Source organism: Magnolia sinica, chromosome 11 (assembly GCF_029962835.1).
Source record: "Magnolia sinica isolate HGM2019 chromosome 11, MsV1, whole genome shotgun sequence".
Lineage (NCBI taxonomy): Eukaryota > Viridiplantae > Streptophyta > Magnoliopsida > Magnoliales > Magnoliaceae > Magnolia > Magnolia sinica.
Window position 1 is genome coordinate 343,805 of NC_080583.1, and position 72,089 is coordinate 415,893.

Sequence of the window (72,089 nt, forward strand, 5' to 3'; positions counted from 1 at the left end):
GAATTCATAATTCCAACAATCTCCTCTCCATCTTCTTCTTCTTCTTCACTATTTTCGTTTTTGGAAGGTTTTTTTGAAAAGATACAGTTTTTAGGCGCTAAACTGTAAATAATTTTCAGGCAATAAATTACAAACAGTTTTTAGGGGGTAAATTATAACAGTATAGAAGTCAGGGTTGTACGCTGTAAAAGTGTGTTCGGGGTGTGGTTTTTCGGTTTTGAAGGCTGAAACCCACATTTCTCCGGTCTTGGAGAAGAGACTTATTATATCTTGGAGGCGGATTTGTTGTAACCCTTTTGCAAATTAGTTTAATCACCATTAAGGTGCGAATATCGCCTTAAAGATAGCAACATCGTAACGCGCCTTAAGCGTATCTTTAAGTGATTCATTTTCTATTTTCTGTCTCAAATATAACAATTTTAAGGTGATCTTATGGCTTCTTCTATGCGTCATCCTGACTTTGTTCGAATTACGCCATTCAACGGCTCAAATTTTCTTTTATGGCAATCGAGGATCCATTTCTTCATCACATCACTTAAGTTGGATCATGTGCTCACTCAAGATCCTCCTTCACCACCATCTGACAATGATACATTAGAACAAATTCAAAAGAGATAAAGTTGAGAGCGTAACGACTACCTATGTAAAGGTCATATCTTCAACGCTATTTCTGATTCGTTATATGCTGTTTACCGTCAAAAGAAAACTGCTAAGGATTTATAGCAGGCGTTGCTCACTAAATATACATCAGAGGACGAAGGCAACAAAAAATTCCTTATAAGTCAGTTTTTAGAATTCAAAATGTTAGATGAAAAACTTGTCCTTGATCAAGTATATAAGTTACTGGTCATCATTCAACAAATTATTGCCGATGACACTAATCTCGACGAATCTTTCTAAGTATCCACCATTATTGATAAACTTTCACCTAAATGGAAGGAGACTAGAAAATTATTGAAACAGAAAAAAGAGAAAATGTCCTTTGAGGACCTCCTAATGTTTCTTTGAATAGAAGAAGAATCTAGGGTCCGTGACAAAAATGAAGAACAATAGGAGGCCCTAAGTAATGCTAATATAGTTGAGAATAGTGTGAATCGGGAATTAGAGAAGCCACCTTTCAAGAAAGATGATAGGCTTAAATCTAATAACCAAGGGTTCAAAAAGAACACATACAAGAAGGGTCCATTATTCTTTTGTAAAATCCCTGGTCACTTTAAGAAAGACTGCCGAAAATACAAGAAAAGAAACGACAAGTCAATATGACGGAAGACATGAATCTGACAGATGTCGTCTCTGAAGTTCATATGGTGAATGATGATGTTAAATAGTGGGTAGATTCTGGCGCTACCAGATATGTTTGTAGAAATTACAACATGTTCAATTCCTACGAATTAGTGGGGGATAATCAAGAACTATTTATGGGGAATGCCTCCACATGCAAGGTTATAGGAAAATGGAAGGTACGTCTTAATCTAACTTCCGTAGAAGTCCTTACTCTGAACAATGTGCTGTATGTACCGGATATTAGGAAGAATCTTATATCAACTAGTCTACTGACTAAGTTTGGATTCAGACTCCTATTTGAATCCTATAAATTGATTGTGTCTAAAAATGGAGTATATGTAGGGAAGGGCTATGTATCCAATAAAATGTTCAAATTGAACCTTATAAATGAAAATTCTTCTTCCGTTTATATGCTTGATTCACATGATGTTTAACATACTAGATTAGAACATATTAGTTATCGTAAAATGGATAATATGTCTAATCTTAATCTAATTCATAAGTATACAAAACCTAATAACAAATGTAGTATTTGTGTACAATCTAAAATAACTAGAAAACTATTTCCAAAGGTGGAAAGAGAATCACAACTCCTAAACGTAGTTCATAGTGACATATGTAAAATGAGTGGTTTAATAACAAGAGGGGGAAAGAAGTACTTCATAACCTTTATAGATGATTTTTTTCGTTATACCTTAGTATACCTATTGAAGAATAAAGATGAGACACTACAAAAAATGAAGATATATAAGGCAGAGGTTGAGAACCAATTAGACCGAAATATTAAAATTCTAAGGTCGGACAGGGGAGAAGAATATTTATCTTTATAATTCTTGGAGTTTTGCAAAACTTATGGTATAATTCACCAAATTACAGCTCCCTATTCACCCTAACAAAATGGAATAACAGAACGGAAAAACAGGTCTTTCATAGACATGGTAAACTCTATACTCAATAATGTAGGTTTAAGTTCAAGATTTTGGTGAGAAGCCCTATTGACTGCCTGTCATATCTTTAATAGGATACCTCGCTCTAAGACTTGTAAGACTCCATATGAACTATGGAAGAATATGATTTCTAACATCTCATACTTTAAGGTATGGGGTTGTAGAGTCTTAGTTAGGCTTACTGATCCTAAAAGGCCCAAGATAGGGTTGAGATTTCTTGAGTGTATTTTCATAGGATATTCACAAAATATCAAGGCTTATAGGTTTCTAGTTGTAGAGTCTAATCATACAATCCCGATAAACACTATAATAGAATCTAGAGATACGGAGTTTTATGAAAAATCATTCTCTTCTATAACTAGAAAAGAGACAAGACCTCAAGATCCTAGTACAACCAATAGTTCTCAAATACCTGATCAAGATATCAGAAGTCTCGATAAATAGGACATAGAACCTAGAAGGACCAAGAGGTTCAGAAAAGGTACATCTTTCAGACCCGACTTCTACCTTCCGCTAATAGAAGTAGATAAAGATAACATAACAAAGGAAACTATGTTGGTTTGTAACATAGAAAATGATCCAATAACAATAGATGATTCCCTTAAATATGAAGATGCTTCTTTTTGAAAGGAAGCTATAAACGATGAAATGGATTCTATATTGTAAAATGGAATATGAAAACTTGTGGATCTGCCTCCAAGATAAAAACCAATAAGCTGTAAATGGACTTTCAAAGGTAAATTAAGACCAGATGGAATTATAAAAAAGTTTAAGGCCATATTAGTGGTTAGATGATTTACACAAAAAAAATATTGATTTTTTCGATACTTATGCTCCAGTAGCAAGGATATCAATTATCAGAGTTTTAGTTGCTCTAACATTCATTCATAAGTTAGAAATCTATCAGATGAATGTGAATACAACTTTTTTAAGATGGTGACATCGATGAAGAGGTTTATATGGAACAACCAGAAGGTTTTATAATTTCACGACATGAAAATAAAGTGTGTAAATTAATTAAGTCGTTATATGGACTTAAACAAGCACCTAAGCAATGACATAAAAAATTTGATAAAGTAGTCACCTCATATGACTTTAAGATTAATGAATCTTATAAATGTGTATATTCAAAATTATCTGATAATAAAGGAGTAATTATATGTCTGTATGTAGATGATATGTTAATCTTTAGTACATGTTTGGAAATAATAAATAACATTAAAAGATACTTATCATCTAATTTTGACATGAAAGATATAGGTGAAGCAAATGTGATTTTAGCTATCAAGCTATTAAGAAACAATGATGGTATAACTCTATCTCAATCACATTATATTAAAAAGATACTTAAAAAGTTTCATCACTATGATAAGAACCCAGTTTCTACTCCTTTTTTTTTATTCTAATATCAAGTTAATTAAAAATGAATGTCGTAATGTATCTCAGTTAGAGTATTCCAAAGTGATTGACAGTCTTATGTATGCCATGATTTTTACTCGACCTGATATTACTTTTGTAGTAGGTAAATTGAGTAAGTTTACAAGTAATCAAAGTTTAGATCATTGGAATATTGTTTCTAGAGTATTCAGATACTTGAGAAAAACTATTAACTATGGTTTACTTTTTTCTTGTTACCTTGGCGTACTTGAAGGGTATAGTGATGTAAGATGAATCACTGATTCTAATGAATTCAAGTCTACCAGTGGATGAATTTTTACACTTAAAGGAGTTGTCATTTCTTGGAGATCCAAGAAACAAACTTGCAATCTCACTCTACCATGAAATCTGAATTCATAGCTTTGGCAGCTAGTAGTAAAGAGGCAAAATAGTTAAGAAACCTATTATTAGAAATACCATTATTGGTAAGGCCTTTACCACCAGTCTCTATCTACTGTGATAGTGAAGCGACACTATCAAAGACATATAACAAGACTTATAATGAAAAATTCAGACATATCAGTCTAAGGTACAGTTTTGTGTGACAACTACTTAGTGACAGTATTATAACAATACAATATGTACGATCTATCCAGAATCTAGCGGACCCATTCACCAAGGGACTGGTAAGGGATGTTGTTAGTAGAACATCAAGAGAAATGAGACTTAAGTCAATTTCAAAGACACTGGATGAGGAAAACTCAACCTAAGTTAATATGTTCAATGGGCAAAGTACCTCATAGGAAGTGGTTGAAGCAGCACTGTATATTTTCTATCTATCTCATTCTTAGATATATGTATAGTGTTGGGTACTTGTAATGATAAAAAGGAAGATAAGCTGTTGCTCTTAATAAGTTCTTTCAAGGGTGCTATAGTTACAGGGGTATTCATAAGAACTCACCTATATGAGTATTGGAAGTGGGGCTGCTTCCTGATGTTCGAGAGTTTTTGGCTACTCTCATGAACTCATGAATCCAGGACAGAGCATAAGGTTGTTAATGTACTATAATTTTAGAACACATAACAATTGAAATATATGTGTGTGTAACATGTCTGATTGTGTCATATAGAATACTTAGTTCAAGATCATAGTCAATAAGGATTCTGATTCAACTTTGATTTATTTACACTAAGTGAAGGTTCAAGTCCATAAGACACCTTCTCCTATGCACATATTTTCCTTACATACCCTGACCTTTGTATTTTGAAAAATAGTGGGAGATTGTTGGGTTTTTTCAAAATAGAAGAAAGATATTTTATTTTTTGGAAAAGAATGGTTGTAGTTTTGGTGATTGTTGGTGTGAATGGTGATGCCTTTTGGTAAAGGGAGCATCTTTTGAATTTGAAATGGAGGGATGCCATTGTTGGAAAGTCACCACCATTGATGAAAAGACACTATGGAAGAAGATGTCTTTTCATGAAAAGGGCCTTAAGCATCTCTTGTGATTCTATGTAAACCTATCTTTGGGTTAATCCGAATTCACAATTCCAACAATCTCCTCTCCATCTTCTTCTTCTTCTTCTTCTTCTTCACCATTTTCATTTTTGGAAAGATACAATTTTCAAACGCTAAACTGTAACTGATTTTCAAGCAGTAAATTACAAACAGTTTTCAGGGGATAAATTATAATAGCATAGAAGTTAGGGTTGTATGCTGTAAAAGTGCGTTCGGGGTGCGGTTTTTCAGTTTTGAAGGCTGAAACCCACATTTCTCCGGTCTTGAAGAAGAGGCTTATTGTATCCTAGAGGCGAATTTGTTGTAACCCTCTTGCAAATTGGTTTAATCATTAGTAGGGTGCGAATATCACCTTAAAGATAGTGACATCATAATGCACATTAACCCTATCTTTAAGTGATTCATTTTCTATTTTTCATCTCAAATATAACACATAATACCCGGTGGCCTGCTCAAATCAACCATACATGAGAAGACAAGACAGTTCACATTCCTAATTCAATAGCATAAGTGGTACATAACATACATGTCTTATCTCATCCCCATATTCCCTCACCTTAGATATCAATATGACAAAACAAGGTTAGTGCCGTCTTTGTTAGGAATCCGTAAAAGCGAATCTTAAATTTGAATTACATGAAATTAAACAAACGTAAGCAAAGTAATCATAAGCACACATGAATTTTATTTGGAAAAACTTTTGTAGAAAAAAAACCAAGGCACAAAGCGGCAACGAATCACCATGAAAGCAAAAGTATAAGAGATGAAACCACTTACAATATCGGAAAACATTCGTTTTATCCTCCCCAAACTCTAGAAACGATTAGTCATTGATTAGCATATCCTAATCTCACAATTACACCCATATATATATATGTATGTATATGTATGTGTGTATATATATATATATATATATATATATATATATATATATATATATATATATATATATATATATATAATGTTATACCTGAAATAGAAAATAATTCACGTAATTATGCAAAACTACGCGTGCCATCGATTTAAGGATTAATCGATCAAGCACATCGAGCACACACTCGATCAATCAAGCTCCCATGTTATAGAGATCGAACATACTCAAAACTCTCTAGAGAGTTTACAAGTAATTTCTAAATATCGTCGATTGATTGAGCCAAGACTTCAATCGACTGAGACTGTGCAAAATTATCTAGAGACCAATCCGTATAATTTAGGGTTGACTCAATTGATCGACGTCGATCGATTGAACCCCTGTATCATTTACAAATTTAAGACATTTCATAATAGTCTTTCCCAAAACAAGGTAGACACAACTTTTCCCCAAAAAAAGATAGGCGTGGCTTTTCTTAAATTAATGGAAGAAGGGAGAGAGAGAGAGAGAGAGAGAGAGAGAGAGAGAGAGAGAGATGGGGTTGTGCCAAGTAGCGGGCCCACTAGGGGTTGGTGCCGCACTACCCCTTTCTCTCCTCCATTTCTAACAATTCTTACATAAGAAACATAGGCAGTTAAATGATCTAAAATCAAGAAATATGAGTGGCTTACTTGATGAATAAACTACCTAACTTTAGTATATGCTATCATAGGGTGCACTAACTAATGAATGACGTAAATCAATAACATGCTTGCCATTAAGGATGTGAATGAGGCTACAAGATAACTGTGATGTTGGTTCACATTATATCATAACCCTCTTTAATTATGTTTCTAAATATATAGCTATTAGTTTTTGGTATAATCACTAGCAGATAACATTTTATTTGAGGAATGTACTCTTTGTATGTGAACTCTAGCGACATGCAATGTCTCCATACATGCCAACTTGTCTTGTATGAATGTGATAAGAGGCATGAGAGGAGGCCCCCACCGTGAAGATTACCTGGAGCAAAATAAAGATGGTTTGCTCATGAAACAGAGAATTATTTAAATTATGTTATCTTTACGGTTGGCCCAACTTTCTTGTGGCTGATATATCATACAAACACGAAAAGTTTGCATCTACACATGAATTGTACTTGTCAGTTTTTGGATTTACTTAAGTTGTTTGTTGTTTTTCAGAAACATTAATGGGCATATGTTTACACTTTGAGATGTGAATTTGATTGCTTTGAACATGTTGTTGGTTCGGTACATAGAGAAATCACATAGAGTCTTAAATCAGAGATAGAAATAAAACCTTGCTCTTACAAAAAAAAAAAACGAAAGAAGAGAACTAGGACACGTCACAATTATTGTCTTAAAGATAGATTTTCTTTCACAAGAACGTAAGTCTTGATGTACTGAGTCATAACTCTTTTGTTCCTTGGATACCATATATATAGTTCTTCACATTGATGCATGGCTCAAACCATAAACTTGTTGTATTTTGTTTCAAAATAAACATTAAAAATTTGATTTTTAAATTTTCGGTTTCCCTCCACATTTAAAATTAATTTTTGATGTTTTTGAGTTGTAGGTTTTCTCTCACATTGAATTCGACAAAGAAAAACATCTTGTATATAAAATGGGCTTTTTGCCTTAGGGCTTTAGCCCCATTCAGGGGGCATGTGAATTTGGTCCTGTCGGGGGCTATGGCAATAGCTCTAATCTATGTCATTGACCACACACGCGCGCGCGCTGAGCCGAGCCGTGCCGTGCCGTGCCGTGTCGAGCCCGTGTGCACGATGAGACGAGATGGGCTGGGCGTGGGTGCGGGTGCGGGTGCGGTGCGATGCGAGTGTACTCGAGTGGGTATATGTGTGTATGAGTACTCGCAGGACTTTATTTGCCAGAGTGTACTTGCATTTGTGCCTTTTCGCTTTAAATCAGAGAGGTGTGTCCGTTCCGATTGGTTGCATCTGTTGAGTTTAAACCCAACGGACTTAACTCTTTCTAAAGGGTGCTTATGCACCACTTCGAAGTCTATATAAAGACTATTCACATTTCAAATATACGAAACCATCTGATATTCTGTTTTAAGAATTTTGATTGTTGAGTTCATCGCTGAGTCAACTCAGCACTTTCGGGTTAAACTGCAAGCGGTTCGAGCCCACGTACAGTGAGTGCACCGTTGGGACCGAGTCATAGTTATTGTATCCTGAAAGTCGATTACTCTGAAAACTTGTTGCACTTGGGACACTGTCCAAGGGGAGCAAATTCGATTTCAAGTTGATTGACTTACGTCACACCTCGACTCAATTCAATAAGTCCTCTTTCTCAAAATTTATTTTCTTTTTTGGTTCTCGATTGTAATAATATATTTAATTCAACCAAATATTCCAACAAAACTCAAATCCACTTCTACTGATTTTCCTAGCAAGAAAAAGAGAAGAAGAAAGAGAAAAGAGGGTTTTGTACAAAACGAAATATATAAGAAAGAAAGGATATCGATTATTGAAAAGCCGGCTTACTAAGGAAGCCAGGCCTGACATGTGGGACTCACTGGTTGGCCACCAGTAAGGTGCACCAACAACCAAGGAGCAATGGATCACTGTTTTGTTCCACCAAAGGAAAAAAAAACACAAGAAGAGAAAAAAAACTGACATTTCACAAAAAAGGCTGATGTGACACAGCACCATGGCTTGACCCAACATGCACACCAAAAATCTATAATGAAAGATTTCAATATAAAGACTTTCCAGGCTCTCTCCGTATGTGACGTAGGGCAAGTATACAAATAAAAAAGAGGCAAAAATACATAGGTCTTTCTTTCCTATGTTTTAAATCAACAAACCCAACACATGTTATCTAAGTATATTGAGAAAAATATACATTTAAAATATTTATTTTTATAACACTATGATGTTTCATACCTAGCTAGATCGAGGTTTATATAGCAGTAGATTAGGATAAATTAGAGCAAAAGAAAGCAATTGCAGTTGAACTGGGAAATGCTAATGTGGACCCAATTGTTTTTCTCCTTAAAAAAACGATAACATAGGCCCAACTGTCTTTAATCTCTTCAAACTACAGTATGAGAATATGACTCCTAAGAATATAATTGAAAAGTGCCCTTAGCTCACACTCATAAGCTAAGAATATCACTTGTTTGAGATTAGACTCACTAATCAGTTAATTAAACCCCACCCGGTAGATTTCATGGCTCAAAATTGACGCTGATGGGATCATTAGGTCGGCAACCCATTGTAAAGATCCAATTATATGCCACTCAAAAATATAAAAATTCATGTGTGGCCCACCTGATGATTTCATCAAAATTGATATTTTGTGCATCTAGAAGACATAATGAGGTGCACCCGTTGGAAGATGTGGTTGAGAGATGGGGCCATGATGTTGGACTCTAACCTTAGAGGTTGATCCACTCATTTTTTTTTTTAAAAAAAAAAGGAAGAAGAAGAAGAAGAAGGGCATTTTCATCAAGTGGACCAAAACTATAGTATTTATAGGCTGGTCCACTCATGAAAGTGGTCGCACATACATCAAATGCAGGCCAACCTACCTACACGGTGGACCACATGAAGCATTATTTGAATAACTGTTATATAATAGCAGTGGATCACTGTTGTGGGCCACATATACATCAAATACATTAAATGCAGGCCAACCTAAACCAAGGAGCAGTGTATCACTTTGTGTCCCACCAAAAAAAGCACAAGAAGAGTTATAAAATTTATAAAAAAAATTCAAAAAATAAAAAAAACATTTTTCACAAAAAGAACCCATGTGATACACTGCACTACAGCTTGGCCCAACATGTACACCACAAATTTTATATATATATATATATATATATATAAAATAAAAAAGAGGCAAAAATATATTTATTTCCTATATATGTTTAATTTAAATCAATCAAGCCAACACATGTTATCCATCATACAAATATACATTTAAGATATTTTTATAACCCTACGATGTTTCATACCTAGGTAGACTGTGTTTTACATCATAGTAGATTGGAATAAATTAGAAAAAAAGAAAGTGATTGCCATTGCACTGGGGAATGCTAATGCGGACCCAACTGTCTTTCTTCTTTTCAAACCATAGAATGAGAATGACTCCCAGGAATATAATTTAAAAGTGCCCTAAGCGTACACTCATAAGCTAAGAATACTTGTTTAAGATTAGAATCACTCATCGGTTAAACCCCACTTGGTAGATTACATAGCTCAAAATTGAGGCTGATGGGATCATTAGGTCGGCAATCCATTATAAAGATTCAATTATACGCCACCCAAAAAAATAAGAATTCGCGTGTGGCCCACCTGATGATTTGAACGAAATTGATATTTTGTACATCTAAAAGAATTGATGGGGCCGGGTGCACCTGTTGGAAGAGGTGGATGGGTGTTGGGGCCATGATGTTGGACTCTTAATTACCTTATAGGTTGGTCCACTCATCAAAAAGAAAAAGAAAAAGAAGAAGAAGAAGAAGAAAAGAGCACTTTCATCAAGTGGGCTGTCGTTAGTGTGTATACGGTGTCCGATCACTAGAACACCAACTTTGCGAAGCGAATTAGAAACATACGCCCAGATCCATAGCTCAAGCTGGCAGACTGAGTGGAGATACCTCATTTCAACACTTGAGGTCTTGGTATCGATCCCTAGCGGGGGTGGCAAACATGGAGTGTGTGTACTAACAAGCTAACCCAAAAAAATAATAATAATTCTATTTTTTTTTTTTAAAAAAGAAGAATTAGAAACATACAATGTATCACATCACATTACTTTTCACAGTAATGACCTGAACAAACTCTTAACATATGTTTTTTAAAAAAGAATGATGAAATAGTCCACGCCTCTAATAACTCTGCCCATGATGGATGCCCATGTAACAAAGAACATAGATTAACCAACTCACATTAATAGTGGTACAAAGGTGGCCGAATCCTATGCAAGAGTAAAACCCTAAAAGAGAGATAACAAGATTGTTTTGGAATATACAACCCTGTGTATGCCATCTCGTTCTAATTAATATAGGCCTACCCATGAGATTTCTAGTCTTTTTAGTCATGAGATTTTGCCTTGATATTGGGCAAGGATCTTTTATGCTAGCTAGTCTCTTAGGTGCCTTATTTAAAGCCCAAATCGTGCAACCAACATGGGCTAAAACTATAGTATTCATAGGCTGTGATCCACTCATCAAAGGGGCCGCATATATATCAAATGCAAGCCAACCTACCTACATGGTGGACCACATGAAACATTATTTGAATATTGCATGTACATTTCATGTAGCCATGTGTAGAGGTACAAAGGTTTATTATAGCTCCATAATAACAAATTGGTATAGATAATAACATGTACATGCTGGAAGCTATGCATTTATTTATTTTAGCCATTAGTGACAAAATGAGAGAGAGAGAGAGAGAGAGAGAGAGAGAGAGAGAGAGAGAATACTTCCATAGTGTGATAGTGTGATTGTACATTAGCTTGTATAGCCACTAAACAAGTATAAAGTTAAGGCCATTCAACCTAACTATTTTTTTATTTTTTATTTTTTATCATGATATACCCCAATCATTTAGTCATTGTCGTTTATTTAAGGTTCGTGGACTGCCCATTTGCATGATCGCGGTTGAATTAGATTTGTCCAGCTACAAGTATATTGGGCCATGACCAATATTCCAAAGCTAGTATAAGAACTAGATAGTCTAGATCGATCACTGATCAGTCCTGCGTGATGGAAGATTCGAATTCAAATGTAGAGTTATTGGAGATGATGACGAACAACATAAGGGTGTAGGCATTCATCTTGGGAGCGAGGCGTCCCATTCTGTGACCACATCTAGAGACATCCTTGATCATGACGAACGTCGCTTTTGAAGACACCATGGCAAAAAGATTTTGAAAAATATATATTAAAATGCTCTTCTAATGATCGAGCCTAATAAGAACTCGTGAGAATTTTTTGAGAACTCATCTCATGTAATGCGAGCACAAAATTCTAATGGTCCACAACATAGGTCATGTCATGAAACCCTTAAGGCCCAAAAGTTAGCTTGATACTAAAATTTGGTGGGCCATAGCAAAGTGAGAGGGAATTTCTACTCTTGATTTTCACCGGGGCCCACCTGATTTACAAAACAACTCGATCTTTTGCCCAACCCTTCACACGAGTTCTCATGAGAACCGGTTCCTAGGAGAGCATCTCTCTCTCTCTCTCTCTCTCTCTCTCTCTCTCTCTACACACACAGACACTGCACATGCACTATGATAATGTCTTCATTCCTCCCCAAGATTGTGTTAAAAAACAGAACCTTTTCTACTTTCCTTTCTTACCTGCAGATATCTTATTGCTAGTGTTGCTCTTATGTCATCGATATTTTGTAACTAGCTAGAAGTGCATAGCACTTGGTATTTTCAGCATGAATGTATGTTAAAGAGGTATTATTTGTTACTTTGTTAGTTTGTTATTTATTAAAAGGCCTACTCAGAATATAATGACTTGTAGCACTAACAACTAAGCTTACCCTTATTGGAGTCTTTTTCTCCCATCTACATACACTACCTGTCTTCAATGACTGTAATATATCTTTAGAATCTGCATATTTCTTAGGAATTAAATTTCCCCAAAAAAAATCCAACTTGTCTCTGCATCTCATCTTCTTAAAATACATTTTCGAGAATGAGACAACTGTTTCAAATTGCAACAACTCATGAGTTTCAAATTGCAACAGCTCATGAATGTGTAGAATTGGCATGATTATAGATGGCACAATGATGCCTTTTCTGTAACCATGTGTGCTTGGCAAGCAATTGCCTGCCACTAAACATTTACACCCATGAATGGTACAGTCTTCAAGGGTCCAGAAATCCAATTAGTTTTTCAAATGGTCAAATATGAATGTTCAGGTAGTGCCTTGTTTCCATTAACCTATTTGTACCTCCACCAATATACCACATTTTTAAGATATTGGATCCATTCCAGTGGGTAACCCCATCATGAATCTCACATAATTTGAAAATCAGGGGGATCCATTCATATAAGGTATGCCAAACATGTTTGTTGGGTTAGATTGCTGATCATTTGATGTCATGGCCCATCTCATACTTATGCCTGGTGACATTCATGATGAATCCGACCTTCTCCATGTAGATGATCTATATATGTGACTCGTTTGAGAAAAAAATATATAATATCATGGGCAAGTTCCGGGTAGTGATTACAGTCCGATTATCGGTCCTAGGAGCAATTATGGTCTAATTACTAGAAATGATTATGGTCAGATCATAGGTCTCAGAAATGATTACAGTCTAAGTACATGTCTTATGAACAATTACAGTCTGATTATAGATCCCGAGAGCTATTGATAATAATTGATCAATCTTCATGGCTAAAATAATACGCTATTTAAAGATATGATAAGGTCATGAAGAAAAATAAAGGACATTTACATAATTAAAGTGAAGTCATCCATTTGATGGCGGCTCTTCACTATTGTTAGAGACCTATAATAGTTTATGACCTTTTTCTTTTATCAAAAAAAAAAAAAAGCCGTTGTTCATCTCCTCCCATGTTACACTCATGTATGGTCCACGCCCCCAAAATTAAGGGGTGCATCGTGAATGGAGAGTGTGTCTGAAACACATTAATAAAGTAATCCTAACCATCCATTTTATGGTTATTGAATGGATGGTTAAAATAAAACTAGTGAGTCGTGCAAAATCAGATGGTAACTTTCATGTTCTCAGAGTAATTTTAGGCTATGGTCTATTATACTTAAGGTTAGTTATTTGAACACCCAGATCCATAGCTCAACTGACAGACTGAGTGGAGATACCTCGTTTCAACACTTGAGGTCTTGGTATCGATCCCTAGCGGGGGTGGCTAACATGGAGTGTGTGTACTGACATGGGTGTGTACTAACAAGCTAACCCCCGCCCCCCCTTTAAAAAAAAAGAAAAAAAAAGAGGGTTAGTTATTTGAATGGGTCTGAATTGCCCTACAGCTATGTCATGTATAAACTTGAAGAGTTGACACCATTTTAAAATAGTGGTAAACTACCATTAGTGGTCCTTTTCCTCACTGGAAAAGTTCCCATCTGGAAATGGAACCCATAAGTAGGGAGTGTGCAAAGTTCAGAAATAGTAATTCCCAACTTGAATCTTCATTTCTCAATTGATAGTAGCTTGCAAATCCCAACAACATGGATTTATCTGTAACACTGACTTTCATGATTGTAAATAGGAACTGCACAGTAGATTTCCTTCTAACTCTTTCTCAGTATACAAGCACGTTTCTGCACTTCACATAATTACAATCCCACTACTCAGACATGATAAACAAAATCTTTTTAAAAATGGAAAACAATATGGGTTAATGGTCAACATTTTATTGCAGAAAGGGAAGAAAGTGAGGAATTGGAATGTATAATATATGCAAGTTTTGAAACACAACCAATGACTGATAAGGCCCACTAAATGGACAACCTTGATTGACACTCCGCCATATCATCTCCCAGTATGGCAATCGGGCCCATCCATGTATTGGCCTTGGCATGGATGAGATAACTATAAAATTAATCATGCTTTACGAGATAAAACATTAGGCAATTGAGGACAATATATTCATAAGATTAGTGTAGCTAGAATGACAATGTCGAGATGAATGAGTGGTAGGATGAAGGAGCACATAATTAAAAATAAATTCATTCAAGGGAGCTTAAGCATAGCATAAATAGATAATAAGACGAGGAAAAGTATACTTTTATGATTTAGTCATGTGCAACGGAAACTAAGAACTATGTTGATTCAAAGTGAGTTTTTATAAATTAAAGACTATAAAAAGATTAGAAAAAAGGCTTAAAAGAACATGGATGAAGGTCACAACAAAAAGCTCCATAATCTATAATTTAATGAAAGGCGTGAGCTTAATAGAGTGAAATGACATAACATAATTTCCGTAGCTAGTCCTGATTAATTGAAATAAGGCTTAGATGATGGATGGCTTAATGTAAGCTACTAGATGATCTTATAATCACTTTTCTTCTATTTACAGCATCCTGCCACATGTATTGTCTGGAGATAGGACTCATCTTTGCATTCCACCTAATAGCCCGTATTATTCTGACATGAATGGCGTCGTGACCTAACACCACATAGCTCAGTAGATTTGATATGTGGGAGAATTTGATTAGGCCATCTACTGCATCCAGTGCGGTACTCAATCCGACTCAAATTAGGTGGTGAGGAGCTCACGACCTCAGCTGTATTGTGGTGATGTGGTGAGATTTGATTGGTGAGGATATAAGTGATAAGAGATCACAAAAATAGTCTGTTTTTCTTTTTTCCTTTATTTAAAAATAATAATAATAATTCTTCAGGTCACAGTATACCACTGGCCAATCATATCTTGCCATGTCACCACACCACTGTGGATGGTGATAAGGGCCTGTCTACCTGATTTGCATCTACTGCACCTAACAACTTACAAATTTGCTAGGCGTTCTCACATAGCGGCGCCGCACTTGGGTTCAAGTCCCAACACCACCAATCTATGTGGATTTTGGGTCGCCACGCAATCTGCATCATATCAAGTGGTCGGTCCGGAAGTGGATTAAATGGTGACGCCACCACTACCTGCTAGGAGGGGGGAAAAGGCCTGTGCACCTTACCAAGATGCATGTATTTTATCCATGCCGTCCATCCAATTTTTCAGTAGCTCTCGAAAATGAGGCATATTTAAAGATCAAGTTAATCCCAAGAAGTTTTAACGGTAGGATCTCAATCCTCATTGTTTTTTATGGTGTGGTCCACTTGAGCTTTGGGTCTGTCTAATTTTATGGGCCATGATATAAAATGAGCTGGCAACATGAATGGACGGAGAGGATAAAACACATACATCATGGTAGGGCCACAGGGCTTTTCTACCATCCAATCCGAGTCGAGAGAGAGAGAGAGGGAGAGAGAGAGAGAGAGAAAGCGCCATGTTACGTAATGTCGTGTCTTGGATTCGCGAGTTAGCTGCGGGTCTTCCGTAACGAAAGTCCGTTAATAACAGTCACCTCCTACAGACTCATTCACAAAATCTGTGAGGAAGCGGATTGGTTGGTACTGTACCACGCATCTCCCATCTCGCTAGTGTGGGTCCCTGTTGTGCGAAGACGAGCGCTGCCGCTCCTCCAGCTGCTCCGGGTTGTACCAACGGTTCAAAGGAGACCATAGTTAAATGATGTATTTATTATATCCACACCGTTCATACATTTTTCAAAATCATTTTAAATCATGAACCAAAAAATGATTCATATCCAAATCTTAAGTGGACCACACTACAAATATAAGTAGAACAATGATTCTCACATAGTTAAAACATTCATAAGGCCTGGATAAAGGGAAAACAATGAGGATAATGATACCGCACCGTTGAATCCTTCCTAGGGCCCACCGACCCCTTGATAAGGTCACACGGACCTGGACAAAGGGAAAACAAAAATATCGGATTAATCCAAAGCTTTTGTGGCCTCCGTACAGTATTTAATGGTTGCAGTTCAATCACCGCTGTTTACTGTGGTGTGATCCATTCGACCTTTAGAGCTCCTTCATCTTTTGGATCATGCTCTAGAATGAGATGAAAAAACAGATGGACGGCGTGGATGAAACACATACATCACGGTGGGCCACACAATTCTCAAAATTACCTAGCATATATTGTTTTGTACCAAAAATCCAAAGGCTGCAGCCAATCTTTGAGCCCAAAAAAGAAAAAAGTAGGTATTTTTAAGCAGAAATATTGTTTAATTAACGAGAAGCAATATCAGTGCTTATAATGTTCCTAGTTGAATGAATTCACTTGGGTGGCGTAATCAATCGATCTGAACCGTCCACTATGTCCAAAACACATTTAATGAGCTACCACTCAAAATTTTCATCGGTTAGATGATCCATTCCGTCCTTGATTTGTCATTATTTTCTATAGCCATCCTTTTTTCCAAACCATGGATGGGATGGTTACAATTGCCTAACAAACATGATTCTTTAGAATAATAAGCAATCCATTATGGCCCTGACGAATAGATGGATGAAATTTTTGATTGGACCTATTTTGTATAAACGATTTTGACCGTCCATTTTAAAGAACACAGATCGAATCGTTAACAGTTCGTCAAATCAGTATGATTTTTCCTTGTAGTGCAAGAAATATGTGATGGACGTAATTAACGGTTTAGATGAATGTATTATACTGAAAAAGTATCCAAATCGAACTAGAAGTATACAACAGCGTAATTCTCATTGTTTTAGAATGCTGTGGTACATTCAAGAAAAGACAAGGGCAAATTAGTAATTTTAGCAACCATCTTCCGAAGGAAACGAAAAGGACGTTAACGCAGTAGCATGGACATGGTTATCCTGCGCACTTTCAGATGCCGAAAATAACCCTTTTGAAGGCATGTTATTACGTGGTGAAGGTGAATTTCATTAGATAAGATAGGTTGAATTGAACCCAATAGAAAGAAAAGGGGGGAGTGGACCCCACCTCTTCGATTGATTTCCATTAAGTATAGAAGAAAATTCGATTTGGGTGGTTCTTGTTTTTTTATTAATTTTGATTGGGCTACAATCAAAATTCTATGTTTGGTTGAGGTTTTTGAAAGAGACAAGAAGATCCATCAGCTTTTAGATTCCGATCATTTGATTTGAATTTTCATTTGTTGAATTGAGAGAGGCGTGTGGAGGAGGATATTTGCAGTATGTATTTCTTCCTTCATTTAAATAAATTTAAAGAAAGAAATAAAGTATGTGGTTTTGTAGGAATCGATTGCGAATATAATCTAGTTTACAAGGAAAGGAGAGATAGATTGTAGAGAGAGAGAGAGAGAGAGAGAGAGAGAGAGAGAGAGAGAGAGAGAGAGGCACGTTCGAACAAAGCTGCCGGCATATGAACCGTCACACCTACGTCAAATAAACAGCCAAACAGAGCTCTCTCCCTCTCTCTCTCTCTCTCTTTCTGATCACCCCACCTTGTAATTGAATAAGCAAGAAGCGAAAAGATTGAAGCTTTTGTTAGGATTTAAACTCTCTGGTTGGTTTCTTTTCTTTTTTGTTTTTGAATTGTCTTTTTTTTTTTTTTATCCTGTTTTCTATGTGGGTTTTTGTTCTCTTTTACTTAAAAAATAGTTGTGGGCAGCTTCAGCTCTGTATTATTGTGGGTTTCCTTGGATTGGCTTCCTCTTCTTCTTTCTTTCTTTCTTTTTTTCTTTTTTCTTTTTTTTTCCAACTTTTCTAGTGTGGAGTTTTGTTGTTTTGAACTGGGTTTCTCTCTCCATTAATTCAATTGGGTTTCTCTCTTCCTTCTTCTCTTTGGTCTTTTCAAAGTCGAATTTCAGTCCTCTGAATTGGGTTTCTCTCTATTCAGTTGGTCTTATTCTCTTTTCCTTGTATTTTCTACTCCTTCTATATGGGTTTTTGCTCCTTTGTTCATTCTTTTGTGTGGATGGGCTTTTATCCCGTGTTAACAATGTCATGTCTTTGAGTAGGTGAATTTCTTAGTTTTACTCCTTTTATTTCATGTTTTTTTTTTTGCTAATGTTCTGAGAAACAGGATTCTTCTGATCACTTGTTTGATTCTGATAAGAATGATTTTCGTGTTATCTTTTAACTATTCTATTGATTTTGGTAGGTTGGTGATTTCACATCCTATGGTGTTTTTCAAGTCTTCATCTGTATTGATGTGAAAGGATTTCTGCAGCGATCTTACTCCAACTATGGAATGCTGTTACGAGTCCGCGACTGCAGATAGTGTTGCTGATCCGTCTAGAAAGATCATCAATCACTCTACTTATCAGCCCAAGTTGTCGTCTTGGTTTGATCTGAGGGTTTTCTATGTGAGAGTCAGCAATTTTGAGGTCGACCAATCGACCCCAGAGTATCTCACTCTCAAACATATCCCACTGAGCCCTGATACTCTCCTTGATGTGAACAGTGGGCGAAGTAGCATTTACTCTGACAGTGTTTCCTCACTTCTACGAAGGGATAGGGTCGATAAGAAAGCTGAAGAAGTCACGTTTGTAAGCACAGATAGTATAAAGATGACTGGGAGTGTGAAATTTGAGGTATATGATAGAGATGATCTGTTGCTCTCTGGAGTTCTAGAGATGTGCAGTAACGGTTTCACCGGAGAATCGAAGAACCATAGCAAAAGGTGGAGCATGAATTTCCAGCCATTGAAGACTTCGGGGGCAGGCTTCTTGAAGGCAAAACAATACATGAGTCCTGAATTGCCTTTGCCAACAGTGGATGTCTATGTCGCCGGTAGTTTCTCCGGTACTCCTATCATCTTGACGAAGACAATTCAGTTGAGTTTTCAGAAGAAACATGTGAGGAAGGGAATGTTGGATTCAATCCCAGAGTATGAAACAACCGAAAGCAAGACCGACGTACCTTCTGACCTTGATTTGCAGGCAATTGATCCCAAACTTCTTATTGTTCTTCTTGTTTTATCATATCTGAAAGTTAATATATAATCTTCAACCTGAGAATTTGATTTGCATCATCTAGTCTTGATTTTGTATAAGCAGGGCGCATCATTCAGCAATCCAGACTGTTCATCTGATGGGTCCCACAGTGGATGGGCTGTGGCAAGAAGTTTCTACCATGGAATAACTATAGCCCCATGGATCAGTTACCTGCAAATAGAGAGGAAATATCGAAACGGGTCCCCGCTCAGCTGAAAAATAAAAGGCCAAAGATTTGGATTGCGATGATCTTCCAATTTGGGAGATTTTCATGGGATGGTCCATCCACAATGGTGCCCACCATATCAATGGCTGGATCACTGAACCAAATGATCATAAATTTCCTCTTTATCTGTGGTAATCATGCTGCATTCTGTTATAGGTATCTTTTATCTTGGTTTTGCATTTTGGAATGAATATCTCAAGTGTATTGCATTTGCTTTATGGTTTACAAGATGTTTCCTTGCATGTGGACATGTTTGTTTTATCATACAACCCATTTCTTGCTGTGGCACCCCATGATTAATGGGTAAGGGTATGGGCATGGCACATATTCCAAAGCTATGAATTGAATATTAATATTATCTGTGAATTGGGTCCTATGTTATACCAGAACCTGACATATCCATCTGTCTTGGGGCTTTGCCTTTTTGGTTTTAACCTCCTCATACAGACAACCCACCTTATCTAGATTTGAGTTGGGAAAAAGAAATCACACTACCCATCTTGAATCTTTAATTTACTGTGTTCCAGAACAAAGAAAGAAGGAAAAAATAGTAAATCTGTTGATGGGTGTTTGAAAATTTTAATCTATCTTCTCAACGACTAATTCTACTTTCTCTAGATGTAACTCATGACAGGCTGTAGCATTTTTTTATTTTTATTTTCCCTCCTCGATGTTCAGGCTTTTAGATTTACAGTATAAAGACAAGAACAGTTGGCCATATGATGCTCCTCTCCAAACTGCTAAAGTCAGGTGATACTGTTATAGAGATGGGACTGAACCTGAAATGATAATAACTTTTGTATCCTTCCAAAAAGAAGAAAAAAAAAGATAATAAAGTTTGTACAATAACTTGCGCAGCCAAATAAATTAGTGACCATTTATCTATACATATATACATTTATTGTTATTCGATTTAAAAGCATGTAATGCACTATAAATTGATAAAACGTAAAATAGGAGATTGTGCTAAGAGTACTTCAGGGAACTCCATAATATCTAAGCCTGAGCTTTATAAAATGATACCTTAGAATGCAGCTATACCAATGTCTAACCTCCATCATATTTTCATGTTCTGCAAAATTTATAAATCTTTTCATTAGGTTTGTTTTCTTATTTTCATTCCTTCTTTTGGTAAGCTGGGATGGAACACATTACTTCAATGTTGCAGCACTTGGGCCATGACAACTAGGCACAGGGCTCAGCTCTCGATTTGTCATCGATACTTTTCTTTATGTGCTCAGTTCTGTTTAGTCCCATTTTTGCTTTCTCCTACATCGCATGTCTACCAGATTCATGTTGCAGCATCAGTAGTGTTTTTATATATTTTAGAAATTTGAGGATATTTGTACTTCTATTTTGGAAATTTGGTGGTATTTCAGCCATCTTCATATTCTCATTCCTTCTTTGGGTAAGCTGGGTTGGAACACATTACTTCAATGTTGCAGTAATTGGGCCACAACAACTAGGCAAGAGGCTCAGCTCTTGATTTGGTGTCGATTCTTCTTTTGATATGCTCAGTTCTGTTTAGTCCCCAGCTTTTGCTTTCTCCCATGTCGCATGTCTGCCAGATGCATGTTGCGGCATCAATAATGTTTTGATATATTTTAGAAATTTGAGGATATTCATACTTATATTGTGGAAAATTGGCGGTATTTCAGTTGTTTCATGAGAAACAATTGCACTTTGGTTGTTAGCCCCATCTAATTCTTTTAATATGAATTCGATGTGAGTGTGGCTTGAAGTAGTGCTCATTGGCAGGAGGCAATGGACTGAAATTAGTCGTGAAAAGGTTTATTGATGCCTTCTTTTAGTAAGTCCAGAGATTTGAATTAAGTGAACAGTAGATGCACGCATCCTGCATCAAATCCAGCCTTGAAAATTTGAGCACATGATGCTGATGGATATACACACAAAAAGTCAATAAGTTCTCAACCATTTCTTCAACCCATTGGCAATTGCTCCTCCTTTTCCACCACCTGTTTCCATATCATTTTTATTGTTTTCATCCTAATGTCAAAAGTTGAGATTGAACTGATTGACATGTATGCATATTCAAGAAAATGAGAATTTGAAAAACTGGTCCAAAGTATGCTCTTATCCATGTAATGGAATATTTTATTCTTTTTTTTTTCTTTTGAGAATAAGTCCTGCATTATCCACCAAAAAGAAAACGGAATTAGTCATACATTTTTATATTCTCCTCTTTGATCCTTAACTTGCCTTGTAGGACTAAATAACTCGTCTGTTTCTTCCATTTATTTTCAGTTATTGGAATTCAGGGAACAAGAGAGTGATGACGATGATTACGACAGTCTCTACTCGAGGGCAAAATACATAGAGAGTGAGGATGGGGAACTCTCATGGTTTAACGCGGGCGTGAGAGTAGGTGTTGGGATCAGTCTCGGAATCTGCGTGGGCATTGGAATAGGGGTCGGTTTGCTTGTCAGCACTTATCAAGCAACCACTAGAAACTTTAAAAGACGTCTCGTGTAAAAAAAATAGAAGAAGAAGAAGAAGAAGTGATACCACAAACTAATAACCATCTCCATTGAACCCTGTTTAATTCCCCCATAAGCTAACTTGGTAGCTTTTCTCAAGATGTACCCCTTTGCAAAAATGTTACTAGAACTTTCTTTAATATAGGTGACAGTCATCTGTCGCTCATGCTTTTGAAGTTTGTTACATAAAGGCAGTAAAATTTTGTGAATGGGAGTAGTAGACCTCTTGAATGGAACAACTTCTTGACTGTTACATCAGATGCCTACAATTGAGCAAATAAGCTTCCTTTTTTTAATTGCTTAATGCTGCATCTTGGTTCAACTTGCATTTTCCAAGGGGGTCCCTACTCATGGCTCGGTGGTAGACTCGCAAGAGTTTCAACACAGAGGTCATGGGTTCAAGTGCCCATTGTGGTGTGTCTGAGTGTGAGTGAGTGAGTGTGTAATAATAAAAAAAATAAAAAATAAAATATTAAAAAAAACCTTGCATTTTCCAATAAGCAATATTCCACTTTGAGTGAGGTAATATGGGGCAAGGATTTTCTAAATTCATTGATTTCAAACCTTGGTGTTTGTTTTTGTTGAGTTCCCAAATTAGCACCCCTGTAAATCCATAGATTTGTAGCTTGATTTTCAAACTATGTGCTTTGGGATTTGTCCAATGGGATTTGCCAGTTCCAAATCCAATTCAACTCCTGAATGTGACAAGCAATTCATATTCTCACTTCTATTGTTCCAAACAGGGCCTTGGTAATCTTTCAAAAAAAAAGAGCCCTGGTAGAATTTCCAAAAGATCTAGAAGTAGAGCTCTTTTGTTTTCAATTGGAAAGATGGAGCTCTTTCTTACCCATGCAGGACCATTGCATAATTTGTTTAAATTCTAGTAAAATTCCAAAAATGTTGTGAACTTTTTTCTCACAGTCTGAGCCAAATGCATTGTATGTATTTAAACATAAGCCATTTTGATTGCATTTGAATTTGACAAGATTACCTTTAAGGGCGTGTCTGTGACAGCTAATAATGAGATGAAACTAAATCTCGCATTCTACAATCTAATTCATAAAATGAGAAGCATATAAGGATCATGGCAAAGCATAAAATGAGAAGCATGTAAGGATATCATAGCAAAAGGGACCATCATCTGGGAGACAGGTGCCAGCTTGGCACTCATGGAAGATCTATGCCATTTATTTGGGTTGGCTCCACCCATCAAAATGCCCTTACCTAAAAATAAGCTGGTCTGCTCAACAGGTTGACAACCCACGTATAGTAAAATGGTTTTTTAGCAAAAAAAATCCTACAATCAAGATTCAATGTGCATATGTAGCTCACCTAATGAGCGGACTGACCTGTTTCTGTGCAATCGCGAATATTGGAGGCAAGAAATCACTCAATCCAATGGGAAACAGAAGACAAACATAGAATATGGAACAAGAATGCCGTTCCCACATTAGAAACTAAAATGTCTTTGCTTATGACAGTCATGGAAAATGGAACCTCAGTTCCAGCTTCAATTAGTAAAATGTATTGAGATACACCCACATCAAGTTCCAAAACTAATGAATACTTCCCAAGTTGTATATGGTAGCATACAAATAACAAATTTCTATAGCTACCATAGAACAGTAATGGAACATTATAATATTAGTTTTAATAAGAAAGTTTCTTGCTCAGCTAGATCATGGGGCGACAAGCACTGGCTCTGGAGCCACCTCAGCTGAATGTCCATTGCTAGTGCAGCTTGATTTATTGTCTAAGCCCCACAAACTGGCAGTTTTTATGTCATCACTGGCCATCAATTTTGAGAATTCCTCGTGATCATACTGTGATTTGTCCTTCCCGCCTAACTCAGCTGGAAGGATCTCAATGGAAAAATTCTGTCTCATCAGCTCCATACTATCTTCATTCTTCGGGTAAACAAATTTCACCTTCTGAAATGTCTTGGAGTCCAGAAAGTATTTGACAATCTGCAAGGGCACAAAGAAGAGCAAGTCATCTGATGATGATAGGAACAGTTGTGGAGAAGGAGAGAGCTTTTCTCTTTTTTCTGGTTTAAGGTGATAAAGAAGCTGTGGTTTTTGCCAAATTAAGGAGCACAAGAAAGAAATTGATTAAAACTGCCAAAATAAGCTCTTTCTCAGAAGTAACTTTCAGAACCTGGAGCTTGACTTCAAAATAGACCTTCAATTTCCAAATTTATCTCGGTTTAGGTGAGCAAAAAATAAATAAAATTGCAAGCTTAATACAAGGCTTAGCCATCATTGATTTGGCTGTTTTCTTTTCTTTCACGAAACCGGAGTTTGGTCTTAGCAATTGACAAATCGGCATTTTAACCAAAGTCCAACTGAGTGTGCCAGGGAGTTTGTGAACATTACTTTCGAATTCAAAGTTTGAAGCAACTGAAGAAAAACACCGGATGCTAATCGATTACAGTAAACAAAGTCCTGTTGTTTCTGCACAAGAACAAGTCTTTTTACTTTTATGTTTCTTTTGAGTTTCAAGATCTTATTTATAAGAGGGGGAAAAAAAACAGGCTAATAAAATACTAACACAATGTTAAAAGGGTGTATGGTCGTCTTGACAAAATATTAGGTATTTTTTGCTCAATCATTCCCTATAATGGACGTCAATTTCAATTTCACAACAAAACCCAGATACATGCAATAGCATACGAACCTTCCAAAAAGCTTCGAATATCCTTGGAGGATTGTAAAGGAATGCTAAGGCGAGCCTCTCGGGATAGTGATTTTGCAATATATTTACAGTTTCTCGAGTAGTCCTGATGGGCACCGAGTTAGTCAATGACCAACCAGTGAAATCTATCAACCACACCATCTGCTCTTGACCCTCGGGTAGGTTAAGAAGTCCATTCTCTATGAGATACACCAGATGTCGGAGCTGATTGTCATGTGATGATGTGTTCTACACGAAAAAACAAGGGGGAAAAAAGCACTGAAAACACCTTCCAAAGTACCACCACAACTCTACAAACACCTTACAAGAAATATGAGCACAAACCTGCTTTCCTGGCCTCAGTATAAGAACACTTCTCCCGTGTAGATCATGAAAGTTTGCTCTATACACTTTCCCAGTTTCACCTTCATTTGCTATTTGGTGCTGAGAGAGAAAGAGTGTTAGGCTACAAATGCACATTTTACAACTTCATATGGAATATAATATCAAACAATTTATTATGTTGCATGTAAGTTAGACTGCTCTTTAGCTTTCTTGGTCAGCTTAGACTCTAAAATCTCAGTTGCAGACATGGATAGCACAGGAAACATGGCATGCCAACGCATCTTCTACAGATGCAGATTATACCCAGTGACAAACTACTAAAAAATTAGTCCATTGAAGTGCCAAATAGAGACATTTATATCAAGATCAATATAGGGACGCCCATAAACAAAGAAGGATGTTACATGTAGACGTATATAATTGGATATGAATTTCATTACCAAATATAACTTAATGACTATTAAGGATCCAACCCATGGCTCAGTGACAGGCGGAGTGAGTTTCAACACTGAGGTCATGCGTTCGAGTGCCCGCGTGGGGTGACCCTTGCATTATGTCATCAGTACAATTATCCAACTATTAATAATCTAATTACAGTTAAACCCCCAGAATTTTATAATCTTTTTTATACACTTGGACAGAAGTCAAAAAACAATATTCATGTAAATGATCAAAATACCCTTCTAATAAAACTTTGTTTAACCCCACCCAAATTTCCTTCAAGTTGTTTCTTTTGCGTTCTCCATTGATCACAACAGGCCACACCTGACGAATGGGTTTGATGAAATAATTACCCCCCTAGATACTTATGGTTGGCGACCCATACCATTGTTCTTTGTGATGTGACCAACCAAAGTTATTGATCAGGTTGGTTTTTGGCTACATTTTTTTTTTTTTGGTTAGCTTGTTAGTACACCCACTGTCAGATCACACTTCACTATTAGCCACCTCCACTAGGGAATCGATGCCAAGACCTCGGTGTTGAAACGAGGTATCTTTCACTCGGTCTACCACTTGAGCTATGCATCTGGGTTTTGGTTTTTGGCTACATGGTCACGCTTTCAGGAGCACACCTTATGGATGGAGTGGATGTCCTATAGACAATATGTTGGGCCCACAGAGCATGGATGCTTCTTAAAGTACCACCATTGGTCTGACAATGCATGGACATACGGAGGGAGTGACTTTGTGCGAAATGACCACCACATGAGAGGAACATGCATCAAATCCACCTGGTCCATCAGATACGCTGCCACATTTTCACTGTGGGTACTGAAAATCAATCCCATCTAGGACTCAGGTAGACCACACAATAAGTAACAATGTCAAATCATGTGTAAACCTCTAAATTCATGTCGTGTAGCCCACATGAGTGTTAGACTGTCCTTATTTTCGGAGCGTCCCTTCATCTTGGCATCAGATGAATAGATAGGATGGTGCATATATACCACAATGGGAGTACCATATCAACCATTCACCATGGTGTAGCCCACTTCAGTATTGAATCGGCCTGATAATTGGGCCTTGGTCAAAACACATGGTGGCACACCTGATGGATGGTGTGGATCTCTTCGACATGAAATACTTCCATCCATGTCAGTGAAAGGCACGCACTGATGACTCAACAAGTCATGCAAGAGTTTTCACTGTGTGAACCAGTTGTAGTCTAAACATCTTGTAAATGATTCCAATCCCCACATGAAATGCCCCGACTCTGCTGAGGTATGCTTTTTGGGGCCACCATGTTGTGTATATGAAATCCTCTCCATCAACTAGGTGTGCTCCTCAAGGACTTGGACCTCAACACTTAGGCACTGGGGCAAAAGAAAAATCAATCAAATCCACAATCCAGGTGGGCCATACCACAGGGAACAACGGGTATGGAAATGCCAACCATAGCATTGTGTGTGGGGCCAACATGGTGTCTTTATGTCATCAAACCCACTCATCAAGCGTGACTCTTAAAGATGAACAAAATATACACAAATCAGCCTGGTCCAAAACTCAGGTGGGCCACAACTTGTTTACTTAGAGCTTTTACATGCAAGTTTACATTGTTCACATTGTTGTCACTCTTCTTAGTCTTTTATCTGGCTGGTACTTTATTTATACAGTGAATATAATGGTTAGCACCTAACACACGGAGTGGATTTCACATAAACAAAATGTTGGCCCCAGAAAGCTTGGGTGTTCTACATGTAAAACATATGTTGTGTACAATTTCAATCGCCTATAGATAAAGCAATAAACTTGGTTTTATTAGATAGGCTATTTTGGTCATTTCAATGCATTTTCCTTTGTTGCCTCTTTGGCCAAGTGTATAAAAGAAAAGTGTTATAAAATTCTTAGGGCATAACTGTAATTAGATGACTAATACATGGATAAATATAATTAAATCATAAATGCATATGTTTGACTGTAGATTTCCCAATTAATTAATATAATATGTTTCTTACAATATCTACATATAGATAATACCTTTCAAAAAAAAATAAAAAATCTACATATAGATATTGTAAAACACACTAGGGGGTATGACATGTGCAACCCACATGGAGAGAGGAGGGGGGAGAGAACCCGGAGGGAAAGGGTGTGTCTACATCCAACTGTAGATTATACGTTGAGATAGAAAGAGAATAGTGCCACAATAGTTTCATCGGTAGGCATCATATCCCCACTTTTCTGGTATTGTTGCCCACTCAAGTTTTAGATATGCCTTGTTTTTGGGTTGTAGTCCCAACATGAGTCTGCATAAGAGATGTATGGAGTATACATCAAACAGTCATCATGGTGGGCCCCACAGAGCCCCTAATAATACACATCAGCATGGACTACACACATGATTGCAGGGCCACACAAATAAATAAGTAAATAACAGTTATGTCTCTTCATATGACTAATTGTAGGGGGAAATTGGCCAAACACTACTCACGTGATATATAAAAGAAACATCTTAGTTTATCACGATAAGTATCTGCCAATTATAATTGGTAATACGACACTTGGTTTCCTTTATATTCTTTCTTTCTAGTTTCTATTTTTTTTTAACAAGTCACTGAGCCTGAAATTTTTGCTTGTCAACTTTAGCTCACCAACATTCTGTTGAAATTCAGGAACCTCAATTTGTGTTCATACAACACCAGCCCAATATATTTCAGAGCCATTACAAACAGAACTTGAAGGCCCTGTGCTATGTAAGTGCCTTGTAGAAATATTTTGAGCATGCAGTTTGGTACCTCTCACTTGTAATCCATACTTACCATGTGTCCTTAGTCCTTGAAAGCATTTCACAACCCGTAGATTACCTCAATGTATGCATCTTTAACAATTTCCAATCTTTAAACCACTAATATCATGGGCTTCCTTTTCTTATTTTCTCTCTTCTTAAAGATGTCTTGTTTATGTTTACAATTGAAAAAATATCCATTAATGAAAAATTTCATTGAGATCTCAAAATTTACAGGCATTTACTGATTATGTCTTTGAGTAAGTCATGCCAACTTCCTCCCATGCTGATTTTTTCTTATCCTTTTTTTTATGAGGGTATCTTATTTTTATGATTGACAAGGGATGCATTATTGAAAGACATTAAAATTTATAGGCATTTACCTGTTACATGTGTTTGAAAAAATCAAGCAAATTCCATTTCATGGATCATCTCGTTGTAGTCCCTCAAACATTGTTTATTCACCTTTCACTAAATCTATACCTCTCCCCTCCAAATTTTTATTCTGAGAATCAATTGGTTTTAAATCGAAACTCTACCTTTCATAAGTGCTGTGCCTGAGTCAATTTGAAGCTCAATCAAGTAGATTTTTATCAGTAAGAAAGCTCATTGTGTCATCTGATTTTTGAATTTCAAGTCAACATTTAAGTTTCTCAATTATGCAGACATCCAAGTGTTAGAGTACTATTCAAGTCTTTCAAGTTTGAGTGTTTTAAAGTTTTAGAATAACCAAGGTACTTTTAACTGGATTGCAGTATTGATTGCGTTGTGTCAGGTCAACCAAACAAGTTATCCCAATACTCAAACTTTCTTAATACAGGACAAGATAATGAACGAATGCATTGCTAGAGATGGTTGCCCATGAGACTCTATCATCCCTGTTGTACATGTATCAAACCTCTAGGGAAATTCAAACATTGATCTGGTTGGCCACCACATGCATAGGACATAACCCAAAAGCCACAGAGTATCTTAACCTTTGTACCAGTGGCGCACAAATGGAAGCTTTAAAAAAGTTGAGAAAGAAAATGAGCAAAGGTCTACATCCAACAGTCAAAATTCCAAATGGATAACTAGGACAACCACCATGGTTTTGCGCTATGGTCCATCTACATGGTAGTCTCAGGTCTATGGTGTCAATCATCCTAGACAATTGTCATCTGAACAATGGAGATGCCAGAGATGGGCGAGCAACCATCTTTTGCAAAGCTAGTGAGCCTTGCTAGAAAATCTCCAGTGCATAAGTTTCTTTTGACATTCAATTTAAGCATATTTACCCATCATATAGTTTCTCAAGAAAGCCATACAAAGAGGGCAATATAGCATATGCAAGAGAAAGATACATAATTAACTCAGTCACATAGATGCTTCATGAAAAAAGAGAGACAAGGATGCATTTAACAGTGTGAATCAATCACATAGATGCTTCATGAGAAAAAAAGAACAGTGTTTACAAGGAAGAATTTAGCTGTGCAAAAGTCAATCACATAGATAATCATCATCATCTAAGCCTTATTTATGCATAAGTCAATCACATAAATGTTTCATGAAAAAAGAGGTCCGTGCGTGCATGTGACTGTGTCTATGTTTAGGGGAGCTTACCCAACGGATTTCCTCAGGCTTAAATGTTGATCTCCATTCCAGTGTCTCTTCTAACATTTTCTTTGATTTATCAACATTCCAATTCCGAGCTTCCAAATATCTTCTCAAGCAAGCATCAGTGCAGAACAATAGACTGCGTCCAGATAGTGGTCCAATTGCAGCTTTGAGCTCATTAACCTGTTTTTAGAGTGAGGATGTTTTGCAGAATCTTTTCAAATGGACCAACTCGATAAATACAGGTAAGGGCATCTATACTGTTCTGGAACTGAATGGAAATGACTATTGAATGTTGCATGTTAGAAAACAAGACAAGTACAATGAATGTTATGTGCATGATCTAGAGTTGTGCTTTTCCAAAGCACATGAGGAAAGGTTGGAGAAAGACAGACGATCGTGTGAGAGCTTCTCTTTTCTCATCCAAAGTTACTGTGATGCTACTTGTATGCAACAACTGAATAACGAGAATAGACGGAAGGCAAAACAGTTAAGGAAAGCAAGCGAAAGCTTTATGACAAGCTGTCTGCAATCTGGTCAATCCACATTATAGTGAACAGAATCTCCCTGTTATTTACCAACTGAAGACAGATTCAATTAAAAACTAAATTACATGATTTCATTCACAGATATTTTAATATATTTCACCTTGTAAAGAAAATAAGACACGATTGACAGCTTTCACTGATTAGACATTTTTCCCTTGTATTTATCAACATCACAGAGTTCATCCTTAAAATGTCTTCTGGTAGTTATTACTATAGCTGGGTACATGTACAGAATACAGGTTTCCTTCATGAAATGAGTGAAATAAATAGCCATCGAATTTTTATCAATAGAATAAAATTATTGTAAAAGAAATCAAAATACATTTTCTTAGAGTATGTATCTTCCAGTTCACATCGAAATTTCATGAACCCAAATGAAGCGAGTGGCTCTGGCTTATGTATCCATTAGCTTGCAATTACCTTTGCTGCTTGCTGATCAGGACCATTGTCCCCTTGATTATGAGCATGCCATCTACGGAACATGGTGACAGCTTTCTAAATGTGAAAACAAGTCCAACCTACAAAAATAAACCTCGGCATGTCACCATCTGCAAACCATTTTAATAGCTCACTAAATGCTCCAGACTTCTGAGGATTTTCTTTTATTCTATCGGTCGAAACTGAGAAATTATATTACTGGAAAAAATGGGGTCGTTTGGATGCCTGTATAATCCATAATCCTTAAGTTGTAAAAGGATTACAGGTAATTGGATTGCAAGTGCTATTTAGTTACCTACATTTGCCTGTAAAGGCTTTAACACACCCCCCAAGCTTTAACACACACACCCCCAACCAAAAAAAAAAAAAAACAAAGCTTGATTGATAATCAAATGGACCACACGAGAAAGAAGGATGGGACATTCACCATTAAAAACTTCCATGTTGCATTTGGGGCCCATTGTTATGGGTGGAGGGCATCCAATCTATCCAGTGCATGCATGCTTTGATGCTCTCCTCAAAAAAATAAAAAAAAATCAAGTCCTTTTTTATGTAATTGGCTGATTTTGGGAGAATTTACTGCCACAAGCTCTATGTGGTGTGAATACCTACTTTGTACATTGTAAACAATTTACAAGTTAGCCAAACACAAAATCTATTAACCAGTAAACAGATTACCACTTAGAAGCTAAACAGAATAGCATGTAAACTGTTTATACCTGAAACTCTTTTCACGTGTAAAGTGTTTATAACTTAGAATTTTTATAGGCATCCAAACTAAAAAATCTCAATCTGGTAGCTTCATTTCTTAAGAATGTATCCAGGATACAAAACTCACAAGTAATTTACATACCCAGAACCATAATGTGATCCATTTTATTGATGAAACCAATAATGTCAGAACTAAAAACACTAACATCTCTCAATTTGCGTCGGCTCACTTGGAGAGTCCAATCGAACGATCCCAACCATCCATTAAGTCGAGAACACATTTCATAAGCTACCATATAAAACTCGTACCGATCAGATAATCCAATCATCTGCCTTTATTATCTACAACCATCCATTTAGAAACCCATGGATGGGATATTTACAATTGCCTAACAAAAGTGATTCTTTAGAATCATAAACAACAACCCATGATAGACCCTAACAACAGATGGATCAAATTGTTGATTGGACCTGTTTTTGTGGAAATGGTCTTGATCATCCATGTTAAAGACCAAGGATCAAACGGTTCATATATTTCAGAGTGACGTGATGTTTAAATGGTTGCCTATGATATGTGGTCTGAACCTAATGAACGGTCTAGATCAATGGATTGGACTCTTTAATTCTCTCAATTCAACAAGAGGCACTGTAACTGGTAGTGCTCTGAGAGCAATGGAACATCTCACAAAACCTTTCTTTTAACCGAATTTGTTAGAAAACGAAAAGAAAACAAGCCTCCAAAACCCAGAAGAAGGAATTATAAGAGAGATTTATAAAAATTTGAGTGTGCCAAAGAAAGACAAGGAAAGAGGGAAATTTACCAGAGAGCAGATGCAACGGCAGAAACAAATCGTCAGACGAATGTGGGCTTTTCATCATTTTATACTCAGGCTCCGTATGACTCTTGATAGGCAGGCATTCAGAAACTGTACACGTGGCATATATTAACTCAAATAAAACATAATTAAATTCTGCAACGACGGTATCCAAGATCAGATTGGTCGAACAATCCTAACCGCTTATTCGTGCACACTTGTTTATGGAAACAGGGATGATGGGTATCTTTCATTTTTAACCGTCCAATAAATTTCTAATAATCTTCCATTCATTTAATCAGATAAACTTAATTTTTGGTTTCTGATACATCGACACTAGGTAACATAACGTGGACGGTTTATTTGACTATATGTAGTCCACGTGGGCATTTCTAAGCTATTTTCTAAGTGCCTGCGTATCATCTATCCTACTCTACCAGTATCAAAGTTCGATTTGCCTCTGTTACATTAATATCCAGCGTGTTTCACCGGGGGCGGCTTCGGTGGATCCACTGATCCACCGAGGTGGTTGGGATCTCTGACTGTGGGACCCACTTTGATATATTTTTATTAAATCCATGCCGTCCGTCCGTTTTGAAAAATCATTTTAGTGCATGATCCAAAAAAAGAAGAAGCGAATCCAAATCTCAGGTGGACCATGATAGAGGAAACAGTGGTAATCGATCATTAAAAAACTTCTCGTGGGTCATAACAGCTTTGGATCAAGCTGATATTTGTGCGATCTCTTCATCCATGTATTTTTTGACTTTTCAACGTGTTGGATGGAAAATAAACATTCTGGTGGACCGCATGAAGTTTTTAATGGTGGGGATTCAATCACTACGGTTTCCTACGGTATGGTCCATCTAACATTTTGATCTGTTTCATTTTTGGTTTCATGCACTAAAATGATCTTTCAAAATAGATGGACAGTGTGGATGTAAGACACATAAATCCCAGTGGGCCCTACAGTTAGGGATCCACCCAATTTCGCCGTAACTCTGGCCGATGCTGAGATGTTCGGATGAACTGCTCCGTCCATTTTCTCCTTACTACTAATATAAATAAGATATTTTCTGATAATCACGCTTCCTTAATGATCTTAACCTTTGATTTTTAGAGTTGAATTCGAACTATTGAAAATTTTATTTTTATAGTTCTAAATTCGTCTACAGGCATGGATGATCAAAGCATCCTTTCAGGTTATGTTTCTTGAGGTAGATTGTACCCACAACATGGACGGCTCCGATCATCAGAACACTCAACATGTGGGCCCCAATGGTGCGCGACACACGCTGGATAGTCAATCGCGACAGAGTCAAAACGATACACGTGTGAACTTGTTTGGTTCTTGCCGTTAATTAAGTACTCAATTAATTAATTATGTACAAGTTGGGAAGGTTTAAGTTGTATATGAAAAATACGTCTACCTAGCTGTGTAGGGCCCACCATGGTGCATGTATCTTATCTAATCCATCCTATAGGGTCATTGCATCATGAAAATTGGATGGTTCAAAATTCATACCGATCCAATTATCATGTGGACCACATGATAGCAAATACTGGACAACCATCCAAAAACATCCAAACTCACGTGGTAGCCAACATGATGATTGGACGGGCATGATTTTGATGGGGGTACCGTGTTAGACCTTTTGTATTCCATACCTACAGCACCGTGGACCCCACACCAACTAGCTTTGGGTGAGAGATTTCAGTATTTGTATGCAGATTTACATGTATGGATGGATGGATGGATGGATGGGCCGACCTCCGAGAAAAAGTACACCACGTGAAACTTCCACAGCTACCTAACGGAAAGAAATGAAAATTGTCAATATTTTCTGGAAGATATCATGTTTCTAAGAAGGTGGAATGATAATACGACTTCCACCATAATATCTGACTTCACATCTGATCCAGCCGACCATTGATTTGTGTAGGGCCCACCGTGATCTGGATATGCCATCCTAGCTGTCCATTAGATGCCGGTCTCAAAACCCAAAAATCAACTTAATCCAAATCTCAGGTGGGCCACACCACAGGGAGAAATGAGGAGAGAAGAGTAGGCCTGGAGTTTCAAGTACTTTCCAAGAAAATGAAATTTTGAAAATTGTTGAGCTTTAGGAGATGAATGAATCTAGGTCACCCAATTAGTGCATAAATGTCATTTTTAAATAAAATATATAGATACAGTAATGTTTGCCGTACACTTAAAAATTAGAAGTAATTTCAAGAATAGCCGTAAGAATTTTATTTATTTTAAGCATCGAGTTTAGGTGAATTAAACAGTTGCAATCGACTAAGCAATGCTAAATTCATCAAAGACATAAAGGAGGGCTTTATTATTTAGTTTTAGTTTCTTTTATAAGAGTATTCTTGATATTGTTCCTCAAATCAATTCATTCACTAGAACATAAGTAAAGATTGTGGTGGATAGGAATTCCCTAAAAACTTCTCTTGATTAAGGCTGCATTTAAGCTATTTTGAAGATGTGGAATTTCCAAAAAAAAAAATAATTTTAAATGGCATTACCATAATGCTATAACTAACAAAAAAATTTACTCAAATGGAAAAAATAAAATAAATTCTCAATCTAATCCATCTAGTCAATGTGGGACTTAATTTATATGCGGAATAAGCTCACAGATTTGTCTATGCATAGGATATGGCGATCAGGGGTTTAGATAACGTACCTAGATGAGACGCTGCCATGGAAGCTGGATAAGAATACCAGAATACCAAAATACCTGTAGAGCTTAGGATCTTCCTTTCCTTCACACCCTTTCTGCAATTCAAACGATGAGACTCGAATTCTGCCGTGGTGTAGGATCGGGGACCCGCTCTCTTTTATAGTCTATGGAGAGAGAATTTGAAACTCATCACAACTCTCTCTCCCACGCTTCACATTGCAGCATTCTAGTTCAACTCAAATTGTTGTTTGTGTAAGACAGCTATAGCATTCCAGCCCTAGTACGTAAAGTTGCGCAGATAGACTGTGCAGCGCATCACCTGAAGTGGGGCCCACTGGTCTACTCAATCATCCAGTCCAACTGAATGACAAACCAGACCATTGATCAGTAAGGCCCACTAAATAGAGTTCTTATATTCTCCCACTTGGGCCTCATTGAGCAACGCCAATGATAGTCATATATAATAATTTTGAAAACAAGTTTTGATCTTTTAAGAAAATATCCAAATGGTTAACCAATGAAATAGTTGGACAATATGAGTAATGTTATTCAATCTGGTCCATTAAGACTGTCAGTATCGAAACGCGGTAATCGTCACAACATTTAATTTAGGCGAAGTGAGACTAAGCGCGATCACAATTACTTTCAATCTTAACAACATAAATCAAGAACTAGAAAATGTGGTATAAGGATTACACACTTTAGTGTGATAATATGTGTCTATCCTTAAGAGGTTCTGAAGCTTTTATATGTCTCCAACGAGACACGACTGTAGTTCTACTCACTCAAAATTTGTGCATATATATAGAGAAGGAGAAATAAATCTTTATATCAAAATCATCCAAACAAACTCTATAAAACGAGATCTCTAAGTGTCTTTGAAAATAAAAAAAAATACGCTCAACTCCCACTAACTGAAAATATCTGTGGGATCAATGACTCTCATGGATGTTACATGCTCCTGAAATGGCGTGATAGGGAGCCCTTTAGTGAGCGGATCTACAATCATCTGCTTAGTGCCAATGAATTCCACGGACACTTGATGATTCTAAACCCTTTCCTTTACAACAAGATACTTAATGTCGATATGCTTCGACTTTGACGAATGCTTGTTGTTACTAGAAAATGAAATAGCAGCCGAATTATCGCAAAATATTCTCAATGGTTTAGGGATATGCTCCAGTACCCGCAAACCTGAGAAGAAACTCTGTAACCATATTGCCTGATTAGATGCCTCATGGCAGGCAATAAATTTAGCTTCCATAGTGGATGAGGCTGTGGTAGACTATTTCACATTTTTCCACGACACAGTTCCTCCCACCATCATGAAAATGTATCATGAAGTAGACTTCTTAGTATCAACGCAGCCTGCAAAGTCTACATCTGAATATCCGATCAACTCCAACTGATCAGACATTCTGTATGTGAGTCCGAAATCTTTCGTTCTCTGAAGATACCGTAATACTTTCTTCGCGGCTATCCAATGTTACATTCCTGAATTAGCTAGATATCTTCCCAACATTTCTGTGACAAAGGCAATGTCCGGTGGCGTACAAACTTGAGCATACATGATGCTCCCTACTACTGATGCATATGAAATTTCTTTCATTCGATTTTTTTCTAAATCATTCTTTGAACACTGAAATAGACCAAATTTGTCGCCATTCACAATGGGCAACTTTCCTGAAGCACAATTTTGCATGTCATACCTTTCGAGTACCTTAGTAATATAGGCCTTCTGTGACAGACTGAGCAATTCAAGTGTTCTGTCACGGCGAATCTCAATTTCAATGACGTAAGAAGCTTCACCAAGGTCTTTCATTTCAAATCTTTGAGATAAAAATTTCTTAGTGTCGCTCAACATCCTGGTATCACTGCTAGCCAACAGAATGTCATCAACATACAAAACCATCATGACGAACTTACTCCCACTGGTTTTAATGTAGATGCATTCATCTGCAGTGTTTTCTACAAAGCGATATGAGAAAAGTACTTCATGAAACTTAAGGTACCACTGTCACGATGCCTGTTTCAACCCATACATAGACTTCTTAAGTTTGCAAACCAAATGTTCTGAGCCAGTAGCTACAAAACCTTCGAGCTGCAACATGTATACATTCTCATTTAGATCCCTATTGAGAAATGCAGTCTTTACATCCATCTGATGTAACTCTAAATCCATATAAGCTACAAGAGCCATTATGATCTTGAATGAGTTTTTCTTAGATACTGGTAAGAAAGTCTCCTTAAAATCAATGCTCTCACATTTGTTAAAACCCTTTACAACAAGTCTAGTTTTATATCGTTCGACATTACCTTTGGAATCCCATTTGGTTTTAAATATCCATTTAGAACCAATCCGCCTTATTCCAGTAGGTAACTCTACAAGATCCCATACTTTATTATCCTACATGGATTTCAACTCATCTTTCATGGTATCCAACTAACGAGAAGGATCAGCACTTTGTTTAACTTGTGTAAAAGATTCGGGATCTTTTTCCACCCTTATGTCAAAGTCGTGCTCCTGTAAGTATACGATTTAATCGTCTCGATTTACAGGCATTCTCTCTCTTTCAGATCTTCTTAATGGATCAGTTTGTTGGGTCTGATCTTGATTTTCCTCATCTGTAGTTTGTATATGAGGTTTTACGTGGTGTTCTACAGTGACTACAAAATCGACTGCATTATTAATATCTACGTGATCTGGATTGACTATGACTGGAGTCACAGTCCTTTGTTCCTCAAATACAAAATTTCCTATGTTCATACTCTCACTGTTTTCAGTGTCCTCAATGAATCTGGCATTCTCAGTCTCAACAATCCTGCTGGAGTAAGAAGGGCAATAGAATTGATAACCTTTTAATCTTTTTAGGTATCCAATGAAGAAACAACTTACGGTTCTAGGATCAAGCTTCTTTTCATGCGGGTTATAAACTTTGGCCTCAGCAGGACAATCCCAAACATGTAGATATCGGAGACTTGGTTTTCTCTCATTCCATAACTCAAAAGGAGTTTTGCTTACTACTTTGCTGGGAACCCTATTTAGTATGTGACTGCGGTTTTGATTGCATCACCCCACAGAGATTCTGGCAATGTCAAATTGTTGATCATGCTTTGCACCATATCCATAAGAGTGTGATTATATCTCTCAGCCACACCATTCTGCTCTGGAGTACCAGGCATAATGTACTGAGCGACAATGCCATAGTCTTGTAGGTATCTAACAAATGGCCTTGGATTGTGTCCTGATTCATCATATCTGCCATAGTATTCACCACCACGGTCAGATCTGACAATTTTAATTCTCTTATCGAATTGATTTTTAATTTCGACTTTATAGATTTTAAAAGCATCCAGGGTATCTGATTTCTCACTGATAATGTATAGGTACCCAAAGCGAGAGTAGTCATCTATAAAGGTAATAAAATATTTGTGTCCACTCCATGATGCTGTAGGGAATGGTCCACAGATGTCTGTATGTATCACCTCTAATAGACCTACAGTCCTGGTTGCACCTTTCTTTCTCGTTCTAGTCTGTTTTCCTTTTATGCAATCAATGCATACTTTATACTCAGAGAAGTCTAGAGAATGCAAAATTCCTTCTCGCACAAGCCTGTCTAATCTCTCACGAGATATATGGCATAACCGCCTGTGCCACAACATGGAGGAATTCTCATAGTCTAGTCTTCGCTTGGATCCCACTTTATTTCCATGTGAGGTATTAATATTATAGATGTGAGAGGCAACCAAGTCTAACTGGTATAAGTTGTTTACTATAGAGCCGCTTCCAACTTTAATCGAATTAAAGTAAATGCTAAAACTTTTATTTCCAAAGTAGAATGAATATTCCAACTTATATAAGCAAGAAAATGAAACTAAATTGCGCCTCATAGACAGCACACAAAATGTATCTACTAAATCAAAAAAATAACCAGACTTTAATTAAAGCCTATAGACTCCTATTGCCTCCACGTCTACCTTGACACCATTGCCTACATATACCGAGCGCTCTGCATCAGTTGGTGGCCTGGCCTCTAGTAATTCCGGCATAGAAATGCATATGTGAATAGTAGTTCCTGAATCTATCCACGAGGAATCTGCTGACACATCAGTTAGATTATATTAGAAATAGACAAGAACAGAATGATTACCTTTCTTTACGAGCCAATTCTGGAAACCTTCGCAGTCTTTCTTTAGATGACCCACCTTTTTACAAAAGAAGCACGGTTTACCTTTAACCCGTTTCCGTTTAGATCCATTTCCAGATTGATTCTCATGGTTTCCAAATGGAGGACAAGAGAATCCATTATTAGAACCTTGTTTTCTTTTCCTTTTACATTTATTCTCTTGCCCATGCCCTTGTCCTGAAGTCACCATATTAACATTTTGAACTTTTACCATCTGCCTAATCATGTCTTTTTCTTGGACACACTAAGTGATGAGTTCATCTAATGTCCACATGTCCTTCAGAGTGTTATAGTTTACCAGGAACATGCCGAATTGGGAAGGTAGGTTGTTCATGATCAAATGAACCAGTTGATCATCAGTGAGCACAAGCCCTAGAGCACAGATCTTAGAAACAGCTTCGATCTGCTCTACAATGTATTCATGGATGTTGCCTTTTCCATCATAGGAAGAGCGAGTTAATTTATTCAAAAGAATGCCCACTTCAGATTTATCAGATTTCTTGAATCGTTTTCTCATTTCAGTCAGGAAAACTTTGGCCTTGTCTATTTCAGGCATGGCGCCCTTTATAGATTCAGAAATCGAATACTTAATGACTTTCAGGCATGTATCATTTGATATAAACCATGCAACCCATCGATTATATTCAGCTTCAGTGGCATTATCAAATGGCTTTGGCGGTTCTGGTGTTATGAAGGCAAGATCTAATTGAAGACAGCCCAGTACAACTTTAATGGCGTTCTTCCATTGAGCGTAATTAGATCCATTAAAGGCAGGGACTTGATTCTGATTAGTTAGAATTGAGTCTGAAATAAAAGATATACATTTATACTCACATTAGTTCATAATTTCACAAAGCAATTTAATGAATGTAAACAAATATCAAGCAAAGTTAATCAATTCAGTTGTTAAGGGAGGCATCAACTGAATCATCCAGAATGACGATGGGCCTAACCATCTCATCCTGGTGAGAATCTGTTACATCATCATTATTCCTCCTGTGGGTGATAATGACAACATGTTAGTGATCCTCCTGAACATGAAGCTAAGTGATGTAAGTCATGTAAATCTGAAACACTCAGCACTTGTGGGTGAGATGAGTCTTTCACCTTTACATTACCAACACTATTTACTTCACCCGTTTACGTGTCTGCTAAACGGTAATCATTTGTGTTTTCGTTACCGTACGCATGAAAATGTGAACGCAATTATATGCAATCCTCCTGATCCAAATGTTACAAGTCTGTACTTGTAAAGTTTTCATCGATTGAGGTCACTATGGTGGCTAACACAACCGAATCCAAAACTACAAATATAGACTTTAGGATTGCTATTATAATCCTACCTCTCTATGGATTATATCTTAATTAGTCCGATGCTGCTCACAAGATGGTCGGTATTGATCATTGGAAAATATATGAACCTTAAAGTGAAACATGTGGATAGGTTTCATACCATATATTCCAATGGTCTATATCAACTCTTAAGGATGGGTGATGGGCCTATAATAGGGCCGAATCAGTACTCTTATTTGATCTGTATTGGTTCAAATGAACATAACTAAATCCAACTCCTGCCATTCTCATGATAGACAGATAGAATGGACTATGTAACTTGACGGGTAGATCCATGTATGGTTGTCCATAAGTTGAACAATTAAGTTCAAAGTCTTAATATGTATGAAAATTCACCATCAAAGTAATTAGATGGTCCATATCCTCCTGAATGAGTCAGACTATATGCTCATGATGGAACTCATAGATGGCCTAGATCAAATAATAAAACATTATTAAGTGGACCACATACTTGGATAAATGGGCCTATAAAGATATCAGGGCCTAAAATGAGCTCCAAAGGGTGGGCCCTACTTACGGTATGATTAGAATCGCCAGGATATGAATAATGGGACCACATATTCAATCAGGCCCAAAATTCAGGTCCACTCCAGATCTAGAGATCCGGTATAGGTCCAAGAATGAAGCCCACTCCAGACTTGGAAGTGCAGTACAGGCCCTAGAATCAAGCCCAAAAATCTGGCCCAACTCATATATGAAAGCAATCGCGAGTCCAGAGATGGACTCGAATCTATAGAAATCGGGTCTGAGTACCTGATTATTAAACGCATGGGATGAATCCCATATGCACGATGCATCAGGGCAGAGTGCCCTAGACTCTTCATGAGCCTATCTCCGAAACTCCCTAGTTGCAAGAGAGAGGGAGAGGGAGAGAGAGAGAGAGAGAGAGAGAGAGAGAGAGACAAGCAGCACTCGCCATCCATCCCCTCGAGATGATGAGAAGATGTGAATCTCCTCTTTCTGCAACTCGATTTTCGGCGGTTTTGATGGGCTGGGATGGATCCGTGGTGCCAACAGTGTAATCGAAAAGGACAGACATGGCCTCCACCAATGAAGATCCATCCATGAGATACCAGTAACGGCTTCACAAACATGGTTGAAAGGAAGGTGGCACGCCATCGCTTGTAATCGTAGATCCAAAAATTGACAATGGTAGTCGACACCCTCAAATCGCAAGTAAGGGCCCACTAGATGAACCGATTTTGAAGTCCCCAATCTGATATGGGATTCCAAATATCTAATATCTGGATTTGGAGTTCGAAGATCCTCAATTAACATCTGGATTTGGGAATTTGAAATCCCTAATTTTCCCCGATTTAGGGTTTTTTGAGATCTAAATTCCTAATATTCGAATTTGAGATTTGAAATCCCTAATTCGAATCTAGATGGGATACCATAATTAAATGTTTCTGGATTAAGGGATTTGGAAATTTCTAATTAACTGGATTAGGGTTTCGAATACTCCCTAATTAACTGGATTTAGGGCTTTAGTTTTGAAATTCCCAATTTAGGATATAGGATTCGAAATCCCTAATCTATATTGTTTCTGGATTCAGGGATTCGAAAATCTCTGATACTGATCTGATATGAAATTCGAATTCGAAAGCCCTAATTGTTGTATGGGTTTCGAATTTGAAAGCCCTAATTGATGTATGGGATCAACCATACCTATGTACAGATGTCTCTGATACCAACTGTGGGACTTAATCTATATGCGGAATAGGCCCACGAATTTGTCTGTGCATGGGACATGGCGATAAGGGGTTTAGATAGCGTACCTAGATGAGACGCCGCCATGGACGCCGGATAAGAATACCAGAATACCAGAATACCTGTAGAGCTTAGGATCTTCCTTTCCTTCACACCCTTTCTGCAACTCAAAAGATGGGACTCGAATTCTGTCGTGGTGTAGGATCGGGGACCCAACTCTCTTTTATAGAGTCTGTGGAGAGAATTTGAAACCCATCACAACTCTCTCTCCCACGCTCCACATTATAGCATCCTAGTTCAACTCAAATTATTGTCTGCATAAGATAGCTATAGCATTCCAGCCCTAGTACGCAAAGCTGCGTAAATAGACTGCGCAGCGCATCACCTGAAATGGGACCCACTAGTCTACTCAATCATCCAGTCCAACTGAATGACAATCCAGACCGTTAATCAGTAAGGCCCACCAAATAGAGTTCTTACAATCAAATGATTCGACATTAAGGCCCCATTTGTTAAATTTGAAGTCTAATGACTGAATCTAAAATCTAAAGCCTAAATCTGAAATATGAGATCAAAAAATCAATGTAGTCAAATGATTCAACATTAAGACTAGAAAACCTATGTGAACGCAACAGCCTAAATCCAGAAGGACCAAAAAAAAAAAAAAAAAAGCTTCTATAGCAACCCCACTGAAGTAGGCACAATTTTCAATCCAAAACTTTTAATAGAACACAATCGGGTAACCATCCGACCTGGGGCTTAATTACTCCCCAATTAGAAACTAGCTACTTCCTCTATTTCCTTTTTTGAAAAAGCTTTCTCTAACAACTCGGCCGCCTCCCTTGAAGTAGAACCCAAAGGATGATTGTCGAGTGTAGGTCTCTCCCATTCTTCCTTAAATAGAACCTCCTTGTAGAATTTTACTATCAATGCGCACACTCTAGCTTTATTTCAACATGATATGAAATAATTTCTTTTGTATTTCTTCACTGCATTTTATGTTAATGGTTTGCACCCATTGCACACATGGAATGCTTGTGCTTGCATGAAATTGAGTTCTTTAGATTGTGAACTTAGCTCTAAAGGAGTGGGATTTTGGTCTTGATAAGTGGGCCATGTATTTTGATCCAGACCATTGTTCTATTGCATCCATAGCCATGGATGGACATGGCCCTAAATGAAAATTTTTAGTTGAATGTGATCATTTTTGTACTTCCACACACCATAACAGGTGTGATTTGGATTGCCTGTTGAAAACCATCATGCGTCGAGCTCAATCCTACATTCTAAATGTACACGTGCTTTATAATGTTAGGCCAAAAATGCAAATTTTAATAGATGGATCTATGTATTAATGATGGAGATTGAATGAATTGTCTCAATCTTTCGCACCTTAAAAAAATAAAAAATAAAAAATAAAAAATAAAAATAAAAATAAAAATCCCTTATAATTTCTTTGGGTTGAAGAAGTTGAGCCCATCAAAACTTACAACTTCTTACTCCAACGGGAGTAACTCTATATATAATGGTTGGCTGCAGTAATTTTAGAAACAAAGAAAACAAGTGAAAGGTTTTTTTTTTTTTCTTTTATCTCACTATTGAAAAAGAATATTTTAGGATTTTAAATTAGTAAGGCCTCATTTTGATAAGAGTTCAAAAATTCATTTAGAAAATACTATTATATGGCAATGCAATTTCAAAAATGAATTTTATTTAAAATTGATATTTGGAAGACAATATATAGTTTTCTGTTTTTCCTAAAATTGATCTTTGGAAGACAATATATGTTCTTCTGTTTTTCCTCATTAAAAAACAAAAAAAAACTATAAAATGAGTAATTTGTAATTAATCTCTCTAATCAATATAACTGTGGTGGGAGACCAGAGACCAGAATCTTCCCATATGAAGATATTTTGAGGCATGTAACATCCAACTATCACGGGCTCCAATTAGAAAGAGATAAGAAAAAAGTATGATAACAGTTGGCATAAATGAAAAGTAGTGGTGAGTGTTCCCACACTGTACACTTGGCATGGTTCATCTAAATGGAGCACAACCCAAAAGTTACATCACCGAAAATAATCGTAACTGATTTACTTTTCCCTTGAAGTTTAGCCATTTTTTATATTAATCTTAAAATACGTTTGAAAACATCAATTGGATGGTTATGATTGGTCGTGCTCCATTTAATGTGATGAGTCCACATATCCGAGTGGTGGGTTTTTTTTTTTTTTTTTTTTTTTTTAACACACTCACATGCACACCCAAACCACATGGGCACTCAAACTCATGACCCCTGATTGTTTGACGGCATAAAGTAAGTGGGGTTTCAAATCCACAGGGTTTCAAATCCCCTAAAAGAGACCTAAATTCCTTTCAATACTTGCATGTGTAACATGTGTATCACCATACTATTATTCTATTAGGCACATGGCCCACTAACGATATTCAAAAATAATTAGATAATCAATTGCATCACTATAATTACTTTAATATGATGATCAGCACCGTCCAAACATTGTCTATGTAAATCAATGGTTAAAAATTGTTGGTTAGTCACCCAGACATGATCTTGTGCTTGTGGCCCATTCAAGAGTTGAAATTTCATCATTTGAGCAAAGCATATATTTCAGCGGGCTTATTACAACCATTTGCCAAACATTACATTAGTCACTAATTAGACAATATTAAAGTTGATTTAGTAATTAAATTCAAACCCCCTGTAAATATAACATGCACAACTACTTTTGGATTAAAGTCAATTCGCAATTCAAGGTGCCAAACACAATAGGAGGATTTCAAATCCACGTTATGAAACATAGTTTGTCTACCATTGAGCCATAGTTTGTCTACCATTGAGCCATGGAACAGGACCCTTCTCTTGTTATAAGGGTCATTTGGTTAATGGTAAATGGATGTGCATGGGTAAAAAGATTTGTTTGGTTCATGGTAAACAGCTGTAATCGAAATGATATGAAATGAAATGCTGCAAAACTATATGAATAAGAATCCTCTCAAAAGGCTAAGAATTGGATGCAAATGTGAGAAACATACTTATTCTAAAGTGAGTTTTTATGTAAGGCTGTACTTCGAGCCAAATCAAGTCGAGGTGGGCCAAGCTCAGCTTGACTTGTCCATGCTATACTCGAGTTCGAACTTGAGCTCGAGCTCACCCTCGAGCTCAACATTGAAGCTTGGCTTGTTTGCTAAAGCTTTCGAGTCGAGTTCGAGTTAAGTCGAGTTTATCTCAAGTTGAGTCGAGTTTAAGGGAAAGAAAAAGAGAGAATTGGGACGGGTAGGGTCAGGTAGGGTTTTTTAGTAAAAACTTTTAAATTTTAACTCCTTATTTTTTAAAACTTATATATATATATATATATATATATATATATATATATATATATATATATATATATATATATATATATATATATATATAAAATTTAATATTAATATAATATATATAATATATATTATTAAAATATATTACTCGAGCCGAGTCGAGCTCGAGCTTCAAGTCGAGTTGAGTTGAGTCAAGTCGAGTTAAAATACACTATGGTCGAACTTGGCTTGAACTCAACTTGAGTAAAATACACCATGGTCGAACTTGGCTTGCACTTAACTCGAGCTTTAGTAAACAAGCTTGACTCGCCTTGAATCGGCCTTTCAAGCCGAGTCAATCCGAGTCGAGCGAGCTTTTCGAGCTAGCTTGACTCATGTACAGCCCTACTTTTATGGCTCACCTAAGGTTCATAATTTCCTTACTTTTGGCCAAAATATGTATTTTAATGGACTTGTTACAATTAACATGTCAAATGTCACATATTGTATTTTATGATATTAAAAATGATTTACTTAATGCATTTCAATTGTAGGCATCCATATATAATTGTTGGATTCCAAATCGCGTCCAAATGAGCACCGAAGAAATTTATTAGAGCAGTGAAGAAATTTATAAAATGGTGGTGATCCTTCCCTTCTATGATTCAAGTATTTCGCCAACCTAAAAATTATATCAAGACGATGATAAAAATGGTATGGATTTTGAACAACTTGCTATTTTACTTTTAACCATTTAGAGGATTAAGAAAATTAGATACTATCTTCTCGGCTCTTTGTAATTGGGATCCCATAAGCATGGCCAACAGGCTGATTAAAGGCCAAACATTATGTGAATCCAAACCTTCACAAAAGATTACATACCATATTCCAAAAGGATCATATACAGTTGATACCTTTTCCTCTTAGAATGGGCAAAGAATAGCTAAACAAAAATGAAAATTAAATATAAGGTGCTGCGGAACAAGATAAGTGACATGTATTGAACCTTTATTCATATTTAAATTAAGTAGCACCTCATTGATTTTCCATAACCCTTGTAAATACAGGGTAAATAAGTAATTATAACTCTTTTCCATAACCATGTATTTGTGGCATATTCATGCCGTTCCTCCATCTTACCAAAATATTTTTGAGTGTGAGCCAAAAAAAAATTAAATGAGACAGATCGAAAGCTCAAGGGGACCACACCAAAGGAAAAAGTTGACTTAAAACATCCACTGTTTATTTCTTTTACTGGGCTCACATGGGATGTTTATTTGTCATCCAACGTGTTCATAAGGTCACACATCTGAAAGGCTGAAGAAGCTTTTAGCTATAACTTGAGCTTTGTATCTGCCTCATTTGCTGGCGTGACAGATGGGCGGGTGTGGATAAGCCACATACAAATCTCTGTGCGCCCCACAATTATTTCAATCAAACAGTCCCTTATAATAACTGAAATCTATCCATGATTTTGCATGTTTTGCAAGCTAAATCATATATTTTGACCTCTAATTTTTCAATTTTCGAAATTTCTCTGTTACAGATTTTTCTTTTCTGTTAACATTAATTAAAACATATTAAAAATAAATAAATAATATATTTAATTGATGTTATTTTGTGTCTAATAATATTAATATTTATAAATGGATGTTGATTTTAACATCAACCACACTCGTTTATTTGTTTAAACATAAATTTAATTATTAAAATTATATCAAAATAATTAAAAAGGTATTTTTAAAATAAATGCGCCTTATATTGTGGAACTGATTCAGTGCAAACATTGAGTAAATTTAATATGTTAATAAATCATATGGATTATAAAAATATAAGCAATCTAGGTAGCTCAAGTTTTAAGTGGGTAACAATTCCATTAAAGTTCCAGTGAAAAATTCAAACAATTTCTTATTACTTATCAAAAACAGTGATATATTGTATGGTCCATGTGACATTTCCCCGCAATAAATTACATTGCAAAGTAAGAAGTAGACTTGTTAGGGGTCGTTTGGCACTGTGGATTGGAGGGGGTCTCCCCTGGTTGTTTGTGGGCATAAAGTGACAGGGGGGTTCAAATCCAGGGGGTTTCAAATCCCCTTTGAGGGGGTTTGCATTGCAATCCATCCGTGGAATTGGATTACACCTAAAATCATTTCAATAGTTACATAACATGTGTGTCAAGCACCATCCAAACATTGTCCATATAAATCAACAATTAAAAATTGCTTGCGACTGTGGCCCATCACTTAGACATGATCTTGTGACTGTGGCCCATCACTTAGACATGATCTTGTGCTTGTGGCCCACCTGAGAGTTGAAATTTCATCATTATAGGCCAAAGCATATATTTCAGCAGGCTTATCACAACCATGGTATCAAAAATTACATATCTTACTAATTAGAGATATTAAAGTTGATTTGGTAATTAAATTCAAATCCCTGTAAATATACTACAGGATAGGTGGATTGTAAATCCAGGGTGCCAAACAGACAGGGAGGATTGCAAATCCAAGGGGTTTCTAATCCAGGGGGTTCTAAATCCAGGGGTTACAAATGAAGGTCATGTCATCTACACTTGTTAGAAGGAATGGGGCTGTAAGAGGGTAAAGGCAAGTATGCAAGGGTTTGATTGTAAATCCAGGGTGCATGCAAGGGTTTGATTGTAAATCCAGGGTGCCAAACAGACTGGGAGGATTGCAAATCCAAGGGGTTTCTAATCCAGGGGGTTCTAAATCCAAGGGGTTACAAATGAAGGTCGGGTGCCAAACAGACTGGGAGGATTGCAAATCCAAGGGTTTTCTAATCCAGGGGGTTCTAAATCCAGCTGGTTACAAATGAAGGTCATGTCATCTACACTTGTTAAAAGGAATGGAGCTGTAAGAGGGTAAAGGCAAGTAAGCAAAGGTTTGATTGATGGTCCATCATTTGATTACGAAATCTAGAATGTAGGTACAGATCTAATGTGGCCTCACTCAATTAGCTGTGTAGGGTCATCATTTAATTTCAAAAACCTAAAGAGTAGCTGATCATCCACAAAACCAGCTTCACATACACCTCTGCCTACAAATTAACCTACACGAGCATTTACCCTTGACGAAGGGTTTTTTGATAACAGTTAACACACGGTCACATAACTGCCCCCTATTTTTTATTTAGATTGTGTAAGATGAGGGCATTTTTAAAATTTCGCACAAAAGTCTAAAATGAGTGACAATGGACCAATTTTAACGTGTGTGTGTGTGTATATATAGGTAGGTATATGTATGTGTATCTCTCTCTCTCTCTCTCTCAATATATATATATATATATATATATACACATACATATATATATAGATACACATACATATATATATATAGATACACATACATATACCTACCTATATATACACACACATAATAAAATAATAATAATTATTATTATTATTTTAAAATTTAAAAAAAAAAAACCCTACAAATCTTCAAGATGGGTTTGAATTCGTAGCTACCTAAAAGATTGGTTGTTAAAAAAACAAAAACGAAAAGGGAGAAGGGGGGTATGAATAGGAAATTAACACAACCTCGAGTGTAGAGAAAAAAGATGAGATAAGAGAGGAAATAACGGATCTTGGTGGATTCGAACCACCACCCTCTCAAATATTTAACTTTGAGCGCTCTACCATTTTGAGCTTAAAGATCCCTTTCAGCATTCAAACCATATCATTAGTGGTGTATCCAATCATGCACAAACACACGATATCCAGTGGGCCTAAGGGTTAAGTGGTCTAGCGTCAAAACTTGCTACGAGGTGCCAGCATTACCCAAAAGTAACCTTGCTTACAATAATCAGATTGCTAGCTTTAGTTAGCGGCACAAGTCTTTTACAAGTATATCAGTTTTACATTTCAGAACTACCCACCATAGCATGGGACCCCATTTCTTAAAAGCTTTTTAGAACGAGATTTATCATATACAGATGGGTTCGCAGTTCAGCATACTGCAACAGGATACAGGCAATCTGTATAAATTTTAACAACTGACCTAGATAACTGGCAATACTAATATTTGGAGGGGGGGGGGGGGGGAACCTAGGTACCGATGACCTGAACGGCTGCCAATGTTGCTGTGTTTTCTTTTTCAAATCAAGGGATTGTCACCAGCCCCGTGTGTGTTTGTTTTTCATCAAGTAATGTGCATTCAGATGCCCAACCGGACCACCCAACAAGAGCCAGACTATGCAACGTCAAGCCACGTGGCCCACTAAAATGACCAGACCACTCCCATCACAAGGTTGTAGTGTACAACATATAACACAAAGATGTGATACAGTAACAGTTGACATCAAATTTTTCATATTAACCAGTGTGGCCCCACTCAGATGCTTCTCAAATTAAAATTGCAGGCAGCACTTGTTTGCTTGGTGCTTGGTGGACAATGGATAGTCAAGTACTGGGATCTAGATGGTAGCTTGACCAAATACAAGCAAGCCAGTGCCATTTGGAAAATTAGAGCTGATTAGAATCGAGGCAATGTTGAGCAGAACCAATTGCCAAACAACAATTGTACACTGGCCTCCATGAAAGCCGTGAGGACAACTGCCAAAAAGGCGGGAGAGCGCAGGTTTGAGGAACCTGGGGCCAGCCTCCTGCTGGTGTCCATTAGCATATATACACGCGAACAGTATAAAGAATATCCACATTAATGAATAATACTTCAGAAAATTATAATAATAAAGGACTTACAATTATATTAATAATTAAAAAAATTAAAGCAAAGGATGTGATCAGCTAGATTCAGAAATAAAAATGAACTGATGGAAGATGATCATTACACTATGTTGTTCAAATAGTAAGTAGTACCTAACATTACTTGGTAAATCTAGCTACTAAAATTACTGTATATATTAATCAAATGATGGTAGAAAGGGGAAAAACATAAACATAAAACATAAACAATAGAAAAAAAATTTACTTCTGCAGTGACTGAGTGGAGGAGAACCAATCAGCAAGTTTTAGTACCTCCTCCCAAAAAACGGAAATTATTTTCTGAAGCAACGAGTGGTGCAGAACAATGCAAGATTTTATACCTCCTCTGGTGTTAGAAGCATCAACCTTCTCTCCACGCAGACTCTTGGAGGTCCTCATGAATAGCTTAAAAAATATATTGGAATACACCAAGGGGAGACGCCAAACAAGCCATCCCAACACGACACGGCATGATGTGGCCACCAAATACATCATCGGACATGGCTAGCATCTCGGACGGTGGATGTGATGCTGCCACCAAAATACATCCTTGGACTGGGTGGTTAGCATTTCAGATGGTAGCACAGCATACAACCAAACTAGGGGCCTGAACATGGTAATACAGCTAACAATCTTCTCCATAGCAAATACATGGGTTCTCTGATCCAGCCATCCTGACATATCCTCAAAAGCAAATACATGGGTTCTCTGATCCAGCCATCTTGACATATCCTCAAAAGTAAACAACCTAGCAAGTAGATATGTGTTGATATGTAACGAGCAGCAACCTTCGATCCAGAGCTCCAGACTTCCAGCAGCAGCCTCATCTCCTTGACATGGTCGACACAAATAACACACAATACTTGAATTGAAAACACTAAGTGTACATAGACTACATAGACTCAACTTTCCTCCCACCCAAAAAAAAAAAGGAACTTACAACATTTCTATAAACACCACTCACCACTTCCAAAACCAGGCGTGTGACCCTTACAAAGCATACAAGTCATACACGGAAACAAAGTTCACTCATCTCAAATAGTCTTTATGCCAAAGATCATTTAAGCTATAAACAAGTAAAACGTGAAGGAAAAAAAGAGCATATAACCCAGGCATGATTAAGGAGAGGACACATTGAGCGCGGAAAGGAACATTCTTCACTTGCAAACTACATGGATTTCTTAAACGGCCATTTATGAGCTCGCTGGTAAGCTAGAGGAGGGGCACAACACTCATCACCATGATCGAGTATACGCATATAGCCTTTTGGAATTCGGTTCCACATATCACAAACAAGAAACTCTTGTTTGTTGCAATCTGATCGGACCGTATCATCAGAAACTCTGCGTTTAATGCGACAGCGCTGACAACATCAGTAATGCAGTGGACCACTCACGATTAATGCAGCAGTGCTGACAAAATCAGTAATGCAGAGGACCAATCACGGTGAAGAAAAAAAAAGGAGCCGCCTATTCGTGGCAGGCAGAGGATCTCCTAGGGCCAATAGCACTTGAAAACATTGGGTATACCTCCTCCTGAAATGGGGACTTCCCAGTTTGAAGTATTTTGGGGGTCCCAACAATCCAGTGCCCTGGGGAAGAGGTCCCAAGGCAATAAAAAAATGATAAGATTGCAACAAACAGGAGTTTCCTGGTTGTATTTAGGGGAACTCCCCGGGTGTATTTTGGGGAAACACCCGGAGAACAATGTATTGAAAAGCAGGTGGGTGGAAAATAATGCTATTATTGAACACTCCCACGGAAACCTGGATGTATTCATGTAATTACCCTTCTACAAAAGGGGATTTAGACATAAAGCATTCATTTTCAAATACATACCACCAAAAGGACCGGCATGTATTATATTTAGAGGGCATTTGGATCGTGTAAGTTACTTGAGAGATATGGAGTGCGTAACTTATCAAGTATCTACTGGTGTAGGTTGAAAAAGTAACTTATTGGTGGTATCCAAACATGCCCTTAATGTATGAAATGGATGATGGACTAGATCTTGTAAGGCAACTGAATTGCAAAAGTTTACCATTGTTAGGGCATGCTTGACCATCAATTCCGGATGCCGTGCAGAAACTTAATGGCTTTGAAGTTTGCAAGACAACATCGTTGAAACCCTAAACCCTAAACCCAAAAGGTTTGGATTGCAGTCAAACGGCATCAATTCCACAAATTGCATTGACTTGGAATATATTTAATTAGTACAACAAAAAAATTGGGAATTACCTTCTAGGCTGGCCGGATGCCACTTAAAAACGAGTTCCACATTAGATATTTGATTAAAATTAATCCAAATAACCAGCAACCATGGATTTAAAATTAATTACTCATTGAACTAATATTTAAGTGGCACCCAAACAGTCCTATTGAAATTAAATTGAATTCATGATGAGAAAACTAAAAATAAACATATTAATTGAAACCGAAGGCACTCCTCTAATAATGATCATGAATCAGCACTTGTTAATCCCCAGATGCATCAGTAGATAGATTTTGGATCATTTATGGCAAGTAAAAAACTGTTGGTTTTGGTGGACCAATTATCATGAAATTATCCAATAAATACGATTAAACAACAACAACATGAATCTCATGATATTCGGTTCAACCAAAAAGACCCTACAAGGGAATTTTTAAAGCAAAAATCGATTCAACAAAATTTAGTAAGAGCTGTAAATGGGCTGGCTTACGGCCTAATGAAACAACACGCTCAAAGACAACCTATATGGGTATGAATCACAACAAGGTTTGAAATGGGGTCATGTAAGATATCGCACCCGACAAATATCATCACGCATCACCCCCACCAAAACCATATGCGTCAGCCCATGTAAGTATGCCTTGGGCGATTACAAGGGTATATAAACCCATATTGCACTGGATAGATAATGGGCATATGTGAGCCTTCTGCATGTAACAGCTATAGATCTACGGTTTTGAGGTAATCACCTTTACTGATTATGGATGCAAGAATTCAATATTCAAGGGTTATTTACGGGCATCAATAACTAGGGTTACGTGCGATAATGACCAGATCAATGACCTAATATAAGCATCCATGTTTCTATGAGCAGTTAATTCCAATTACGTTTTAGCTTTTGATTGACTGCATGATAATAAAGGCAGAGCTTCCGGTATGTACCTTTTTGGATCGGTGCCTGCTCAGGAATAATTGAAATTTGGAAGGAGCTCGTCTTCTGTCTGCTTGGTGGGTTATCTTTGCGGATGATGGGAAGCAGCAATGGATAGAACAAGAAAGAAAAAGAAAGAAAAAGAAGACGCAAGAGGGGGGGATTCCGGGCAAGAGAGCCCGTGCAATCCCCCCTTAAACCCGAAAAATATAATTTTTATTAGGCTCTTTGACCTGCCATGCAAGCGCACCTGTCATGGCAAAGGTCGGATGACATAGATCCATGGCCGTATAAGCGCCTCCAAGCCTCCTACATCTCTAACATCTTCAACGAAACCCTAACATCCGTCCTCCATCTCTCCATCACCGATTGCTTCTCTTTGCACGTAAAAGAACATCAGAAACCCAACATAGGTCGATTTACAGCCATGCAAGAATCATCAGATGAACGATTACTTTGAAAACTAGACATCTGATGAAAACAGCTACAGCCTCTACATCTGAGGGATCTGAAGCAGAAACCCACCTTCCAGCGGTCAGACCCAGGCATCTTGATGGGCGAAATCTCCTTCATGCTTGGAAAATAGATCGTAGGCCTGAGAAACAAAGGGAAAAAAAAACCTGCAAAATAACCAAAGAACTAAGGAAAAAGCAAAAAGCTAAGACACAAAACCTCCGCCAAATCGTATATCGTCGAGCGATCTGCCCCTTCTAGATCAGATTTCCAAAGAAGGCAGCCAAGATCTCGTCAAGAATCCATCGATCTGCAGAAGTAGCAGCTAGATCTGGAGGAAGGACGAGATCGGAGGGAATCAATCAAAAGCAGGAGGAAAAACGCCTATCAGGGCGTAGATCTGCTAGAGATCTCAACGAAAAGGAAGAAATGAAGGAGAAAAGAAGAGCAGAGACGAACAGATCTAAGATTTTAAGCAAAGGAAGCAAATACCTAAGGAAGATAATGGAAATGAAGTAGAAGGAAGCCCTATTTATTGAAATTCGACGGGCAATCAACGGTTTCGATGAGCCTGTTAGGTAAAGATCGATGGTGCAGATAAGCCCACGTGGTAACGACACGTCCGCATTCTCCGCTATGGCGGTGAGAAGGAATCAACCGCTTCTTTCGCGTACGTTCCTGTCTTACTTTTTCTGGAACGAATAATTCGTTGACACGTTTATAGGCGTGGATCGCACGCAACTTTGATATTTCAGTCCTCATCGCTGTCAGGTGGACGCGGTCAAAAAACATCTCGAAACGGGCCGGCCTACGCCTGCTGGACCAGACACCATCCCCATTGGGCCGATTTTGAGCAATTGGCCGGGTCTGGGGTTCAACATCCAAATAGATCAGACATAGCCAGAGCTGGGTATTTGATCAGCAGATGGACTGGCTCGGACCTACTTTCTTATCTACACAGGTCTGACATGGGAAAGTAGCTCATGGGAGGTTCTTAGCAAGGCCCATGTCTGGGCCATTATATCAATTTCAGCAGATGGCCACCCATCCAATGGGTCAGGTTGAAAGGAGCCAATACCTGCCTAGTTAGTATTTTGGGTTGAGAGATAAGCCTGTTAGAATTTGGATTGGGTCCTGGTTGGTTCCAAAATCAAAATAACCAAAACTCATTTATTTAATGGTTTGAATCTCAAGTATGCAGAGGATCAAGAAGACAGGTTTAGGCCAGGTCCGCCTAGGTTTTGGTCCCGGGCACAGGCCATGAAGTTTGGAAATGGTCACGGTGCCACATGGCTGCATAGGCTTTCTTGTCATCTATTTAAAAATATAGCTGACCATCACATAGATGATAGATCCACTAAGTAACTAATTACACTTTGTTTTTTTTTTTTTCCATTTCCCAATTTTTTACTGATTCAATTTTTAGAGATAATAGACGGTTCACTTGTAGCAAATAACTTCTGGGTTGGGACTGGATCTGGTTCTGGTCGACTCCATTTTGATGATGACCCAAATTGGATCTTTTCTCAAGTCGGTGCCAGGTTGATCCAATGACCCCTTCAACAACTGGGCTCAAAATCAGGACTGAGCTGTATGGTTCAAGGTTGAACCTGAAATTTTCAAGGAGTCAACTCAGCCCATTGCCAGCCCTTATGCAGGTGGCTAGATTTCTAGCTGCCATTCTTATAAGCCATTGCTTCTCTCCAATAAACCATGGATCAGATGAAGTATGCCATATTCACAATGGGACCCACCAATCATGTCAGACACCCACATCATGAAGGCAATGCTTAAACTTGAAACCAAAGATCCAGAGCTGATTTTCTTATACCTGATAACATAAGAATACCTAGAAAATGTCAAGCCCTGCCAACTTCAACTTTCAACACTCCAAATAAGAGCTCTAAACAAAAACCATGACAGAACCTCATTGTCGACATGCCACAAAAAATTAAAAAGATCAAGCAAGGTGCCAATACATTTCTGCCAAATTGGAAAAACTCAAATATAGACGACCAAGGTGCAACCATCCAGCAATGGATACTTGAAACGAGAATTTCTTGCTATCGGCAACAAATAAAAATCCATGTCATATCTAGAAACATCCTATGAGGTTGTCATATTGGTGCCTGAACCAGTAGTACTCAGGCCTGATAAAAGAATCCAGACATCAAACAGCAAAATGAGTAAAAAATGGAGAGTTTGGGTTTGGTGCAGCCTCTAAGCATGCTTAATATGCTTGATGTTTGGGCAATGGACAGAAAAAGCGGAACCCAAGCTAAGGGGGCTAGTTTTCCTCTTGCCTTTTCCCCCCAAAATCACTAATAAACTGTCCTCCTTACCATGCTTGTTATCAACACCCTATCTTACCTTACTGCTGATTTGGATGTAATGTTTCAGACACTCCCATTCCATTGATTGTATATCTAACCAAGGCCTGCAAAGCAAAGTATGTTTTAGAAGCTGGAACAACCCACAAATGATTTTAATTTTTTTTTAAGATGAAAATTCAACAGAAAAATACAAAGAAAAGATTTTATTTTTTTTAAAATTTTTTTTTTTACGGAACAGCTGTGGTACAATTAGAGACTGCGCACTCAAAGACGGCTTGCTGATGCGGTTCCTGAATGTTCTGTCCTACCATCCCCACCTGAATAAAATTCCATCTAGCCAAAAGAAAAGTAAAGAGAGACAATCCAAAATTCCATGAAACTCATATGCAACAATTGGTAGTCTTCACCTCATGATTGATCTCTCAGCCTGCTTACCTATCAAAAAGAAGAAGCGACCTGGCAACAGTGGACACCAAATACGGAACTTAAACCAATTTCAAGGAGAACAATGCAATTGCTGTTGTTGAACCTAGAGTAACAATCTCAGGCAACCCACACCAATCATGGATTACGCCTAGAAATGCCCATCTAACTTTCCATTCTAAAGACAATACATATGAGTTTGTTATTGCCCATTTTTTAAGATCTGGAATTCGGGATAAAATTTACAATTCAAATAACGGAGAAACACAATCACTGCAGATCTGTATATGGAGTTTACATCACAAGGGAAAGAATAGATGGATGGAGGATCACGGCCATAAGATGTGAGCTCCCCACATCATAAGTTAGCTGAAAAGAGCCTATTTAAACTCCAAAACTATCATGTGTGCAAAGTCTAGATGGCAACGTCAGATCACCTAGTCCAAGAGGAATTATATGATCCATGAGGCCAGAAGTCTAGCATACTCAGGTTTTTAGCTTTTGTGAGTGGGGCCCATGTTTTAGTGATCTATACCATTCAACTATTGGGGTATGGTCCACCTGTGGTGGGTTAGCCAATGGTCCGGATCAGTGCATCATGGGCACCCACCTGTATAAACTGAAACCCCAAGAATACGCTGAGGATACTTGCCTCCAGCATCATATAATTCCATGCGGTCCATAACAAAACTGGCAAGTGCCATAAATGGCTGAGGTTGGTTGTCAATGCCCTGTATGTAGCATAGTTCCAAAGCATGAAATCATCCACCATATACAAAGATCTTAGCTGAAGAATGAGTTCGAGGAATCTCTGCGACTGGTCTGCTGATATTCACATGGACAGAGGCAACAATAATCTTCTCTCTCTCTTCCTTGCCAACCTTCTCTGCCTAGAAACTTTCAAGCATAGGGGAAGAAGAAGTCCAAGGCAGATGACCACAACAGACAACCGCAGATATCTGAAGTAGAGGGTCACATAGGAGGATATTACAAGCAGAACAAACAACAAGGCCCACAAAAGAGCTGCAATGGCATCAGCACTGCACCAGGTCGACAGAAAATTTTCATTTAGTGGTCAATAATACCAAAGAATGCTTCATAAGCATCTATATGTTGCACAAAATAAACTGGAAAAATCAATGTATAGTGGAGGAACTATATGAATCTCAAAGCATGGGAATGTACAGCATCCTCAAGTCTTGAGTTTCAAAAAGTGGACCTGACGGATTGGTGCTCCAGACTGTTGGTCTGGTGGGCCTCACCATTAAGAAAATCTAGTGAGGTCTGCATTTGAAAGGAAAAAGACTAAATGTCCGATGGCAGCATGCTTCTAACCTAGGGGATTTTGGGAAATCCCTGATCCACAGTGGGGCTCATCAGACCAACAGTCTGGATCAACAAATTATGGGACCCCACTTGTCCAAACTCAGGCTTGAAGATAAGGTGTGCATCATCAACTCAGGATTCTTACAGTGTCTCATGTAGATAATGATAAAGCTTTGGAGATTGATGATTATCAACTAAACCTAGTGAGAGCAAACAAATGGCTCCATATCATGATTCATTGTTATCATGATCACAAGTACAAAGATAATGAATCAAGCAAGCTGATCATGCATCTCTCAGTAACCACTTAAACTCGACAATGTAATCACTCTTATAAAGTGAGTCAGAAATGCACAAAGTATAACCACCATGAGGAATATCAAACTAAATGACATTGTAAGAAAACATGAAAGATCCAAGCATCATTAAAGTCATTCCTTCCTTTGTCTCTGCTTCAGTTTCCTGATACAACCAAACTGACTTCACGAGCACCATAACAGAAGCACCAAAAACTTTTCAAGTAAATCAAGTTGCTTGATGGATCCGTGAGGAGGTAGGACTTTGATGGTTGAGAGTGAGATTGAAACAGGACATGGCAAACAGAAATGCAAAAAATGTGTTTAACCTGACACTCGCCTTGAGGGCTGAGTGCGTCAACTAGGATGTCTCAAATGAATTCCTGGAGAGGGAGTCAGGGGGGAAGTGCGAAAGATGAGTGAGGCCTATTCATGGAAAATTCAATTCAGCCCAATAATCACCTAGAGGGCTGAGTGAGTCACCTCAGATGTGCCAAATGAGTCACTAGAAAGGTGGAAAACGGAAAGATTGAAAAGAAAAAGAAACAATATATTAATGTAAAAGGTCAGTGAGGCCTATTCAGGGAAAATTCTGACAAAAAAATAGTTTTTCCAAATCACTTGGCTCAGGGAGTTTTTCTAGAACATACTGAGTAAACAAATAACTCAAAACTCACTCTGTTCAGGCCACAGCCAAATTGACTCAACAAGCACTGAGAACTAATAAAAACTAAATCGCCCAAAAACCAGTAACTTAATGGTTTGCCCAGTTGACAAGTTGCATCCATATAGTACTATGTACCCACATTTTGCATTATCCTAAGAAATATGGCTGAAACTAGAACCCAATCAGCATTGGTGGAAATTTCAGTAGAGGTCAGCAGTGACCAGAGACATATGGAGAGGAATTTGACTGCTTTACATATTTCTTCCATATGCCATTACTTTAGCAGTGTTTTAAGCTTAACCAGTGCAAAGATGTTCAGTACATTACCTTAAAGAGATAGGCGTAATAATGGCACTGGCATAAAAAATATTGAGGCAGGTGAGAAGCAGAATGACCAGTTGGGTACGGTGGGGAAGTTGGTAAAAAGATTGTCAGAAATGTGATCAGTAGGGCATGGACAGATCCTGAGCTGAGAAGGTTTTCATGCTTCTTGGACTCCACCACAGCCAGGATGTTTTAAGGAGAACCTTGATAAGCGCTCCTTCAGGAACCCCAGGCGGGAATTGGTGGTCTGTTGCATGATAGCAATGGGGTGCCCTTGGCCAAATTCTCCAGCACTGCTGCAGTTTGTGACTCCTCATTTGCCAAGGCTGCTGCCCTTCTCAAGGTGATCAAGGTGATGACCGGATTCAATTTCTTCCCTGTCGCTATTGAAGGGGATTCTTCAAATGCAATTTCTTGGGTGGGCACCGGTACCTTTACGTGGAAATTTGTGGTCATCATCGATGAGGCCCGCAATATGTGTTTGGACTACGTGAAAGTATTTAGATCCATTCTTAGAGAAGCCACTCAAGAGGCGGGCACTCTAGAGAAGCAGAAGGCAGATGGTGTTGAGATGTTGATTGCTGATTTGAAGTGAGTAATTGCAAGCATTTGTACTCAGGATTTGTTTGGGGTGAATTTTCCAGTTGTGCTGTTCGCAGCTGATGTCTTAGTTTGGGTATGTGTTAAGGCAGTTTGTTTGTGCTACTCCTCTTTTGTGTGGTCCTTTCTTCTTTTCTGAGTAAAATTATCATTGCGCATCAGAAAAGAAGCATAATGACAAAACCCGGACAATACTAAAATCTATTGTGGGGTTTTCTTCCCATGTCAATTATACACTCCACAGCTAATGCAACATTCGTGGGACTAAAGGTTCCATGTCATAAGATTTTGTCCTTTTAGGATTTCCCCTTTATGAACATGCTTTGTCATGAGGTTTTATACTCCTTTTGGATTTATCCACCGTAAATCCTGTGAGCCAAACATTTCTTAAGTCCCATCAATCTCACACACCTTGAGAAGTACCCAAGACAAACACCCTTAGTTAAAGGGTCCACTACCATATCCCAAATGGTAGGTAGCTAAAACTCACTTCATCTGTTTCTACTTTATCCCGAAATAAGTGATACTGAACCTCGATATGTTTCCTTGGAGTTATTCGCTCCATTTTTAATTAATGAAATTGCAGCCATCTTATCACCAAGTATGTGAAGCTTCAAGTCATCTACGAAACACTTTATCCAAATGGCATTGGTCGCTGCTACACTACAAGCAATGTATTCTGCTTCCTGAGTGTACCAGGCAACAAATCTCTATTTCTCACTTGACCAAGAAACAACACCTCCAAAGAGGAAAACATGTCCTCAAGTAGATTTTCCATCATCCAGATACTCTTGCTAAATCCACATCAAAGCATCCCTGGGCCCTGAGCACATATGCTTGAAAGCATAACTTATGATCTTTTGTACCTTACCTAAGGATCCTTTTCCCTTCTTACCAGCGGTGTTATGAGGATCTCACAATTTACGAGATGAATCATATGATTCATATCATATCATATGGCTGTACAATTTCGCAAATCTTAAATAATCGTTGAATTGTGTGAATCGTACAATAATTGTAGACTTCGTAAATGTACCCAAAAATTACTTACATACTCAATTTTTTTTATTCAATTTTTTCTAATTTCTTTTTGCCCTTTTGCTTATCAAACAGTTCAAAAAAAAAAAACGCACTCCCTATTAAATTTGAGAGAGAGAGAGAGAGAGAGAGAAGAAAGAGGAGATTTGGGGATTTTGATATTCAAAGACAAAAAAAAAAAGGGTACCTTTTTATTCGCTCAATGGAATTGAATACATTTTTTATAACAAGATTCTACACTCAAGAAAAGTACAAAAGAATTATTAAAGGACTCTTGCATTTTATTTTTTTTAATGACGATTGACGGCAGGGTGTCCCCGACCCTTTAAGGCGAGACTATTCCCTGAGGATGTACACAATCACCCGCCAACCACGTGCATCAAGTAATCCACGGGGAGAGGACTCGAACTCATGTCTATGGGGAGCAAACCCATGACCGAAGCTATTTGCCCTAACCGTGACTGGTAAGGTAAATTTTCCAAAAGACAACAAAAGAAAACAAAGGAAAAAGACTAAAATGATTGATGGGAAATCATATACCATATACATTTTCTTAATTGATAATAAAATACCATATACATAAGCATAATATGTATACGATATGCATTTTCTCGATTGATAATACCATACCATATACATAAATATAGATGTATACCATATACATTTTCTGAATTGATAATATTATCATATGTATTACTTTTTTGGTACATGTTAATGGGAAATCAGTGATTGATGAGTTTCTCTCTTATAATTTACTTATATTATTCATATTTTTTTAAGAAATCAGAAGGGAAAAAAAAAAAAATAATAATAATGCAGTTTACGAGTCAATTTGTGATTCGGTACGATTCAACTCCTATTACAATTTGTGATAGGATAACGATTTTGACAACATTACTTGCCAATGTTTGACTAATGGATTTTCTTGGTATCTACTTGCAACTCCCACTGCATAGGATATATCGGATCTGGTACATAATATGCAATACATCAGGAAGCCTACAGCTTCAGCATATGGAGTAGTTTCCATTACAGTCTTTTTTCATCGTTTGATGGACACATTGATTTGCTCAACTTTAACCCTTTACAAACAGGAGTAGAGACTGTTTATAGTTGTCCATCCTAAACCTTTTAAGTATACTCTTTATATATCTTTATTGACTTAGGCATAACAGTATTGAACTTCTATCTCTTGCTACTTTTATTCCAAGCACATATGATGCTTCTCCCAAGTCATCCATTTCAAACTGTGAGTCTAACCATGACTTGGTTTTTTCTAACATTTCTATGTCATTTCCTGTTAACAATATATCATCTGCATACGATGATAAAATAGTAAATTTGCTCCCACTATTCCAAACATACACACATTGGTCTAATTGATTTGCTACACACATTGGTCTAATTGATGTGCTTTCTATCCTATCTTTAAGATTTTCTTTTAAAAGACGGGAATCCCATGTTGACGATAACACTGTGAAATGTCAAATACCATTGATGAGAGGCTTTCTTTAGAACATACAAGGATTTCTTTAGTTGTAGACTTTATCTTCCATTCCTTTTATCAGCTTTTATCTTCCACTCCTTTTATCACAAGGCCTTCTAGTTGCTTCATGTGTATTTCTTCCTTTAATTCTTCATTAAGAAAAGTTATCTTGACATCTAATTGAAATACTTCTAAGTCATAACATGCCACTATGGCTAGAATAATTCTAACAGACATGAACTTAACAAATGAATTTGTTTCTCCGTAGTCTCTACCGAGCTTTTGAGTTAAACCCTTTAACTACAAGTCTGCCTTTATATTTATCTAAGGTTCCATCTGCAATGATTTTTTTCTTAAAATAGCTTATAGCTCCTTCCACGTGATAGGGCTGACATGGCAGGGGAGTTCTCTTCTCTAAGGGTGTGTTTGATTTTCCGGTGAATTGGTAAATGCCGTGTAAAAAAGTAATAATTACTTCCCCCTACATTTACAACTTACCTGATTTGACTACTTACTTTTTGACACGGAAACCAAGAATATTACAAAATATCTGTGGGTCCCACTGTGATGCATTTCGCTTATCCACTCCGTTCATCCATTATTCCAGTTGAATTCATAGCATGAGTAAAAAATTGAGGCATATCCAATACTCAATTGGATCACGTCATACAAAAAAGGGAATCGAATACTTACCGTTAAAAACTTTGTAGGGCCACTGTTTCTTTTGGCGTGGGCCACTTGAGTGTTGGATCCGCTTCATTTTTTGTATCATGCTCCCAAATATTGTAATAAAACAGACGGACGGAATGGATATATCATACGCATTACCCATGATGTTCAAAAGTTAAAATTACATCTTTTGAACCAATTTCACAGGCACAAATTCCCATGAATTTTCAAACGCAGTGAAATTGTAATAATTACTATTTCCCAGGTATTTCCCATTTCTTTGAAAAACAAACAGGCCCTAAAATTCTAAGTTATTGTCTTTAAACCATCACCATCCACCAGATTGAGAGAACAAAAGCCCTCTAAAACGAGAGAAAATGACTATAAGAGGGTCCCTCTCAACCCACCCGGCAATCTAGCCGCCACCATTACACTAGACAGGCTAGATTGCAACAATGGCTTCCAGGGATGTAAGAATAAGTCAGGCCCCCCAACCTCCAGCTCCAACACTCCCCCTACAACCACTCTACCATTAGTAACACTTTGACCCTGGCATTCTAATGTAGAACCAATGTATGAACTCAAATATTGTGAGAGATCAATCAGTAAAATTAAATTAATTAATAAAAATCACAAAACTTGCTACCATCATCACAAATACCAAGATTCCAAAAGGAGATCATGCATAAATCAAGCCTAGGTTACCAAGCATCATCCTACAAGACTAATAAATAGGGGAAACTAGGATCTAATGGATGTAAGGTCATCCAAGTAGCATAGGGTTAAGCCTATTTCAAAAGAGAAGGTCTAGTACTACCTAGGGTGAGATGTTAGGATGTAGGTAAATTGGGGAAAACTTAGAATTATGGTTAATGGGGTAAATAGGCTAAAGGGGTTAAAGGGTTTAGGTACTAGGATAAGGGAATTAGGGTTTTGGATTTGGGTTTAATTGAAGATTGAGAAGATCTATTGTTTGGAAATTTGGGGAAATTTGAGGATTGGAGATTTTTAAGTATAGGGTTAGGGTTTGGACAAGAGAAGGTGGGGTTTTGTTACATGAGTAGTGGAAAGCCAAAGGAGCAAGAGTGGGGCCGTACATGTGGGTTCACACATGTGGCTGTATGGTCACATGTGTGGACTAGGTAGGTGGGGTTTTGGGTTTATAGGGTTCAGCTTGTCGATGAATGTATAAGGGATGAGGATCAGGAGGATGTTGATGGATTTGGATAAAGGGGAAAGAAGAAACGAAAAACTTGAAAGCTGAAAGAATAACTCGATTGTTGATAAAGAGATGAAAGTGTGGGGATAGATGGAAGCCTCGCACTTCGATTGATAAAGATAAGTTTCACACCAATCTTTCTTCCAAGTCACATGGAAGACATCCTCACATCACATGAAAATTGGAGAAGAAAACAAGGAGTTCTCTTCTTTTTTTTCACAAAACCAAGCAATGATGAGGTCACACAACCACCCCCCCCCCCCCAAAAAAAAGGTGTCCAAAGCATAAATCAACCATAAACTAAATCCTAAAACATAATAATGTCCAATGATAACGAAAATAGTCCACGATCAACGGCCCGATCCAGTGATCCAACGGCGCGATCACCACGTCTCTCGAATCCGGCGGTCTAAAGCACTCCCTAAAGCAACTCATGTGCATCTTCCCAATGTGAGGTCTTCCAGATACTCACACATGCACATGGGGTCTTCACATGATCATGGTTACTCGCCTAGCCACAGAGAAATCGGTGCAGCCCGCCTCTTCCTCTAATACGTACGCAAAGGTGTCTGTGAAGTGACGTCCTCATTACGTTCATTCAAAAATATCTATCGATAGTCACTTGATCAAAACTAAATGACTTCTCTGAACTAGGATCCAAGATTGATTACCACAAATTCCATCCATGCATAAAGAGGAAAGCCAAATAGTCAGATCCAAGTTCCTTCGTTCGTTACTATCTCTGATGAGCATTCAATAAAGGATAACAACATTGTCAATTGGGGGGTTGTGTCTTTAGAGAAGGAGTCCATCTCTTGTCTCGACACAAACGACATAAACAGTTGTCGGAGAACTGGCAACTGGGATACTAGAAGCTAACAATTAGACTAAAAAGAAAATAAATGTTATTGATATATTAACCACTTCGAGGAGACAAACCTCCATAGACAAGACACTTAGAAAATTATTCTTCTTTGGTCATTTTGCCAAATATCTCATTTATAAGAACTTGTGATTCTAAACATAAAAGATAAACCCATTCAAATATCATAATCCATCTGAACCTTGTCATCAGTATTCTGCTAGTTACCATAGACCCATATGCATTAATTGTATGACCTCAATGTAACAGCATGCTCATAACTGATCACAACGCCATATTTGATCTGGATAGATCACACATCCAATCTATGTGAAGCCCATCAAAGGTTAACTCTAACAAACCTAACTAACATTATCCCTTTCTTAGTCAATCATATCTCCCTACATATAAGAAATCCGAAGCAGATTGCCTGCACTGCCCACCGCAAGGATATCCCTGTGGCACGACGTGGCCCAAGCTCTGCAGGGCCCATTGTGATGTATGTGTTTTATCCATGCCTCCATCCGTTTTTCCAGCTCATTCTAGGACATGAGCCCAAAAATGATGAAGATCCAAAGCTCAAGTGGACCACACCACAGGAAACAGTGGGACGATGAGGCCCACAATTGAAACCTTCCTAGCGCCCACCATGCTGTTTTATTTGCCATCTATCCTGGTCATATGGTCACACAGACCTGGATGAAGGGAAAGCACAAATATAAGCCTGATCCAAGACTTCTGTGGCCCCCAAGAAGTTTTCAACAGTAGGCGTTCAATCCCCACTGTTTTCCATGGTGTGGTCCACTTGAGCTTTGGATCTGCATAATTTTTGGGCTCATACTCCAAAATGAGCTGGTAAAACGGATGGCCAGCATGGATAAAACACATACATCACGGTGGGGCCCACAGAGCTTGGGCCACGTCGTGCCACAGGGATATCCCCGTGGCGGTGCCACAGGCAAATCCATCATATCCCTTGCCGTATCTCTTCCAACTAAGTGAATCCTAAAAAATATCAAATTCCAAAATAACATAGAAATAAAATTACTTAGTTTGGGATTGTAACAACAAAACTGATGCTTTCAGCTATTCAACAATAGGTTAGGGCGTGTTTGGCTGCACCAAATCATGAAATAACATGAAAATTTTGACCAAATTAGACTAATTAATCATGAAATTTCATGATATTTGGTGCAACCAAACGCGCCCTAATATATAAAAATCAAGAAAATTTGAGATCTTTAAATAAATAAATAAATAAATACCTGTTAGTAATTTGAGGTGTGGGGGAGAACATAGTAAGTGCTGCCCATTTATGCTGACTTCGGATCTGATACTCTCTGAGTTGTTCGACGAGTTTAGAACGAGTAATCATTTCTTGGATTGGAGAAAAAAACCCAGATCTCGGAAGAAAATCAAAGGGTTTTTGGAAATCGGGAATTCCCGAATTTCTTCAACTCCTGTAATCGATCGGACTGCAAACGTGTTTGGAGATCGGACGACGGAGCGATCTTTCGTTTCGTTGGGGAGAAACTCGCAGCGAGGGATGGTTTGTTAGTTGCAACAGCGCCGGACGAGGATTCCCTGCAACCCCCGACCCCAGTGGGGAACCCGGATAGGGCCCACTATGATTTTGTTTTTTATAAATCCAACCGTCCATCAGTTTTTTCAGCTCATTTTAGTATGCTATCCAAAAAATTGTGTGGATCCAATACTCAAGTAGGCCACACGACAGGAAAAGGTGGGAAGGAAATTCCTACCGTTGAAATCTTCCTGGGTCCACCTTGATGTTTATAAGCCATCCAAACCGTTCATAAGGTCATTCCCTCTGGGATGATGTGAAAACATAAAACTATTAGCCCGGTACAAAACTTTTTTGGCCACGCAGATGTTTCAACGGTAAGCGTTCAATCCCCACTGTTTCTAATCGTGTGGTCCACTTGAATTTTGGATCGCCTCCGTTTTTGCGCGGGTTCGAAAGTTAGCTGGAAAAACGGATGGACGGGGTGGATTTCTCACAAACTTCATGGCGTGCCCCACCCATAGTCTGACCGCGGGTGGCGGACAATCCCCTTGCAACCGCGCCCGCATGCAACAGCTGTTCTACACGTGCTGAACCATTGCTTGTGAAAGATCTCAGCCATTCATCAGGTGAGAAAACTCTGTTAATTTGCACGATTGAGAATTACGCCTTCCCATGCTTTTTAAGCATCCGGTGGGGAGATGATATGGTAGTGATGTATTGACCGTCCACTCAAGCAACAGGACGGACGGCTTACGTACAAGATAAAAAACCCATGAGACAAGCCTGCCCATTACCATTTCTACGGTTTATCCCACTGCCATTAACTGTTTTTTTCTTTTCCACCGTCAATTTAGGGGCCAGAGATCAGATGGGCAGGATCATCTAACAGGAGTGATTTTTTGAGACCCAGGTTATACACGCTTTCGCGGACGCAGATTGCGTGCTGACATTGTCAGCGACTCAGTAGTATAGCTGGGCATTTCATATCCGAACCGGTGGATCCGGCCCGATCAGACCTGTTCCGACCTAATTCGAACAAAACTGATGGTTAGGATCGATCAGGATCAGGTAGCGTAATCCAGATCCGAATTAATTTCGGGTCAAATCTGGATAGGCTCTGTTCGGAACCGACCCGATCCGAAACCTGGTCCGATTGGATCCGATTCGAACCGACCCAATCCGGACCTCCGTGTGTGTGTGTGTGTGTATACTTTTACTGCGTAGGCTTTACGTTCGGCACCAAAAAATCCTACCCAGTATACACTTGAGCCCGTCAACTCTATCTCTCTATCTCTCTCTACCTCTCTTTATCTCTCTATATATGTGATTCTATCTCTATATCTATCTCTCTATTTCGGTTGAAGAAGAAGGCAAGAAGAAGGTTTTGAAGCTTGAATTTCTTTGCTGGAGAGATAGGGAAGGGAGAAAGAGGGAAAGAGCAAGAGAGTCGCGGCTCGATCGAAGAATGGTGTACGAAGCGGTTTTTATAGGTCTGATCACGAGGTATGTTTTATATCTAAACCGTTCATCCATTTGACGAGCTCATTTTAACGCTTGAGATAAAAAAAATAAGACAGATCTAACCATCAACTGGACCACACTGCAAAAACTAGTGGGAGATTGAATGTCTACCATTGAAACCCTTTTCAGGGTCACAGAAGTTTTGGATCAATATCAAATTTGTTTTTCCTCTTCATTCAAGTACGTGTGACCTTATGAGATTTTTTTTTTCCTTTTCAATCAAGTACTTGTGACCTTAAGAACAGATTGGATGTAAAATAAACATTATGGTGGGCCCTACAAATTTTTTAATGGTGAAAATCATTATCTCTGCCACTATTTATGGTGTGGTCCAAATGATCGTTGGATATGATTTATTTTTTGGATAATGCTCCAAAATGATCTCTAAAAATAGATGAACGGTGTAGATATAATAAATACATTACTGTGGGGCCCATGTAACTATGATCTCCTTTGAATCGTTCTCACAACTTAGAGCTTGAGGAGCGTCCGTGCTGTCTTCGCACGACACATGCGAGAGCAGCTATAATATAGTTGGTGCTATTTACAGCCAGGCTGTACTTTTATAAAGGGTAGTGGATTGTGTGCTGAGTAACTCAGTACGCTAAGCGTACTGAGTAAACTCTGTGGGGCCCACCATCATTTATGCATTTTATCCTCTCTGTCCATCCATTTTATTAGTTAATTTTAAGTGATTAGCCAAAAATGAAGCATATTCAAACATCAAGTGGACCACACCATTGGAAACGGTGTGAATTTAACGTTTACCGTTGAAAAGTTCTTGATGGCCACAAAAGGTTTAGATCAAGCCGATGTTTCTTTTTTTTTTTTTTTCACTTAATCCATGTCTTTTTGATCTTACTAACTGGTTGGATGACAAATAAACATCACTGGAGTCCTTAGAAAGGTTTCAACGGTGGAAATCAATACTTCCACTCTTTCCTGTGGTATGGGCCATTTGAGCTTTGGATATGATTCAATTTTGGGCTCAACCCCTAAAATGATCTAAAAAAATGGATGGACGGCGTGGATAAACCAAATGAATTCACGGTAAGCCCAACAGAGTTTACTCAGTACGATAAGAGCGTACTGAGTAACTCAGTACGCAATCCGATTTCTTTATAAAGCTTTTTGGAGAAGCTATGTAGCGTGTGTAAAGCTTTTTCAGGAAGCTATACAGCTGTACGTTTCTATCTCTCCAAGTAAACTATGTAGGGCCCACCTTGAACTTTTTAGTTTATCCACACCGTCCATCAGTTTTTTCAGATCATTTTAGGGGCTGATATTAAATTTTAAGTATATTTAATAATCAAGTAGATCGCACCATAGGAGACTGAGAATAATGATTTCCACACCGAACGAACCGAGTCTTACCCAATCCGATCCGACTCGATTTTCCTTACCGAGTTAGACTCGGATCGATTCAGGCCAGCAGGAGTTCGGATCTGTTCGAGTTAGATGACCCGGACTTGGTCTCAGATCGGATCGAGTTTGGGTCAGGCCCTGCAAATCTCGAACAGAGTCGAGTTGGACCGAATCCGATCCCGACTCGATCCGATGCCCAGTTCTACTCAGCAGTGATGGTGGCTACTAAACGGTTCTTTGTGGACGCGGTGTCACGCCTTGAAATTCGGTACCCGAGTTGGCCAGACCCAGGTCCGAATCGCAGGTCATGATTTAATATTAAACATTCACAACTACACTGAATTAATCTCATTACAATAATAACGTTCATCAAATACAACCTTTAACTATTACGGCCTAAACTCACTTCTAAATTCTTATTATATATTTTTTTTCCATCGGTACAAATAAAAGATAAATAAATTGATGATTGAATCTTCACTCCACTTCACCCTTAACTAAACTCTGATGCCCTGAAACAATGTTATTTTGGGTATGAGCACAACCGCTCATGAGATCTTATCCAACCAAATCTGAAATTTCTATATTTATATCGAACAAATAAATAACAAAAGTACTTTCTTGATATTCAAAACATAAATCAAAATATTGAATATTAAATATGACATGAATGCGATACTAGAATCATAAAGATGTACTGAGTGCTACACTATCATGAATTCAATAATAAAATTAAATAATCATCACATTTTACAACACTGTACCTACGTGTATGGTCACGTTGCATTAACGCCCACACACTGGTACCTCGTGGTGAGGAACCCATTTATACGTTAGCTGGTCAAACTACTGCTCCAGTTGTACCTCTAACGTATGTTCGCGCACACAATTGTACTCATATGTCGTACACAAAGGAAACTCCGAAGGATCCAACGGGTTCTAGGGTCTTTCACCCAAGGGATACGATTGTCCTACTTACTAGCTTTAGGGTCTCTCACCTAAGGGAGATGATTGCCCTACTTGCTAGCTTTAGGGTCTCTCACCCAAGGGACACAATTGCCCTACTTGCTGGCTTTAGGGTTTTTCACCCAAGGGACACGATTGCCCTACTTGCTAATACCGCAATCATTTCCTCATTTTTCTTTCTTTTTCCATAATTCCGTAATCAGTAGAGATGAATACATGTCATGAATTATTCCAAAATCAGTAACAAAATAATTTAATTATTCAAATCCCGGTACAACAATACAAGTTATATACAAATGTGCAGAAATTCGATGCCGTAAAAATTCAATTCCTGAAATTTACTGAAACATCAAGCTATTTTCTTTGCCCTTTAAAAAAAATCAAAATTTAGAATTAAATTAATTAATATTATTTTAAACCAATTAATTTAAATCAATTACTTTAACACAGATTTAAGGTCTAAATCTTAACACCAAATTTCAGAAATAAAAGTTAGATTAAAATCTAACTCTACATGTTAATCAGATTCAGTAAATGGTAAAATTTAGAAAAGTAGATATTAGGAATAAAGGAATTTAACAATATTAATTTGAAGTCATTATGTCAAAAAAAAACAAACAAATAAATAAATTTTCTAAAATACATAAAATTAGAAAGTTCATAAATGGAGGAGAATCACCCACCTGATATTTGGACCGTCGATTTTTGGACTAAACCATATGCCCACGACCTACTTAGCGTCATATGCTAGACCTGACCCACGCTTACGCTCTCAACGAGTTTCTCTCACTGACGCAACACATAGCATTAACTTGCTATCTACACTCACTGAATGCGTGAGAAGTTGAGTTTTAGGACACTATCTACCAAAAGAAAATAACACCTAAGTATCTATTTGATGAATGGTTTGGATTTCAAGTTAGTCTATTTAACCATGGCAGTTTCAAATCAAGGTTTTCTACTGTTCGTGTTGTTGGGCAGATATGGTATGTAAGATGAATCACTATTTTACAATCGAAAATATCAACAATATAAATTTTTATTTCTAATTAATAATTCTAGATATTATTTTGTCAAAACTTTAATAATTCAAATACTTAAATAAAATATTATTTTTACTATTATTTAATTTAGGAATTACAGTGAAATAATGTACAAGAAATTTTATTTAAATTCTAACTTTAATTGAATTAATTTTTTTACTTAAATAATGTTAAATATTAGCATAAAAATATTTATTATTTTTATTTACTAAATTCTAAAATTAAAATTTTTATTTTATTTATCACATAAACTTAAC

General features: G+C 37.7%; 2 protein-coding genes and 1 long non-coding RNA gene across 7 annotated transcripts; 1 reads left to right on the top strand and 2 right to left on the bottom strand.

The window, feature by feature from the left end:
* The first annotated feature begins 17,422 nt into the window (after positions 1-17,422).
* LOC131218493 (uncharacterized protein At1g01500) lies at positions 17,423-22,491 on the top strand. Of its 5 annotated transcripts, none has more exons than XM_058213054.1 (3): positions 17,423-17,748; positions 18,680-19,460; positions 20,419-21,092. In XM_058213054.1, exons 2-3 carry the CDS (start codon positions 18,765-18,767, stop codon positions 20,437-20,439), a joined length of 717 nt encoding a protein of 238 aa, XP_058069037.1. In that variant the 5' UTR covers positions 17,423-17,748; positions 18,680-18,764; the 3' UTR covers positions 20,440-21,092. The 5 variants fall into 5 exon arrangements, with proteins under 5 accessions (XP_058069037.1, XP_058069038.1, XP_058069034.1 ...); XM_058213055.1 differs by lacking the exon at positions 20,419-21,092 and adding an exon at positions 22,020-22,260 and having other exon boundaries at positions 17,424-17,748; XM_058213051.1 differs by lacking the exon at positions 20,419-21,092 and adding an exon at positions 22,006-22,491 and having other exon boundaries at positions 17,429-17,748.
* Positions 22,492-23,722: 1,231 nt separating this feature from the next.
* On the bottom strand, positions 23,723-32,688 carry LOC131218494 (uncharacterized). Its single transcript, XM_058213056.1, has 6 exons — positions 32,597-32,688; positions 31,047-31,144; positions 30,085-30,261; positions 25,257-25,355; positions 24,915-25,160; positions 23,723-24,205 (listed from the first exon to the last, which is right to left on the bottom strand). The coding sequence occupies exons 2-6, from the start codon at positions 31,107-31,109 to the stop codon at positions 23,918-23,920; spliced, it is 873 nt and encodes a 290-aa protein (XP_058069039.1). The 5' UTR covers positions 31,110-31,144; positions 32,597-32,688; the 3' UTR covers positions 23,723-23,917.
* Positions 32,689-50,609: 17,921 nt separating this feature from the next.
* LOC131218495 (uncharacterized) lies at positions 50,610-66,692 on the bottom strand. The gene is made up of 3 exons (XR_009157771.1): positions 66,678-66,692; positions 53,728-56,606; positions 50,610-51,404 (listed from the first exon to the last, which is right to left on the bottom strand). It is a non-coding gene; the product is annotated as an uncharacterized LOC131218495 (long non-coding RNA).
* Between the last annotated feature and the right edge of the window lie 5,397 nt (positions 66,693-72,089).

Bases quoted from the DNA above. Each gene is read 5' to 3' on its own strand.
- LOC131218494 (XM_058213056.1), bottom strand. From the start codon at position 31,109: ATGTTCCGTAGATGGCATGCTCATAATCAAGGGGACAATGGTCCTGAT. The intron at 30,262-31,046 runs GTAATTGCAAGC...CTCTAAAAACAG, and splicing joins CTGATCAGCAAGCAGCAAAG to GTTAATGAGCTCAAAGCTGC. The intron at 25,161-25,256 runs GTTTGTGCTCAT...TTTTTCGTGTAG, and splicing joins TACTGAGGCCAGGAAAGCAG to AACACATCATCACATGACAA.
- LOC131218493 (XM_058213051.1), top strand. From the start codon at position 18,765: ATGGAATGCTGTTACGAGTCCGCGACTGCAGATAGTGTTGCTGATCCG. The intron at 19,461-22,005 runs GCAATTGATCCC...ATTTATTTTCAG, and splicing joins CTTCTGACCTTGATTTGCAG to TTATTGGAATTCAGGGAACA.